This window comes from Aptenodytes patagonicus, chromosome 1 (assembly GCF_965638725.1).
Source record: "Aptenodytes patagonicus chromosome 1, bAptPat1.pri.cur, whole genome shotgun sequence".
NCBI classification, from domain to species: domain Eukaryota; kingdom Metazoa; phylum Chordata; class Aves; order Sphenisciformes; family Spheniscidae; genus Aptenodytes; species Aptenodytes patagonicus.
The window spans coordinates 84,785,630-84,857,368 of NC_134949.1; the positions used below are offsets into that span (position 1 = coordinate 84,785,630).

At 42.6% G+C, this 71,739-nt stretch overlaps 3 protein-coding genes across 6 annotated transcripts in view; all 3 read left to right on the forward strand.

Annotated features, from left to right (window-relative positions):
* Positions 1–2,105: 2,105 nt before the first annotated feature.
* On the forward strand, positions 2,106–28,456 carry DYRK4 (dual specificity tyrosine phosphorylation regulated kinase 4). 4 transcript variants are annotated; one of them, XM_076345396.1, is made up of 14 exons: positions 2,106–2,287; positions 6,228–6,311; positions 7,716–7,865; positions 12,235–12,370; positions 13,486–13,649; positions 14,037–14,173; positions 15,078–15,218; positions 17,276–17,414; positions 19,722–19,803; positions 21,575–21,747; positions 22,911–22,971; positions 23,516–23,645; positions 27,356–27,510; positions 27,958–28,456. In XM_076345396.1, the coding sequence occupies exons 1-14, from the start codon at positions 2,264–2,266 to the stop codon at positions 28,191–28,193; spliced, it is 1,812 nt and encodes a 603-aa protein (XP_076201511.1). In that variant the 5' UTR covers positions 2,106–2,263; the 3' UTR covers positions 28,194–28,456. The 4 variants fall into 4 exon arrangements, with proteins under 4 accessions (XP_076201511.1, XP_076201520.1, XP_076201530.1 ...); XM_076345405.1 differs by having other exon boundaries at positions 28,036–28,456; XM_076345415.1 differs by lacking the exon at positions 7,716–7,865.
* An 11,874-nt stretch (positions 28,457–40,330) lies between these two features.
* LOC143157874 (putative DBH-like monooxygenase protein 2) lies at positions 40,331–57,491 on the forward strand. The gene is given in 11 exon segments (XM_076333059.1): positions 40,331–40,615; positions 43,645–43,791; positions 45,351–45,507; positions 46,726–46,814; positions 48,000–48,167; positions 49,117–49,219; positions 50,015–50,181; positions 51,949–52,040; positions 55,402–55,498; positions 55,715–55,774; positions 57,249–57,491. Coding segments are annotated over 11 exon segments (1,608 nt in total).
* Positions 57,492–67,530: 10,039 nt separating this feature from the next.
* LOC143155816 (killer cell lectin-like receptor subfamily B member 1) overlaps positions 67,531–71,739 on the forward strand; it is a 14,011-nt gene continuing 9,802 nt past the window's right edge. The window contains exons 1-2 of the mRNA XM_076328791.1: positions 67,531–67,612; positions 69,472–69,540. Coding sequence (XP_076184906.1) covers positions 67,531–67,612; positions 69,472–69,540 — 151 coding nt within the window. The remainder of the gene's footprint in view (positions 67,613–69,471; positions 69,541–71,739) is intronic.

Consider the following 71,739-nt stretch of genomic DNA (forward strand, 5'->3'; position numbering starts at 1 on the left):
TTTTTTTAATAACGAATTACAAAGACCACAAATATTTCCTTCAAACTTAACAAAACTGCTTTGTAATTTATAGCTGAAACATTTTATGCACTGCTTTTTACTTCAGTGTATCATGACTGAAACTTAGTACTAATTCTGACAGTTTTCTCCTGCTTTGAGAGTATTGTTGAGAAATGTAGGAGAAAACTTTATAGTTTCTTGTGTTGTCAAAAATTAGTTGGTCTTCTTCAGGTATGAGAAAAAAATCATCCTAAAGATTGTTTTTATTCCTGCATGACTTAGGACAGCAAATTTGAATATGATTACGAGAATGTAATAAAATAAAATGAGAAGAATAGAAAGCATTACAAAGAACAGAAATAAATCAAAGAAAATAAAGTAGAGGACATTGTTCTTAATGGGGGACAGCTGAATGCATGGCCAGGTCTGTCCTTCACTCCTTTCTGTGTAGGCTATCCTGGGAATGTTAATAGTTTCTCAATAAGAGTCAAAACCTGAGATGGAAAGGTATGGCCCAGAGGGTTGTAGAGCTACGTAAAGCTGTATTATAAATCTCCTAATTAAAAGAATGGCTGCGCTACAACAAACCAGAGGGAATGCAGTGTGCAGCTTTCTGTCACATACCCCACCTCACATACCTAGCACAGCTGGTCGAAAGAACACTGAGTGCTATTAGCGAGTGCCAGTAGTGATCGCGGTACTTCCTCATCTATGTAGTACATAAACGTGATATCAACAGTGGACTGCACTGATACAGTGCACACAAAATCCACAGTACCACAAATCTATATTTTCACAGTTAGAATATATGCCACACACTACATCAGTTAAATCTTTCTTATGAACCGTGGTGAAAATTGCTCAGAAATACTTGGTATACCTGTGGGATACAAGAGTTGGAGTGTAACTAGCTGTTATGTGCTCGCACATGCCTGTTGGTCTGTATATGTTTGTGTGGGAGTGACTTAACTTAAATACACTTGATGCGTGTTTGTGCTGTTTAATTTGTATTCCAGCACGTGGCATCTCCATGCATTCCCAGGGCTGAACCTGCCCTGCTGGCATGACAGTCTGTGTGGTTATTTGGCTAGAGAATGAGAAGTTTCTCTTGTGTGTGAACTGTAATACTGGGGAGGATTTGTTGACTAGAGAGTTGCCAAGCTTGTGAGAATGGAAAAGTGGGAGTGATGGAAATGGAAGTGATATGCCTTTTAAGATGGTGCATCTCAGCAATTCTATCAGGCAAGGGCATAGCTTGGACTGCCATGAATGCAAAAGAATAGCTGTTTGTCCTTTGACCACACTGTGAAAAGTGGTGCTCATTCCAGGAGCATCAGTAAAAGCGGCAGCCTTCTAGAATAGCTTCTGTGGGTGAGCATGTATTTCTTCTTTGAAAACCCTGGTTTCTGAGTGAAAGTAGAACTATTCTGGGTTGTTGACAGATTTAAGGGGGAACATGGCAGGGAACATGCCATTCCTTGGCTGTATGAAGGAGGAGAGCACATTATATTTTTGGTTTTAGATACTCCCCTAAGATGGTGGGGGGATAGGGACGCCTCCATGAGTGCTCCAACGCATGCACAACACCCAGAAGAGGAAAAGGAAAGACAGGATGGCAGCTAAGCTCTGTCTCACTATCCACACCAAAATGAGAGCCTCATCTCACAGGGCAGAGCAGTTCTGCACTGATGCCAACAAGAATCACAGACCAAGGTGCCACAGTTTGGTCGTCTGTAAATGAGATATATTGTCCAATGAGAAATCAACCCTTGAGGTATTAATTTATTTTCGTTTTCCAGGCTGGCAGTCTTGGTGAATAGATTTTACTCACTGTATAACAAGGTCGCTGTGACAAATTTTGAAAAAATACAAGTTCAAGTGTTTTTTGGTTTCACAAGCACATGAGCTTAGTGAGAAAGAACAGACTGAGACGGCAAGAACAGCCAATCCTGTTATATTTGTCTTTCTTATTACTGACTTGCCATGATAAATATGGAAAATTATATTTGGCTAGAAGGAGGCTGAGAAAGGGAACAGATGGCCACCAAAAGAATACTAGAGCAGCTAATAGTCACTGGCATATTTCCGGGATAAAAATTTAAATTTGAAGCCAAGCAGAAGGGTTATCCATTTTTTTCTGATCGGGGTACTGTGTATGAAACTGAGCCTGCTATGCTCTGACTAGATGAAGGTGGGCTTCCTGAAATGCATTCGCCGAATCGAATAAACAACCTCTACCCTGCAGTTAACGGCTCTTGCAGTTATGCTGACAGAAATAGTTGACAAGGTGGGGAAAATGTTTATGTTCCTACTGTATTTTGAGTGAGTGAGACTGCATTTGCTATGGCTTTTTAATATATTGTATGATTTAACACCTACACTGCATTCTCTCTATGTATTCTACAGGCTTTATTCAGTTTTGATAGAGGACAGAGAGAAGGAAGTGCCCATTTAAATGAGGAGACAATGGAGTCTATATTTTATATAGTTGTGTATTTAATAATTTCTAAAATTTTAACGCATTTCTGATTTCTGTGGTCAACTGGGTACAGAAAAAAATAAGCTGACATTTTGGGAATTATGAAAATGTGTCACAATTTTTGATTTTGCAGAATGCTGTATGCTCAGTACCTAAAACTCCTTATGACTGCAGACTAGGTAGTGAATGAGGACATTGTTCTGTTTCTTGAGTGATAAATGGAATTAGCAAGGTAATACATGATTTGAAGGGCTGGAATAGCAGGAGGTGATAGTTTGGGATTGAAGTGCAATATTGGAGCTGTAGGACAGGCTGAGTGCTATAGGAGTAGGACAGCCAGGAGTGAAATGGAGTGGAATAGTAACAGTTGCTGCAGTTTTTCTTTGGAGTGCATCTGCCAGAATTAAACCAGTCACAACAGCTCAGCTGTAGATCCCATACTAGATGTACAGGATTTTGCTAGAGCAGCGGCTGATGGGTCATCTGGATCAAGACCATCAAATAAGTTACTGCGCGGACTAACTGATCGATCCACCTGCTCCCCATTCAGCCACCAGCAGGACTGTTGTAGGCACAGATCAGTTTTTCCACGGATAAAAGATTATGCTATTTACCGATTTGGGGGAATGTTATGAGGGTTGATCAGTTATTGATTTTAAGGTGTTTTGAATAAATTGCCCAAAGAGCACTGAAGAACTATAAACCTTTAATAAGTAGGTTTTGAGAAAGAGAGACAAAGAGAATCACAAATTTCCATAACTAAAAAAAAGGCATGGACATGGGCTGATGGACTCATTTTGCTTTTGCAGTGTAAAAGAAGAAATGTCCATCTTAAAATCTTATTAATCTTTCCCCAGTGAATGGAAATTAAATGGATTCCAAATTCTGGCAGCACATCTTGGAGCTCACTCACCTGCTTCCTTAGCTCTTGCTGAGTTTTAAAGACATTTTGTGAATTGTTCCTGCTTTATTAGTAAATACAATATATTTTGAAATTTATATTTAGTAATATAGACATCACTGCATAGCCTTTTAAAAGTATTGCTAAGAAATAAAATGCCATTTTGGAGTGAAGACTCTGCAGTCTGTACACGTATGTGAAGTCCACTGTTTCTTTGGTTTTCAGCGATAGCTGTTTCTCTCTAAAATCCTGGCTTTATATTGACTTGTAGTTAGAAAAGCACAAAGTGATTAAGAAACTGTCTCTAAATGGAGTGTAATGTTTTCATCAGCTCCAGAAACTGAAAAATAAAGCTAGCTGGAAGTAAAGTATAGATGAGGTGTGGGAAGAAGTATAACATGCACTAAAATTAATAGTCTTATTAAGACCTGGGTTCATATATCTAGTACAGTTATGAATGTGGATCCCAGACTCATCTTCAGAACAAATGTGATTCTCCCTTGAAATGCAGGATACGTAATTTGCATTGTGAAGTGTTTGTCTGTAAAAATACTCTGGCACTGGGTTTTCCATAGATCGTCTATGTAAATTCACACTGGAGGATAGTGACCACAAGGACATTGGGTGCACCGGGCAAAGTATATCATGCTCTAGGACATTCATATGTAGGGTGCAATAATCCAGTGGTTCTCTTCTGGGACCATTTGTTGTGGTGGTGCTGGGGATGTTTTGGATTTACAGCGCAAAATCCCTTACCCCTGGCCAGCTGATCTCTAGTTCCAAAGATGGGGATCACTGACTCTGTCCTGCAAAGACAGGTCTTAGTACCTTTCCTTTTCCTAATATTCTCCTCTGCTGCACAGATATCCATGAGCTTTCCTCTCAAACTGTACCAAATTAGCATAATAAGGCTAAACCCAGAGCTGTTGTTCTCATCTTGTTCTGAATCTGAAGTTTACCCTTTAAGTTTGCAGAAGGACTTACTTATTTGCGGGTTTTTTCTCCCCTGACTTTTCAAATGAAAAGAATGAGAAAATCCCTGCCGTGGACACTAACAGCACAGTTGTCCAAAGGGCAGTTTCTAGCAGGTCTGCCCAGCTTTAGTGGTTGACAGCTGGCCAGTCTTCATGGTTGACAGTGAGACAGTTGAACCCGCATGTCAGAGGGCAGCATTTCCTTCATGTGATCGGGTAGATTTGTACATAAAGTTTTCTCTCCATATTCAGTTTGGAAGTGTCTTCTAGAGGTGTCTAATCTAACCTCATCTCCAAGGATGGAGATCCTGCAGCCTCTCTGAGCACCTATTCCATAATTACAGAGCAGGATGTGTCAGAGCTATTGCACATGTATCTTCAGCTTGATCTGCACCTTTGTAGAAATGCCGATGTGCCCTGGATATATCAGGGTCACTGTATGTGCATGGATCAGTTTGTACACAAGCATCCCTCAACTGCTACAGCTCCTATATATATGCGGTGTAGTGGCACAGATGCAGCAGTCTCATCTGAGTTGTCCCTTCTTCTTCCAGGCTCAGACAGAGGCCCTTTCAGCACAGCTAGGCTGCATCATGGCGGATGTTTTATGGCACTAGCCAGTACAAAACACATTAAGCGTACTCCTCCACTATGCAGACATATTTTCATGTGGACTACCTGAAGTCCATGACAAAGCCCTTTAAAAAGCGGTCCCCTGGCACTGATACTGGCACTGGATAGGCTAAAAGTCATTTTAAAGAGCAATGACTTTATCATCAGCAGGTGCTCTGCCCATTTAAGAATATGTGACAGGTACAGGTCATGGAAACCCCGGCTGCAAAACAGATAAAGAAGAATACCATGCTGCTTTATTTAAGTATTCTTAATCTGCAGCTCACATCCATAAGATAATTTTGGCTGCAAATTTGTTATTTTGAAACTCTAAATTAAAGTTCTTGGAGGCTCGTGCCTCCAAGTTCCTCTGCTTCTAGAGAAAATACTGCTGTTCTACCACTACAGAACTCCTATAGTGGAATTGCTGTGTCTAATTGGTTAAAGATAATTTTTTTGACTATGAGTAGAATGACATTGTGTCTCAGAGCCCATGGACAAGGTAGCACACTTGACCAAACCCAGTGGGGTTCACTCCAGCCTATAGAGCAGAGCTCCAAGCTGCTGTAGCCAGAGTTTGCAGTATCTAAATTATTGTAAAGTTTTCTGCAACTCACTACAGTCTGTTATTGGACAGAAACGTACAGTGCTACTTATCATGTTCCTCTTTATAAAAAAACTGCTGAAAGCACTAGTAGAATCTTAAAACATGATGAGCTGCTTAGCACTTTCCCCATGTTTCTTTTTTTGTATTTGTTGCTAATATTATCTGTCCATTGGAACCAATGGATTTTTTCCTATATCTCAGTAAATTTAAACAATGATGATTTGTGTTTTTGTAAAATCTGTAACACAAGTTGAATCAGTTTAATGCTGTATTAACAATGGATGGGCTCACAATCTACCTTGTGAGACAGTTTAAAGTGGTCCTTCCAAGCAGACTCACTATCTGCTTTCGAGCACATATTTAGGGATGGCAAAGGCCCCCCCCTTCCCCTCCGCTGACCACATGGGCATATCAAGCATGCTGAGAGGCATAATAGGCAAAGCAAGCTGCCTCTGCACCTGCCCACAAAACAGCTGTTCGACTGGGAGAGGAATTGCCAGAGCATAGAGCGTTTTCAGCAGCTTTTGTGGTCCTCTCTCATACACGGTGTTGGCACAGACATTGCCACAAAGGAAAGAAGCGCAGAAACCATACAGAGATTTCAGGATTTTTTTGCAGAATAATTTTTATTAAAGCATCATTTCATGTTTGCAGTCTTCCCATGTGGATGCATTTTCTCAGTCTCAACTGACTGTTCAAGAGAGAGATCATCTGGGATCTAACAGAGTCTTCCATCAGGTACGTGACTCTTCAGCTGACTTTAAAAATATCTGAATGCTTGTTTTCTAAGAGACCCCTTATAATAAATGAATCTGAACAGAGGGAAGTCCTTTATTCCCTGCACTTTTCCATTTCCCCTGTAGCTGTACGACTGTCCCAAGTGCCTGCGAGTATTTTGTTTTTGCTAGCTGTTCAGTAGCATTTGAGGGATTTCTTCTGCCTAGCCACTTTTGTTTCTTGAAGCTTTCAGGAAAAGTCCACTGGAATCTTGGTTCTAAGGTTTTAAAGACTTTTCTGTAGTATTGGAAAAGAAAACTTATTCATTCAAGTTAGATGTATTGAGAGCTTTGTTTCTTTGCTTTTTGAAAAAAAAAAATCAAACCTCTCTTCTGTTGTCAAAAGCTTGACAAGTACGTTTCTATCCTTCGCTGATGACAAAAATTTCACAGGCTTATGTGGCTTAAGGCCATTAAGGCCTTAAGGCTTAAGGCCTTGTAGCCTTAACTTTCTGGACCTTGTTCTGCACTTGATAGTGCATAGTTGATCTATTTCAGATCTATTACAAATCATTTTTTAATTATTTGCCAAAGAAATAGCCTACCTCGAAAATTTTCTTTGCTGATAAGAATGTGATTTCTCTCACTTTAGATATCCAAGAATATTAGAAGTCCTAACATTCATAAAACTGCATCCTTAAATGACTGACTTTAAAGAATGAGCAGTATAGAAATGTTTTGCAAATAACAAATGGGAGAAGTCTGAAGGAAGGACTAATAATCCTGGAGTTTTCAAATGAGTATAAGCATTTATTTTTCAGTAAAGTTTTCACAGAGCTTGCCTTTTCCTCACTAACGAGGAGTGCAACAAAGAGGCCTAGTCAAAGTGAACTCCATGGGAAATGAGGGGGAAGGACATATTGAGAAACTGGTGCAGGGAAGACCCTCCCACTGTCTCCACCCTGGTGTTGGGCAGCGGTCCAGTCCCAATTTCTCTTCTACCATTGGGAATAGCTAATGATCTTCCTTGCCACTTACTCTTCATGTCTGCTTATTACCCTACATATGCTTTATTTTCCCCACTCAAAGGAGTCCAGCTGCCTGGAATGGCCGTTCAGTTTCCAAGCCCAACCACCTTTTCCAGCTGAAGCAGTCACTGGTCTGATGCTGGATGGAGATGCTTTTGTGGGGAAGCTTTCATTCCCTAAAATGTGCCAGGCTGCCCAGTTGCCTGGACAAGCTCCTCCTGCGCATTAGTACAACTCGGAGCTGCCGGAGAGTATCTGCTCTTTTCCCCTTCGCCATTAGGTGTCAGAAGTGAACCATACACATTTTCCAAGGTTTTAAATCCCTCTGTTTTTCGAAGGTGTTACACAGAATTGCTTGCTAGGTCGTTATGTAATATTTACTTATGCTTTCTATTTAGAAAGTCAGTCGCGGTGTTCTTTCCCTCCCACATCTGGAAGGTCAAGCAAAGCATGGTTTGGTTGCAGACACTGCAAACACTTCCCCCCTTGAAAGCAGCCTGCCTCAGATAACAAATAAGAGCTTGCAGAATGTCCTCCCCTCTCTTCAGGTGAGTTATAAAGCTCTTAGACATCTTGTGTTTGACTGGTTAACCAGCTTCTCTCTAAGTACTGCTAAAAGTCAGTGGCAAAGTGTCACAAGTGTGTTTGTGTGTGGGAAGAGAGAAACAATTTAGTGTCAGCATCTGCATCAGTTTCTGTTTTCAGCCGTAGTTAAAGAGAAAAAAAATGAAGAACTATAAACAGTCAAATAGATAAATTGCTTACCAGCATGGTTGTGTGTGTCTCCAGATACTTAAATGTACACTCAACATCATGGGAAGTTTTTTAATTCATCTTCAATTTGGCGTTCCTTCTTTCTCATTTTTTCACAAATCCTATGTCCATCCCCTGTCTGAACTCTTCTGCCTTTGCTGCTTCTCTCCCCAGCAAATCAGGGACCTGCACTACTCACCACCACTACTCTGATCACTCCTGTTTTCACCAGACTCAATGGAGTCTCTTTATTGAGAGACTTGACAGGTTCTGTAGGGCTCCAATATGAAGTCTTTTCAGATCTCTTGCACTGGAAGTCCCCATACGATGCATTTTGTTTGGGAAGTCAAGAGTCTTCTCATATACTTTGACTTTGAAATTGGCAGCTTGCTACTACTACAAACTATTTAATTCGGTTAGGGGGGTGTGTATCATTGGGCGTAGCTACAAGATGCAAAATAGCTTGAATGATGAGGTGGAATGGGTTAGTCTCCAAAGCAATTTAAATTTTCTTTAAAGCTTAATTCTGTGGCCTTCATAAGTCAAACCTGCACTCAACTCCTACAAAAGCCAATGATTAAGCTTTGCATCTGAAAATGAACCATCCCTCCATTTTATTTTCTGTGAAAAGATTGGAGCCAAGCGTTTTACAGAGGTTTTTTAAATTCTTTAAATTGAATTTATAGACTTTCATAAGAAGCTGTGTGAACACCCATAAAAAAGCCTTTTGCTTGGCTTAGAAATGCCAGGGAACAATAAGCATTTCATCCAAGAGAGCATGATTATGTGCTGTCTGTTTTGGAGACCTTTGTTTACCCTTCCCTAGAAATAACACAGCATTGCTGAATTGAGGGAGTGTGTATTGGAATGGGCAGAGTGCAGTTCTCAGGCTGGGGCCTAAGAATGTTTCTTGTAATATCTAATCAGCATTTCCTGTGTTGCAACTTGTATCCGTTTGCCACATACCCATCGTGTCCTAGGACCATGCACCTCTGAGAAGAGTCTGGCTTTGCTTTCTCTATACCATCCTGTCAAGTGACTAGACACAGTAAGATCACTCCTGAAGCTTCCTCTTCTGCAGGCTGAACAAATGTATTTACTGCAACCTCTCCTTGTACATCATGTGTTCCAGGCTCCTGACCATCCCCTGACCTCTCCCCTGAATTCATTCCAGTTGGTCACTGTCTTTCTTGTACTGGGAAACCCCAGACTAGACACAATACTCCCAGCGTGGCCTCACAAATGCTGAATAGAGGGGGAGATCACTTCTCCCACCCTGCTGCCTATCCTTTTGCTAATACATCCCGGGATGTTTCTGGCCTTCTTTGCTACAAGAGCACACTGCTACCTCATGTTCAAGTTGTTGTCAGGCCCTTCCCTGCAAAGCTGCATCCTCTTAGTTGTCCCCCAGCTTGTCCTGTTGCATGGGTATATTCTGTTCCAGGTGCGGGACAGCATTTGTCTTTGTTCAACTTCAGAAGATACCCATAGCCCATTTTTCCAGCCTGCTGAAGTCCCTTTGGATAGCAGCCCTGCTATGGTCTGCAGATTTGAGAGGGTGAACTCATGCATTGTCCAGATCATTAATAAAGACACTAAACGGTACTGGCCTTAGTATTGATTCCTGAGGGATGCCGCCAGTAACCAATAGCAGTCCTTGGAACCTGACCATCCAGCTGATTTTCCACTCACATGATCCATTTATCCAGTTCATATCTCACTCTTTGGGCTTCTAGCATACTGTGGGAGACAGCGTCACAGGTCTTACTGAAGTCAAAGTATACAACATCCACTGCTTTCCTCTCATTGGCCAAGCCAATCATGTCATCAGAGAAGGCAATCAAGTTGTTCAGACACCATTTGCTCACAACTTATGTTGACAAGTCCATACTGGCCAACTGGCAGTCCATACTGTTCCAAATCAACTTCTTGTCTTTCATTTGATTGGAAATGGCTTCCAAGACAAATTGTTCCATAGCCCTCCCAGGGACTGAGGTAAGGCTGACCAGCCTGTAGTTCCCTGAAGCCTTCTTCTTGCCCTTTTTGAAGGTAGGTGTGATGTTTGCCTTTTCCAAATGGTCAGGAACTGCTCCTGATTGCCATTGACTTTCAAAGATGACAGTGAGCTGCCTTGCAATGACATTGGCCAGCTCCTTCCACACCCTCAGGTACATCCCATCTGGTCCTGCAGACTTAGGTATGTCCAGCTACTTAAGTGGTTCCTAACTATCTTCCTCTAGTAGGTAATGCTTCTTTACACAAACGCTACTTCTAGACTCAGGGACTTGGGAGGCCTGAGACCAAAACTTACCAATGAAAAGCATTGAGTGCCTTGGTCTTTTCCAAATCCTTGGTCACTAGGTCCCAAATTCCACTGGGCAGTGGGTTCACATTTCCCTTACCCTTCCTTTTTTGCTGGTGACGTACTTACAGAAACTGTTCTTAATGACTTTCACATCCCTTGCTAGCTGCAATTCCAGCTGAGCTTTGGCTTTCCTAAACATGCCTGCATGTTCAGGTAGTGTCTCTTGCATGCATCCCAGATAACCCATCCCTGCTTCCACCTTTTTTGTGCTCCTTACTGTGTTTGCGCCTGGTCAGAAGTTCCCTTTTCATCCACGCTGGCTGCCTTTGCTCAACTTTCTGCATGTTGGAATGAAATATTCTTGTGCTTTAAGGAGATTGACTTTGAAGATCAGTGAACTCTCCTGATTTCCTTTGCCCTCGAGGGCAGTCTTCCATGGGTTTATGATGGGAAGATCCCTGAAAAAACAAATGTTGCTTTCCTGAAGATCAGGGTTTGTAGTTCTACTGCTTGTCTCATTTACTTCCCTGAGGATTTTAAACTCCACAATCGCATGGTCACTGCAACCAAAGCTGCCCTTCCCCTGACCTTCACATCCTCAACCAATTGTTCCTTGCATGGGAGTAGCAGGTCCAGCAGCGCATCTCAGATCACCTGCATTAAGAACACAGTCCAGAAATCTCCCAGAATGCTTTTGCCACTTCAGCAGATATTGAGGTGACTGAATTACCCCATGAGTGTCAGGGCCTTTAGGTTATGATGACTCTTCCCTGATGTACCTAATTAAAAGCTGTTCTCACTAGGTTAGCAAAGCTGTTTGCAGACGCTCTTGCCCTGCTTCATCAGATGGATCCTGTTTCTGCTCAGCAGTTCTTGTTCCTCATCCTATGTTCGTAGAAGCCATAGCCCTCTCTGCAGCTTCAGCCAGGTATTGATCCATTGGATGCATTGTATCCAGCTGAGTCTTTTCCCCTCAATGAAGGGATTGAGGAGAACACGGCCTGGGTCCCCACACCCTACATCCTTATCCCAGAGCACACTGTCTTCTGTCTCCTTATTTGGCTGTCTTTTATCTCCAACCCTCCATCATCTCTCCATGGCTTGATTCTGTAGTCTGTTCTTTGTTTTCCGATTCTGGGAGCCCTGAGAATCTGCATGTGCTGGGATCTTGGTGACCTGTTGATAGAGGTGACATCTGTATATCTTTTCTTCTGCAGTTTGTTCCTTCAAGTGCTCCTGCACCCGCACAGGCCCATTCATTCCCCGTTCATACCAATCTTGATGTTTCTGTTGCAAATGTATATGTGTGCAGACCCAAGCTGGTGTCCCTGCAGTTCTGTGGGCTGCACAAGCAATCTCAAGGATTCTAGCACAAGTCTCCAGTGGATGTGCCCACACAGAAATCTGAGATGGATAATGCCTATTATATCTTTCCTGCCCGTTGTACTAGGAAGACCATACTCAGACCCTACCCTAGCTCATGTGAGTTACTGCAACTTAATCAAACCATGGCAATTTGTAGCACTTAAAGAAAGTGAGTGCCCATGTATTGAATGAACCTGGAAGATGAACTTCTTCTCTTATTTAGAGATTTATCTTTCCATGGTCCAAGAGCCTCTAGTGCTATTGGCAGAATTTACTCTCTGGGTAAGTAGGGCGTTCTAGTCCCCAAGCATGCTTGTTCTGTCTCAGCACCAAGTTGACATTCAACAAATCCAAAATAAATATCTTGCATCTTTGTCTTTGGGATTGTAGTATTTTTTAATATATTTTTGTATATATTTATATAATTGCAAATCAGCTGAATGTTCATGAAAATATCTGAAAGCAAAATTTACCTTTTTTTTTTTGCTTGGCAGGAAAATGGAACTCAAGGCAATTTTTCCCAATTTAACCTTCCGGACAGTCTTCCTGAAAGCAATACCAGAGCCCAGACAAAAACATCAGAACTGGAAAGCACCAGCATCAGTCTCAAATTGCCTATGACAGCGTCAGGTAGAATATAAGGGAGCATGCTAAAAAGACTGGAGTGACAGGCTGCCTGCACAGATAGGGAGTGTATGCAGTCAGGATAGTCAGTGGCCAGAGGTCCCATGCTAAATGCTCTCTGAAATATTTAACAAAGAATTTGGAGGAAAGCAACATGGGCGGGCTCGATGATTTCTACAAAAGAACGTATATTTGTCTAAGACTTATGACAGGTCATGTAGGTGACAGCAATATTCTATTACAGTGATAAAACACTTTTCCCACTTGTTTGTAGCTGTGTCACGTGTTATCTATGTGAGCTAAATTGCATTTTGGGAGTTGTCGGATCCAGAAAGTTTCTGGCAGAGTTAATCTATTTTTAGAAGGAGTCTAGGAAAAAAAAGTAAGTAGCGGCCTTTTGCTTTGAAACGATTTAGCATCCCTGCGTTAGTGGATGAAGATCTGCCACTGTTTAACAAAACACCCACATGCATGCCTAGAGAACACATTGATTTGTAATGCTACCGTCTGATTATTTATCTAGATTTAAATGATGTAAGTGGAGGTGTTAGGCTAACTGTAATGTTTCCATGCAGGAAGCATCTGAACTAGGAGAACAGCAGATTTGGGCCCCATTTAATTTCTAACCTCATACATCTGAACTTGACATTTTCTTTCAGAAAAATAAGTACTTGAAAGCTTTGGTTAACTAAAGCTTACTGCCATTTTATGAATATGACAATCAAATCAATAAAAACATGCATTTTTTAAAATGTAAACTATGAAGCTTGCTGAAGCAGATAGACAACAGATGGGATTTTCAAAAACATCTAGGTACATAACTTTGCTCAGAATCAAGTAACTTTTACCTAAGCTCTCTTAAAAGTCTTGCTGACAGATGATGAATGCTTTGTTGAACATAATACTGTAAGTCAGAAAAAGAAACATAAATTTGTGCAAAATGTCAACGTTGTAGAATCATAGAAGTGCTGATTGGAAGGGACCTTTAACAGTCAGCTACTCAGCCTCCTTGCTCAAAGTGGCATGCTTTACTGTAAAATGTTCCATTGTAAAAGCAATTTGCCATCAGGTTTCTGACATTTCATTGATTTTTGGTTTTATATTCTTTTTTTCTGATTTAGAAGCCTTGAAAAATTTTAGAAACCAGTTAACAGTCTATGAGCAAAAAGAAATTTTCAATTATACAGAGCTGTGGTTTCTTGGGCTGGAAGCTAAAAAGATTGAAGGTTTGCCTGAAACCCAGAATAATAATTGTTACGATGATGAGCATGGTTCCTACTTAAAGGTAAGTGGAAAAATTATGGTATTCATTTTCAGCTCAATAAGTTTGTAGTGACTGTCTGCCAACTCTTAAGTGATCTATGTGAGATAAATGTTGTTTCTAGAAGATAAATATTCACATAGTGAAAACATCAGTACCAATCCCTTTAGAGCTCAGAAGAGAATCCTAAAGAGAGACCCAATTTGCATCTCATTCAGGACTGATGCAAGGTAGGTGGATCAATGAAGCATGCACTTGTTATTTTCTGTCACCCTTGTTTAATGTAGACTTCACTTGCTACCAGTCCAGCATCTTTCAGACAGTAAACTCACGCACACATGAACTACTAAAGTAGTAAAGCCTGATCTTTGTTGTACTATCTGAATCTGAACTGTTTGTTTTCTTTTGAAGGTTTTACATGACCATATTGCATACCGATATGAAGTGTTGGAGGTGATTGGGAAAGGGTCATTTGGGCAGGTGGCTAAATGCTTGGATCATAAAACCAATGAATTAGTGGCATTGAAAATAATAAGGAATAAGAAAAGGTGAGACATCTGTTGACTTTAAATCAGTACAATCAGCTCTTTGTTATATAGGCAGTGACAATCTGGGATAATGTGAACAAAGCAAAATCAAACCCCCTGTACATCAGGCTTTCATTAAACGCAGTGAGAACAGAGTGAAGAAAGGTGATGTCAGGGCCTCAGAATTGGCCTGGACCCAGTGGAGACACAGTCTATGAAAGCAGGCACAGTTTTTCGAGACTTACAAGGAGGTCTCTGTATCTGCGACAGAGGTAACCGGCCCTGCATTACTGAGAGCTGAGAGCCTACATTCCCCCCCAAGACTCCAAAACCACAGGAGTATGCTGGGAGGCTCCAGTTGCTCATTTTAACATGAAAAATTCTACACTGTGGACCTAAGCAGCCTCTTCTTGTTATGTGACTGGTTACAAATTTTTAGTTGAGTTTAGCTTGAACCAGAGTCAATGAAGCAGATGAGAATGATGCTGTTGACTCCAGCAACAGAGTTTTAGCTGTTCAGGTTTCCCCCTCAGTGAACACTAAATGTAAAGATGCTCTTCAAAACTGTCTTACTGTGGTAGGTGTGAAATATGGCCCTGTTCAAGTAAATGGAAGCATTCCTACGGATTTTGAAAGCACTAGGATTTTACCCTGGATGCTCATTTGAGGCTGTTTTTCATTTAAATATTTTTTTCAGACAAGTCAAAATAACTACTCTTAAATGCTATATAAGGCCAGTATATTTAGACTAGGCAAGAACCATAATGAATCAAAGTTACAGTAGTTAACAGGGGTGAATGGTGAATTTTTAATCATTGCCCCACATGTTGAGTTTACAGTAAGATTGTGGTGTTTGTAACATTTGTATTGCTACAAATGCTAGATTGAGTTAATGTTACCATTCCCATGTCCTGTGATATTTCAGATTTCACAGCCAGGCTTTGGTAGAAGTGAAGATCCTTGATGCTCTCCTGAAGAAGGACAAAGATAATACTCACAATATCATCCACATGAAGGAATACTTCTACTTTCGCAATCACTTCTGTATTTCCTTTGAACTGCTGGGGTAAAGTATACTTTCCTTTACACAAATCTTAAGGAACATTGTAGATCTTGTGCCTTACAAGCTTTAATTTTTATACCTTCTTTAGAAAAATATGCTTCTCTTGATGTTACAAGAAAGGAATACTCTTTAAGTACAGACTGTATAACTGAGACTTTGGTCACCAACGGTGAACTGAAAAAGGCCCCGTTCAGACTTGTCACAGACAATGACATGATCCATCCCTTGTTTTCTGTGCTGTGTATTGAAGTCTTCTTCCCTGAAAGACCTAAGGGGAAAAGAGTAAAACAATGAATTTGTGACTGGTAAACTTCAGGGTATATAAGTATGAATAATATTAAATAACTAAAAAGTATAGCTGTTTCTTGCTTTCTATGAATGCATGCTGCAGGACACATCTTAGGAGGAATTTTGGAGAAATTTTAGGGAAGTCAGACCATTTTATTAGCCAGCCTCCTTGTAATCAGGGCATCAAACTGGAATTACAGAGGTTATCCATGGTTCCTCATCCCTTAAAGTAAAGCCTCCATTGCTGCACGTGTTATAGCCCTTGCTGAAGATTCATCATCGTATGGAAGGCTTGTTCTCAAACAGACCTAAATTCATTGCGTTGCTGCATGTGAGTCTGTCACTCAGACACACAGGGATAAGAGTCGACTCCTTCTCTCCAGGGAAGACACAGACTATTTTTTTCAGAAAGCTGCTATGCAAACTTGTAGAAAAAGTTCATGGGATAGCCACTATGTTCAGCTCTTTACAGAAGAGTTGAAGACTGGTTGTCATATGAAAATATTTTTCTGGTGAAATTTTTATTGCTTCTGAAATATAGTGAAACCCCCTTAATTTGTGAACGTTCTTCTCCATCAAGTCCTGGCAACTTCATTTACTTCTGAAGGAATGGGCCTTGCCTGACACCAGTGGATGCACAAGCAGGGAAGGCAGAAAGCTACAGTTGTTTATGTCACTGCAGGCGCATGGGGTCCTGCTGAGGACACCTCCTGAGATCATACTGCTGAGGACACACTTGTGCATCCCTTCAATAGCCACCATCCCTGCGGCCATTTCCTTCTCTGAAGAATGACCGCACGTTAAGCACACAGTACTTGTCAGGGCGCAGCCCAGGCTGGGGGGTCCCTGGGGCTCTGGCACCGGGAGCTGTGGGGACTCCCTCGAGTCTGTCAGGGCAAGGCCTGGCAGCCAGGAGCTGGGCAGCTGGGGGGCACTGGGGCAGCCCCAGCCCTGGGCATCAGGCACCTCCCTGGGGACAGGGACAGGCTGAGGCTGGGCCAGGGCGTAGGCACATGGGTGGGCCCGGCTCGGCGGGGCCCATAGCAGGGCTGTGGGAAGCAGGAGACCGTCCTCGCTGTGGTGTCACCGGGGCAGGGGCTGATGGCCCCAGGGGGCTGACATGGGGTCCTGGGCTGTGGGCAGGTGGGGGAAACCCCAGCCTACTGGGCAGGGCAATCGGGGCTGGTGGTGCCCTCAGGGTCTCAGGGCAGTGTTCACATGTTGCCAACCACACTTGGCAGAAGTTAACAACATCATTTAGTGCCCTACTGGAAGGAGCTAAGATATGATGGTGACAGGAGGGATATAAAAACCCAACGAGACCTGAATTTATGGGGGTATTTATCTAGAAAGATTTACTGCTGATTAAAGACTCTTTAGACAAAAAGGTGCCAAAGCGAAGACAAATGAGACTGAAAGGAGACTGAAGCAAATTTATTTCTCTCAGTTCCTGAACGACAGTTGTTCTTGGTGAAAATCAGCACAGCTGCATAACATAGCACTGAGTTTAGTAGGCAAGCAAGTCCACTGACATTATGTCTTCTTTAGATCTGGAGGCTCAGGGAGATGTTTGTGCGTTTACATGCAGAACAGCATTCTAAAGGAGGAAAATAGCCAAGCCATTTTCTTCTGCCTGAGTCCTCTCTCATGTAGGAAGACAGGCTAAATACTCTCTTAATACAAGGTAAACTAATCATGCCTTTCAAAATAAATTCCCTAATCTCTTTTCTGCTTTCTGTCTTCTTCGTCTTCCATCCCCACAACCCCCACAGAATAAATTTGTATGAGTTGATCAAAAAGAACAATTTCCAAGGTTTCAGTTTGCCTTTAATTCGACACTTCACTCAGTGTGTGCTGAGATGTTTACAAGTGCTCTACCAAGAAAGAATCATTCACTGTGATCTGAAGCCTGTAAGTACAGTGATTTCATAACCTCTTATTCTGTACAGAATTCATTAGCTTCATCCTATTTTTTATTGATTGAGAGGAACTCTCAAAAGAATCCTTAAAAGCCAGCAGGGTATTTGTACAGAAGCTGTAGTTTATTTCAGACTGTATTAGTACTAGAGTCGAGCGATTCTTTCCATTGATTCAGTACATTCACTGCAGTATTATACTTGATTTTTCTGGTTGCCAAAATCTATGCAAATAAATATGAATCAAATTCAGGTAATGACATTTTGCTTAGAGAAAGAAAAAAGGACTTGTGAAATTAAGTATTTCAATATGAGGGACATTATAATACAAGGAGATATTCACAAGGCAGCCTGTTTCAGGTTATCCTGTTAAGTCTATTTAATGTCCTATGCATAACTATAAAATTAAGTAGCCTAGTCAATGACAAAGCAATTCTATAGTGCAGTATTTAGGGTGCTCACCTGTTTCTGGAGGAACACCTGTGATCCAATTCCTGCTGCTATATCTGCTAAGCATTCATGCTAGGTGAAACATTTCCATTCTCCTTAAGCCCCAAACATAAATTTTTGCAATTTTCTGAGATTTCTGAAGTATTTTAATTCTATTTTCATTTCAGGTGAATGTTTCTCTTGATTTCTTTTTCAAAACGGCAAATGAACCAATAAATAAATAAATAAATAAATAAATAATCTCTCAAGTAAAAATGCTAAGGATGAAATTCTGCTCTCACTTTGCTTAATGTGTCTTGACTCAGAAGTCTGAAGAGTCACATACTGTCTGTACCCATTGTCTTGCCAACACCTTTGCTGGACCAATTTGCAGTGAGAAGTGAGGCTTGCAAGATAACCAAAATATCTTAATCAGAAACAATTAGCCCAATGGGAAATCTGTTTCCAGGCAGCCACTGACAAGGAATGAGGTTGGCAAGATCAATGAGTGTAGTCTGTATTTAAATAGAGTAACATATTAGTGAACATTTAGTGAGTTAACTAAAAGAGAATTTTGTTCTCATTCTACAATTGTACAGTTTCATGAATTTAATTTATGTTGCCTGAAACTCACATCTGCCTCCTATGATATTTCTCAACATAAGGTAGAGTATGGAGTTTCTCTGGACTTCATGCTAGGTAATCACTGCCCCCAGAACCTGGTTTTGCAGTTCATCAGCTCCCCTGCATTGTGAGAGATTCAGTATTAGAGACAGAGTCCTATCGTGAGCATGAAGGGATAGCTAGCTGCAGAGAGAGGATGCTTCTTCCCATAACAGAACAAAGAGCACCTGGGTAGTGGAAGTCAGTCCTTGCCTTGACTTTCATCAGTAGCAGCTTCTCCCTTTTGTCACACACAGTATTTCCTTATGAGTCTGCTAATTGCCCAAGAAACTACTTTGTCGTTAGCTGGCATCAACCTGGGAACTGCTCAGTCCTTCAAAGCTTTGGCATATGATCACTTTAAAACCAGTTGATAAAGGTAGCCATCTCTCTGCTGAGAAGTGGAGAAGACTGTATGATCAGAAAGGAAATCAAAGGAAATCCTTGATTTAGATAGATCTTTAATGAGGATAAAATTGAACTCTGCAGAAGAGAGCTGGTATGTTTACTCATCAGCACAAATATTCCTGAGCTAGCTGTTTAAGAATCACTTTTCAAGCTGGAGTTGTAGGCACACAGAGCTGTACCCATCTGTACCCAGCTAATAATCCATAGGGCCCTACCATTTCTGTTCATTGCTACCTTGGGATCTCTGCATCACATTGTTGTGAGGTGGAGAGAGGCATGCTTACAGGGAGTCTGGAGAAGGCTGAAAGCAATTGAGGGAAGAACTGTGAAGTACGACTCATTCATGGGGCAGGGGTTTTCTGTGGTTACAAAAAGGATGATTCTGGTTAATTTAGCACAGCATGCAACAAGATGCAGTTTGCCTTTACTAGATTAACAACAATGAGTTTTGGGGCGCTCACTCTGCTCACACGGCAAGCATTCTCACTGGCTGGTGCCTTGATGGCACCACACACTGCACAGTGCAGTGGCTTGGATTGTACATGAGGGACTGGTGTCTCTGTCTAGCTAGCCTTCAAACTAGGTACCTTTACAAATCTCCCCTCTGCCTTGGTAAATTGCACATTATTGCATGCCTACTCGTGTTAGCAAATGCATTCCCAAGGAAGTTGTAGTTTGAAGCTTTTATTATGCAGCTAAGTGTAAACCCAATGTGTTATGCATTGCTTATTTTCCAAAGTGTTCACTAACCTAATGTGGTGTTAAAACCCTGTTTTCCCTGTGATTTTTTTTTTCTCTTTAGGAGAACATATTATTATACCACAAAGGCCAAGGTTCAGTTAAAGTTATTGATTTTGGATCAAGCTGCTATGAACACCAAAGAGGTTTGCAGAAAAGTCAAGTTGATGTAATTTTCTTAATAAGCTTTCTTAATTTTAAATAATGTGGAAAAACTATTTCTTTGATTGAGCTAATATAGTGACCTATGCCCCTAATTAGAATCTGATGAACTGTTCAGCCACTGGTGGTGGAACAAATACTGGTAGGAGACAAGTAAGATGTTACCATGCTTTTTCTTTGTCCTAAGCCAGAACTGCATTTGCATTTGCAAGAGTGGTTAGCTGAAATAGGCCTATGAGGATAATCCCAATACTTCACTTAACAAGGAGGTTATCAGGTCCAGAGAGACTTTCTCAGTGGGATGGTTAAATTATAATTGGTACTTTTTGGATTAATACAATGGGGGGAATGGGAACTATGCTTTTAGTTTAGAAAGTCTAAATTCAGTTTTATTTTTTTTCCATCAAAGATTTAAGTAGAATGTACAGGAGGTAACAAGAACAAAATTTGTAAAGGAGAAATGAATGTATAAAAACTCACCTAATAATAAATCTTAACATTACTAGACATATTGTAAAGCAAGAATGATACCACCATCAGGAATGAAAATATTATGTGTTAAAAAAAACCCCAAACATAACAACAAAAACCAAACCAAAACAAAAGAAAGAAATCTGCACTGCATTTTATTAACTTAGAAAAACAAAGCTAGTCTTAAATGGCTTATATTTTTCCTATGAAAGATTGATATTTAAGCTGAACCAAACCTGTTCATCTATATTTTGGCATTCAGCCCATTAGATTTATGTTCCAGTTTTGTAGGAGTGGGTAATCATTTTAGGTTTGCCCATGTTTGAGTAGAATGTAATCTGACATGCAGCCTGAAATATTTGTGGAGACTAACAAATTGAAACACAAAACAAGTGAAAAGAAAGATGGAGCATGACTGAGGAGACTCTGTCAGCTGAAACAAGAATTGGTACAACCCTCAAAGTAGTACAGGATTGGAGAGTAGAAAACAAAAAAGTCAGCTATTTATTTGGGACAAGAATGACAAAAAGCAGACAACAGTTATACAGTTGGTCAAATGTACAAGGGCACAGACTGTCACCACAGTATTCTCTAACTGTACAGACTTGGTGAAATCACATACTGTGCAGCACTTACTTTTCAGGGCGCTTTCCTTCCAGAAAGATGTTGAATACGTAGGGATGCAAAGAAGTGCAGAAATATAAACAAAGTGACCATCAGAGAGATAGGAATAAGAAGATAAGAGCTTGCATGCTGTAATCCTGTTCAGTTGTCTGAATGACAAAAGAATTAGTTTACTCACTATGATGAATCCAAATCTTGGAATGAGATCTTTTGACATCTGCTGTGGGGCTATAATGCATTAATGGGGAAATCAGAAGGCAGTAGGAGATGTTCCCTAAGTATCAGTGAAACCAGTATTTCCTACAGTGCAAGCCTGTGATAATGAAGAACTGTTGATTGATGCAAGGGGAAGACCTCCAAATAGGAAAATGAACATGGAGTAAGCTGAATCACAGCATTAGTAGAATAATTTCTTTCAGTAAAACTTATTGAAGAACGGTTTACAAATAGAATAGCGGAAAGCATATCACCCACTGATTTTGGGATGGAATTAGAAAAGGTTTTCAGAGCCTATGTGAGCAATCCTGTAATGGCAGCTAATGGATAGAGTAGATATATGATGCCTGAATATGTATTTCACTTTTCTGTGAAATCTGGAATCCACATTTCTGTCCCATTTGTGACATTTTGCTTCTTGTCTAATTTTCTGTTTTGATATAGTGTACACCTATGTTCAGAGCCGGTTTTATCGCTCACCTGAAGTGATCCTTGGCCATCCTTATGCTATGGCTGTTGATATGTGGAGCTTAGGCTGTATCATGGCTGAGCTTTACACAGGCTACCCGCTGTTTCCAGGGGAAAATGAAGTTGACCAGCTTGCCTGCATCATGGAGGTAACTTTTGGGACTGTCTTTTGAATTACACACTCATTTGATAAACTACACTGCCAGCAACAAAAAGAAATGTCAAGAGATGATGTAATATATTTGTCTATGGGCTGGCCTTTTCAAGGGAGGTTTATTACAGCCAAAGGGCTCTTTGAAAGGATGGGCTCTAATGCAAAAGTGTTATTTCCATTTCATGTGCCAAACACTGCTTTGTACACTCACTGTCTTGCTTCTGAAGGAAACATATTGTAATCTGGTCAGAATTTGTATGGAGAAGCTAGAACAGAAGGAGTGTATCTAAGGGGAGGGAAAAGCAATCCAATTGTAACAGGCTCATCTTCTCTTAGAAATCAAATATGTGTTGGTTGAATTGATCTCCTTAGTCCAAACTCCTGCTGAGAGAGATATTTTTGCTAGCATTTGATTAGTCAGCTGTGTCTTTGTCAAGCAAATCTTGAAAACCTCAAAGGCTTGAGTAGAAACTCTCTGGGTGACCTGCTCAACTGCTGCTCTACTCTCCTGGTGAACACGTTTTTCCCGATAGTCGCCCTGAACTTTTCAAGCCACAATTTGCAGATGTTGCCCCTTCTTATACTGTCTGCCCCTACCAAGGAGTTTGGCTCTGTCATCTTTGTAACTGTTTTTCAAAGAGTTTTAGGAATGTACTGTGACATCTCCTACCTCAGATCACCTACCCAGTGCAAATGTTAGAATAGGTGCAAAACTGCCCCGTGAAAGCAAGTTACTTAGTTACTCCATACCAATCACTAAATTTCAACCTGATGTTGAACTCAGCCCCAAGTTCTGATCCTTCTAGTGCCATGTTAGTTTGTACAAGATTTTTCAAAGACAGCATCTCTCCACGTGGCCTCCTACATGTGTCATTAAGAGAGATGCTTGTTCTTAGAGTCTTCTGTGGTAGTGAAGATCCCCGTGTCATCCCTTATAAGATCACATTTTCTATGTAAGAAATCTCTAAGGAATCCCTTAATTCCTTCCACAATAAATGGCACAAGAGGAAATGGTTTGAAGACATTTCACAGTAAACCACTACATTCAGCTTCTTTTCATATGAAGGAGGGTGAAATACCTCGTCTCTCCTGACAGTTGTTAGGTATGTTGGAGAAATGAAGAGTAACAACTCCATTAATTCATTTTCTGTGTTGAAGGTATTGGGTCTTCCACCAGCTGATTTTATCCAGGCTGCATCAAGAAAGCGAACATTCTTTGGTAACTGCTTCTGATTGTTTTCCTTGCAGGATTCTTCCCTGTTAGTTAATCACTAGTTAATATCACTGGTAGAGAGTAGGGTCAGAGAACCTTAGCTGCTTCTTAGCTGGCAAAACTTCTTTCAGGAAGAGGTACTGAGGAGAAGCAAGGGTAACATGAGGCCTACAAATGAACCTAGTACTGTGCTCTTCATGTTTTATGGACCTCTCATTGCCAAGGTGATAGGGAAGGGACTGGGAAATCCGTTCCACTGTTACTCCTTCAAAATATTATTGCTAAAAGGAACGCGGTGGGTTTGGGGATTAAATTCATGCCTCTGGGTATAGTTTGGTTTTGGAAATTACACAAAATGAACAAAAAACACAGTGTAGGATGCAATCTCTAGGATGTAACCAATATTGTTTGCCACAATGCTGGCAGACTATCAGTCCAACAGGGCAAAACCAGAGTTAGTGGGATGGATATGGGTACTGTTTTTGCAACTCTTAAAGATTTGGTGAGGATTTTTAATGTAATTTTTTCAGCATGTCTTTATTTTTTTAAGATTCCAAAGGTTTTCCTAAATCCATAACTAACAGCAAGGGAAAAAAGAGATGCCCAGACTCCAAGGATCTAAGCACAGTGCTGAAAACCCATGATGCTGGTTTCTTGGACTTTCTGAAAGGATGTCTAATGTGAGTTCATTGTTTTGACTTATATACAGCAGGCTAGTTTTGACTTTGCTTTCATCCTCTTGTACCTTTAAAATCTTTCTATCTGTTGGGGTTTTTTGGTTGGTGTTTTGGTTTTTGGGTTTTTTTTTGTTTTCTGTTTTTTGGTTTTTTTTCCTCATGATAGCATTTGGATAACTATTCTTATTCAGAGCTTATTGCGGGGAGAAATCATTGCACAAAAAGACTATATGGGATTAGTCCAAGGTACAAAAGAAAGCTGACATCATCATATCTAAAAGCAGATTCTTCATCTTCGGATTCTGGAGACTAAATTCTAAAAGCAATGTTTTTTACCAATTGAGGCCTTTGTATTAAATCCTTTCTGTTTTATCTGAGATAAAGGTTCATTCAGATAATATAGATAATGGTAATGCACTGTCCCAAGGCAGTGCATATCTAGAGATCAAAGTTTGGTTTTGTACTTAAATCTAACTCCCACTCCAGTGGGAAGAAACTCTTCCAATATCCTCCAGCAGGAGTTATAATTGGAGCTGACTTAGCCGGCTTGAATGGCTTGACTATATTTTCTGTGCTAGCCCTTGGAATTGGCAATCAGGTGATACACTGTGGTATATGTATGAAAACAGTTCTGCTTCTTTGAATATCTGCTCACAAAGATCTTGCTCTCTGCGTGCATGTTCCCTTGGGTGAGATTAGACTCTTTTCAGTTCCAATACACCATACACCTCCTCCTTAGCAGAGGATAAAAAGGCAAAGTACATTCAGCCATGCCTCCACCCCAGAATCAATGGTATTGTTTGCTTGCTTCTTCTTGACTGTGGTAGTCAGTGTGGAGAATTACTTAGCACAGTTACCAGAGTGTTACCTTGTAGTTTGCATGCTGATTTAAGCCCTTTTTCTCCTTATCATAGTTATACTTATTTTTCATTGACAGCAGTCACTTTGCACATTTCAAGAATTATTTGATACACTTTATTTTTCCATTCTTTTGGCTGGAATAGATTTTTATAAATCAGTGGAGCTCAGAATGCAAGAAGAGTCTAATATGTCTCAGATCCCGTCATTTCTAGGATAAACTGTTGACTTTCCTCCAGTCAAGGATTTTGTTACTGAATACCTAGTATGACAAGTGGTCCACAGCTGTTTTCTTAAAGGAAACTGATCATTTGCACATTTTTGTAAACCGCTAAATGCAAATAACATGTAATTGTTAACAGTCTTCACACAAGGTAGAAATCCCACAGATTCTCTATGCCAGAATATCACATAATTATCACAGAATAATTTAGGTTGGAACTCATCTAGCACACCCTCCCACTCAAAGCATATCAAACTTGGAGCAGGTTGCTCAGGACCTTGTTCAGTAGGGTTCTGGGTATCTCCAAAGAGGGAGATCCACAGTGTCTTGGGGCAACCTGTTCCAACAGCGAACCACACTGATGGTGAGAGCGTCAGTGGCAAAGTGTCTATGTGTTTGTGTGGGGGAAGAGAGATGTGATTTAGTGTCACCAGGGTATCATCCGTCATCACAAAGTAAATGGGACTTTTTAATGAATGAATAATAATACAATATAATAGTGTGGGAGAAGCAAAACTATTTTGTGGTTCAAACATGATCATGTGTCTTTTCCAAGGCAGTGAGGTTACTAAGCATTTTGCAGGGTGGGACTCCATGGACCCTGCTGATATGAGGTGTCATGTTACTAATAGGTCTTTTTGCTTGGGAGATGGTTGCTAATGAGGTTTTACTCATGCATCAAAATAAAAGACCGAGCATGCAGGAACAAACTTTTATCTGGTTGCCTTAAATACTGACCTCTTGCATAGGTGCAGTAAGGCTTTCAGGGTGAGCTTGGATCCTAATTTGTACTGTGTAATGGCAGCAGAAGCTGGTCCCATACCTTTTCCAGTGTTACCTGTATCTTATGCAAGGCTAATATTTTGTGTCTTCTTTAGCACTGACTGTCAGTTTCTTTCTAGCAGTTCAGTAGTACTTTCCTAAAGAAATCCATGCTAACTTGTGGTTACATGAAATAAAAATAAATCATCCCTCTCTGTTTCACAAGAAGGTTGCTTTTAATGTTCTCTGCTTGCTAAAGCTGTATGAATCATTGATCCATTTTGGTTTGCTGGCTGAATCAGAACATTTAGGAAATAATTTCAGTGAAGCAAAAAAACCTGTAAACAAGTCATTTCAGGTCACAGAGAAAAAAATATTGTATATTGAGATTGTTTAAATTTTCAAAGGAATGAAGTAAGGTTTGAAATGAAAACTCTTTTTGAGACAAAAAAGAATTGAACTATTTTGTCTTTTTCAGTTGCCAATCTGTGTCTGTCTAAAGCAGACTGATACATTCGCCATGACTTCATAAATAGTTTTGTTTGACCTGTATGCGTCGAATATATATATATACGACCTATATATGTTTTGCAGATGAAAACATCAGACCAAAAAAAAATTCACTCTGCTCTTGCAATGACAAGAATATCTTTTTTCCCTATATTGTTTCTGTACAGTTCTGGACAGCACTGAGATTAGACAAAACAGAATGAAGTTTTGTCTAATCATGTAGCTAACTCATGTAAAGTTTAGTAACAGAAACATTAGGATTGATATGGATGCAGTACGAATGGAAATGCATGTGTGTTTAAGCACTGGAAGAAACAGCAGAACAGGCGTTGAAAGAATGGTGTGTATCGGTAACAAAGGACAGTGCTCCCGGGACAGTGCTCCCACCTGTAAAACTGGGGAGCGTGTTGTCTGTGTCACAGCCAGGAAGCCTGCACTGTGGTGAGACCACAGCACAGGTGACCAGCAATGAAAAATCTCAAACCTCCGAGCAATTGCATGGCAGCAAGGTGGCAGAATATCACATATGCTGTTCATTTTCCTGTTAACCCAAAAGGAAAACAAACATATGTTCCAAAATACGAGGTAAAACAGACCATGAGTAACTACCTCGCCTAACATTTATGGAGACTGAAGTCAGCAAGGTTCTGATGTGAAGGACCATGCCCAAACAGCAGGTGATTCCTAAAGGATATAAAAGATCTGTCAAAAGATGAGTATATCATCACCAATCAAGAAGAACCCCAGACGTGATGAAGACTCAGTAGCTGACAACCCTTGTCCTCTGTGTGACACACAAGTGGTCTTGGCCAGGACGCTTGTGAGTATGTGGGTGTGAGAACTCAGTGAATGAAACCTGTGAGAGGATAAAGTCAATGTAGAGATTTCGGGAAAAAACACACCTTTCATTTCCATAATAAGATCTCACATAAGTTTTGTTACACTAAGTCTCTACAGTAGTTTCAGGTGCAGTTAAATTAGGGAAGACATATCTTTTAATGAATTACCCTATGTCCCATTTATGTTCCCTTTCTTGGAGCTTGCATTGACAGAATGTGAAAACCTTGAAACAAATATTCAGTAGAGTCCCTACCCTAATAACACTGTGAACTGCATATTAAAAATGGTTTGATGCTGCAGAAAGTTTGATCAGCAAAGCACACAGTGCTGAAGTAAATAAAAAGTTTAGAAGGATGGAGAAAAGCACATAAGATTTTTCCTTGTTTTCAGTCAAAGTTCTTTTGTTTCAAAAAATGTCCTCATGACATGACTTTCAGAAGGCAATACTGAATCTTTTGGCTTAAACTGACTTTCAGTTAGAGCTACTGTTAAATAACTATTTGTCTATCATGGATTTAAGGTGGGAACCTGCCCTGCGCATGACTCCCGATGAAGCAATGAAGCATGCATGGATCCAGGAACCAAAAATATACAGAGCAAAACAGAAAACACAGACTTCAAGGAAGCTGAGTGATGCCTCTTTCTCTACACCAGAAAAGAAAAAAGAGAATATTCGTAAGCATGTGCTACCTGGAGAACTAAATGCATTTGTATCAGTGTTTGGTATTTCTTTATATTTAATATCATCTGTCTGAAATAAGGTGAGGTGATAGTACACAGTGTGCAGATAATGGATGGTCACTGGAATGTAGTGAATAGAGCCACTATTTCTCACTTCTGTAGAAACGCATTACTTATGTTTTATAGCGGCTGCCAGCAATAAGACTGGCAGTACTAAAAATTCACATAGAAAGATCTTTTCCCTACTGACAGGAAAATAGTTATGGCATCTGACACCACACCATAGTGCACTTCACTTTCAGAGCAAAAGAATGCATCAATGGTGGTTGTAAGATCCCAGAGAAAATTTTCAACTGATTTTTTGTGAATTTGTGGCCATCATGTGTTTATCTGCTGCTAAGAGTCTGCAGTCTTACCCTATCATTTTATTTATTATTACAGAAAATATCTGGAAAGATACAGCTGACAAAGTGAAAAGTGAACTGGCTGAAAGACTGACTTCCACTGTGTCCTCCACAGGCACAACAGAAAATGATGTGCAGAACACAAGGAGACATGTTATTCCAGAGAAACATTTGGAGACCCAAATGGAAAAGCCTATAAAAAATGATCAAGCAGAACACAGTCGTGAAACAGCTCTTCCAAAAAATTCTCTTTTTTTCCCACCAATTAAGTAATACACAGCACAAGCAACAATTGGTTCAGTTACATACTTACTTGGTATATTTTGTAGGTATTATTTGTACTCAGGAATATAAGCTGTATCTGTCTGTACATGGGCTGTGCATATTGTAAGTATATTTAATATTCGTTCTACCCTGAAATAGTCCAGGCAACCAAAACAGAATTTGAAAACCATTCCTTTTCCTCATCTACACCCTTGTTGTGATCAGAGATCCTTCACAACTAGCAGCAATAAAATGGAGACTGTAGAGGTGCAGAGTGGCTTATTCTTGATGTTATAATAGACTTCCGAATTTTAGATTTTCCTGGAGCTAAAAGAACAAATGCATTGATTGAAGAATCTGAATCCTTTCACTTACATCAGTGTAAATCAGGAATAATTCATGGATAGGATTACTGGATTTACTTCTGCATAAAAAATATGAGAAATCAAACCCAGCAGCTTCACTTTCCTCCTTCTCTATCTCCCACTTTTTTATAGTGAAGCACTAGATGGAACCCATTGTCACACCTTCTTAGAACATTTAGAAGTGTAAATTATGTTCTTTAGCTCTTTAGCAGCAACAAAGAACAGTGGCATTCTGGGCCCACCTCTGCAGACACTCCACTCAGTATTCACATCAACAGGAAGGACGGATTAAAGGAAGCTGTTTTGATTCAGGGAAATTGTCCTCCACAGGAAGTTTAACTTAATAGTCTGAAAAAAACAGAGTTTTATGACTCCTATGATTTCTGTTTAATTAATTTAAACATTTAGCTCTTGGACTATAGACTGTCTTTTCATTGCATTTGTAAAGCACCCACCTCATTATGACTTACTTTACCGTGGCTTATAGATAGTACCGCAAAATAAAAGGAAATAATGAAGAACTTGTCCTACAAAATGCAGCTGCTACTGCAGCAGTGATATTGCAGTAGTCCCAAGAGAAATAGGTGTTTGTAGGTGTTAAGAGTCACCATAACAGCAAACTCCCGCAGGCTGTTTGTGCAAAAGGAAAACCCAAAGGATATGAAAATGGTCCTAACACAGTTCTAATAGAACAGTGAGTAAACAAGCCCTCTGACAGGGTACAGAGGTGACTGCACGACAAAAGGCCTATAGCAGGTGTGCTCTCCTGCTGAACAGAAAGTTGATGGTAACAGTCGTCTCAAAGAAAATGGACTGCACAAGGCAGCGTGACCATTCTCTTGGCTTCAGGCAAATCCTGGGATGCATGAAGAAACACCTGGAAGATGAGTGACCGAAGCAGGGCAATAGCCCATTATTGAGTGTAATTGAGCAATGAATTAGAAGTGTATTTTGGCAGACAAATATCATCCTGCTGTGATGCAAACATTACTGACAAGCAGGCCAGCTTGCAGTACCAGAATTGCCTGTATCTCTGGCTTCAGAGAGACTCCTTTGCAGCTGAACCCTCCTGGAAACTATAAAACGCTCCCATTCATCACCAGGATGATGTACTGGGAAAAGTGAGTTCTGTTATGCACCGCGTTTTGGTGACTGCACAGAATACCCAGGGTGGGTAAGCATCTTGTAGAATGCAGGAAGAGCCCTTATCACATTTCACAGAGGAGTCCCACCCCTGGTGGGAGCTGAATGAAGGAGTTAGACTCATCACCAGTTTTAGGGAATATTCAGATGGGTTTTTTCAGATATTCAGAAAATATTTTGGCTGTTTGTTTCCAGATAACACAGAGGATAAGAAGCAAAGGTTTATGTTTAAGTGCAGGGGTTCAATGTGGACTAAGAACAGCAAGAGAACTTATTCTGATACCACTTAATATAAAAGGTCAGGTCCTTATATCCTTGGAACTATGATTTATACTGTTTTGGTTCAGTGGCTGTTCATTCTCCATCTCTGTTGTGATACGTTCACTTGACTGCTTAGGCTGCTCCAAGTTAAAATATCTGTCTTCTCATAATTGTGCACTTGTGTATTTGTCTGCTCTACCTCAGAGGCAAAGTTTGGGATCAATTATACCAAGCTTCTCTTGATAGTATTGTTTAGTCCTAATGAAGCCATAAACCTCATTTGATGTATGGGCATGTGTGCTGGAGCTGCATTTTCTTCACAATTAATACATTTCAATAACTTTTTGTAGTAAGCAGCACCATATTACTTCTCACAGCATATGCTGATGGGTTTTTCAAGGCATTCATAGAGTTGAGGGAAAAGTAACAAAGCCACCTGAGACTGCAATTCAGTTTGATTATCCTTCTATTCACAGAAGGCAGACGGATGGCATTTCACTGTAGCTAGCTGGCTGTCGTGTATTTCCTGTCTTCCCTTCCTTGCTGACCTGCTGTTCTTTTTTTAATTTCTTCAGCCTCCACAGTGATTTCCATCTTCAAAATCTTTCCTAATAAGGGCTCTTTTAGATGACCGTTGGATTTTTTCAGAGATGACAGAAATAAATAGAAATGGCTTGGCAGGAAGATCTAGCCCTCAGATATCATCACTGCTTTCACATTCCCCTGCAGAAATAAGCAGACCCAATAGATACAGGTAGCATCCTCTTCTCTGTGCTGTAAGAGGACAGCCTTCAAAATGTTGAGAAGATTCCTCTGACTCCCGCTCTGCTTGAGCCACCTGCAGACTGGTAACGGCGCAGACTCATAGAGAAAAGAAAGACTAAGTGATCAATTTACTTAATTGAAAAGCCCAAAGCATGCATCATGTTTTGTTTCTGTATGATATAGTGCCATTTTTAGCTACATTTGCCAAGAAAATGAGAATGAGGTGGCTGCTTTCTTGTCTGTCTCTGCACGTTGATCTGCCTGTCTTCCAGTTGGTGTCCTCTTCTCCTGAGCTCTTCAACTTACTGACAGGTATTAGCTGAGGTAGGCAGAGGAACAGCGTTCTCAAAAGTATTTTGCTTCTGTGTGCTACAGTTGACAGAGGAGTGAGACCCTATTAGTGTTACCAGTGAGGGAAAGGCAGGAGAATGTGGTTATGGTCAATTCTGCTGGCCCACTGAGCAGCATAAGAGCGCTGGCAGCCCAGGGAGCACATGCATGATTCTGCATCACTGTAAGAATATGCTGCCCCTTGACCAGCAGCTGGGCCAAACAAAAGCCATTAGGGAACGTGGGACATAGAAAGAGCTGGGCATTTTACAGCGGAGAGAACTGATTTGGGGTGTAAGGCTAGAAGGGGTATTATGGTATGGGGAAGTGCTGGGAATCGTGTCATTATGTTGAAGAGAAGTTGCAGGAACCAGCACTGTTCCAACAGTGGTATTTACAGGATGTAGGACACAAATCTTTAGGAAATCATAGAATCATAGAATCATTAAGGTTGGAAAAGACCTCTAAGATCATCGAGTCCAACCGTCAACCCAACACCACCATGCCCACTAAACCATGTCCCTAAGTGCCTCATCTACTCGTCTTTTAAATACCTCCAGGGATGGGGACTCCACCACTTCCCTGGGCAGCCGGTTCCAATGTTTAACCACTCTTTCAGTAAAGACATTTTTCCTTACATCCAATCTAAACTTCCCCTGGAGCAACTTGAGGCCATTTCCTCTCGTCCTATCGCTTGTTACTTGGGAGAAGAGACCGACACCCACCTCGCTACAACCTCCTTTCAGGTAGTTGTAGAGAGCGATGAGGTCTCCCCTCAGCCTCCTTTTCTCCAGGCTAAACAACCCCAGTTCCCTCAGCAGCTCCTCATCAGACTTGTTCTCCAGACCCCTCACCAGCCTCGTTGCCCTTCTCTGGACACGCTCCAGCACCTCAACGTCCTTCTTGTAGTGAGGGGCCCAAAACTGAACACAGGATTCGAGGTGCGGCCTCACCAGGGCCGAGTACAGGGGCACGATCACTTCCCTGCTCCTGCTGGCCACACTATTTCTGATACAGGCCAGGATGCCATTGGCCTTCTTGGCCGCCTGGGCACACTGCCAGCTCACGTTCAGCCGGCTATCAACCAGCACCCCCAGGTCCTTCTCTGCTGGGCAGCTTTCCAGCCACTCTTCCCCAAGCCTGTACCGCTGCATGGGGTTGTTGTGGCCGAAATGCAGGACCCGGCACTTGTCCTTGTTGAACCTCATACAACTGGCCTGGGCCCATCGATCCAGCCTGTCCAGGTCCCTCTGCAGAGCCTTCCTACCCTCGAGCAGATCAACACTCCCGCCCAACTTGGTGTCATCTGCAAACTTACTGAGGGTGCACTCCATCCCCTCGTTCAGATCATTGATAAAGATATTGAACAAGACCAGCCCCAAAACTGAGCCCTGGGGAACACCGCTCGTGACCGGCCGCCAACTGGATGTAACTCCATTCACCACAACTCTCTGGGCCCAGCCGTCCAGCCAGTTTTTGACCCAGCAAAGAGTACACCTGTCTAAGCCGTGAGCCGCCAGCTTCTCTAGGAGAATGCTGTGGGAGACGGTGTTAAAGGCCTTGCTGAAGTCCAGGTAGACCACATCCACAGCCTTTTCCTCATCCACTAGGCGGGTCACCTGGTCATAGAAGGAGATCAGGTTGGTCAAGCAGGACCTGCCTTTCATGAATCCGTGCTGGCTAGGCCAGATCCCCTGGTTGTCCCGCTCATGCCTTGTGAGCGCCCTCAAGATGAACTGCTCCATAATCTTCCCTGGCACCGAGGTCAGGCTGACAGGCCTGTAGTTCCCCGGATCCTCCTTCCGGCCCTTCTTGTAGATGGGCGTCACATTGGCAAGCCTCCAGTCGTCCGGGACCTCCCCCGTTAACCAGGACCGCTGATAAATGATGGAGAGTGGCTTGGCGAGCACCTCCGCCAGCTCCCTCAGCACTCTCGGGTGGATCCCATCTGGCCCCATAGACTTGTGAGCGTCCAGGTGGCGTAGCAGGTCATTGACTGCTTCCTCTTGGATTACGGGGGCTTCATCCTGCTCGCTGTCCCTGTCTTCCAGCTCGGGGGGCTGAGTACCCTGAGGATAACTGGTCTGCCTGTTAAAGACTGAGGCAAAGAAGGCATTGAGTGCCTCAGCCTTTTCCTCATCCTCAGTGACAATGTTCCCCCCCACATCCAATAAAGGATGGAGATTCTCCTTGGCTCTCTTCTTGTCATTAATATATTTGTAAAAACTTTTTTTGTTGTCTTATCAAGCAGTAAGAACACAAAGGCTCAGTGGACAAGCTGTTATACCTTTTCTGTCTTTGAAATCTCATTAAGAAAAGGTTGTCTGTAAAAAAATAATGATAATGCATGCTCCTATCCCTGCTGCCTTTCTAGAATCGAATGCATTTTGCAGTAATTGCACTTCGCTACCCGTCCTAGGAGGCTGTCTAAGTATAATTGCTGTGCCAGAGCCCAGACCAGACTATGGGGATCCTAACAGTCGTGCCATGCTCTTCCTCATGCTGGGTCCTGAAGTTAGTTCTTCTATTCAGGGTTGATAAAGATATAATCTGCAACCATCCTGAAACACCACAATCCCAATTCACGTAATGCAGAGGTACAGCTGGTCATGAGGTGTTGCCTGTACACTGGTTTTGGATCCTTCGTTAGTGTTCCAATGCCTTCTAGTGTCGCTACAGGTTGCCTGTATTCAATTTTGAATGCATTGCTAATGGCTCTTCTTTAACCCTCCCCCTCCTATAAAAGAGTAATAACTCCACCAAATACATTTCATAGCACAATGTGTGACAGTGGTGAGGTCTCTGTTTGTATCTAGAATGTTGTATCTTAACCTGGGAGGAGAGTGCTTCAAAGTTGGGTTGACCCCAACCCAAATAGCAAAAACCCAGAAGCACCCTATGTTATATGTGTAGAGTTCAGCCATGAGAGTACAGCAGTATGTCTGTACTACCTTGAAAAAAAGAGTGAGTTTAGCAATTGTTTCACTGAAACGATGCAGCTAAGAAGCTCTCAGAACAAAGTACAAGAAACCTAAAGCAGAGATTTTGCAGCTTGCTCCCCACTGCCGTTGTTTTGCATTGTTTTGATTTCACAATGCACAATGCACACATAACACATTATGACTCCTGTAACATCTATGTGAATAAGCAGGGATCATCTAGCCTGGGGCAAGGTGCTAACCAGGAGTATAAATTATTTGTAATGCTGGCTTTTATCTATGTATCAAACTTCTACTATCTCTTTATGAGAAAAAAAGTTAACATTTGCCAGACTGGTCGGATTAAAGCCATTTGAATTTTTCAGTCTGCAGAGAGACTTGACAGAGAAACTGAGAGACTGGTCACATTATTTCCAGAATTATTATTTTTTAAAGCAGAATTGTTGTAGTAAAATCATTGGTAGGCACAATGCACTGAAGAATTACAGTAATCTGTGATAGGGAAAGTCTAGCAAGATCGAAGTTCTTAGAATTAAAACTTTCACAACTGTCAGCTCTGTGACCTCATGCTCCAAGGATAGTACTTGCACGTTGTGAGAACCAATCACTTGTTTAACAGGAGTATTGAATAGACAAAGCACTGAGAATTATTTCCAATGAAACACCCAGTCTTGTCTTTTACTTGGTTGGAGCTTCTTTGTATCAGCACCGGTACCCACATGGCACTGCACTGTATGTGATGGACATAATGCAGATTACACACAGGGAACTATATTGCACAATAATAAAAAAAAATTTGTTACAGTCACTCTTTATCATCTAAGCACATTAAAACTGCCAGTTCTTCACATCCAAAAGGTTGACCATTAACTGAATTGTTGCTTCTGCTAGGAAGAAACAAGCAATAATAATCAAGAATTTCTTTAGTGGGATCCTGTGTGTTTGTGTGAGAGGTAGATGGGTTCCTGCTTCCTGGGGCATGGCCTGAATCGCGCGGCAGGGGACACTTTCCACTCTCACCATTCCATGCCTATTTCCAGACAATGCACTGCTCAGACAATCTCTTCGCTTCCTCTCATGATCCTCCTGCTAGAAATGAATCTCTGGTTTTGCTGGCTGCCCAGGTCTGTGACCTCCACAAGTAGAGACCCTCCTGATTACTCCTGGTGCACAGTGCAAGGGTTTATCAGCAGGCATAAATTTCTGTGGCTATGGGTGGGCATGTGCCCTCCTGTTTGTTCTGTGAGACAGCAAAAGCCAATTTGTCAGCCTGGGAACTGGTTGTCTTTGACCCTCTATCCTTCCCAGTGCTCTTAGCTTTCAAATGACAAGTCTGTCAGCAAAATTACTATGAAGACACTGTATTGTTTATATCTGTTCCAACAGACCTTTGTCCATAACCTATGATGCCCCTGCCTTCAACAGTACTTCTGTCACCCCTTTGAAGTTTGGGAAGGGAAAGGGAGCAAAGGGACTACAGTCCTACAATTCCCCCTTCCCTAAATATCCCTCACATGCTCTTGTACTGTCTCTTTCCCTCCTAGCCCACTTTGCAAATTACTTAATATAAAGAGAACGATCCCCTCTCTATCCTTAGAGTTTTGTTCTGAGCATCCAAGATTTTCAGCCTGTGAAGAGAGAGAGAGGGTTTTTCACAGCTACAGTGGGATGGCTGCAGGAACGGGAGTATTTGTGCAACACTGCAATGGGAAAATAAGCCGACAGCAGTGAAAGAGCTGAGAAATGATGTTAAGCAAAGGTGAAGTACTTTTACAAGGCAGCTCATGAAAAAAATCTCTGTTGGCACCTTTCCTCCAGGACTGCATGCTTTACTCAATGAGGAGCCTATATCTTCTCTGCTTCTTGCTATGGCCTCCCCATATGATTTGGTAGAAGCAGTCCTGCAGATGTGTGGCAAAAGGTAAGTCAGCTTGGCACCATCTTTCACAAAGTCTACAGTTTTTTGAAACCTAGAGGATCTGGGATGGATCCAAACACGGAAGAGGAAGGCTGTCAAAGAAGTGCTGCAATGTGTGGTGCTGAATGCAAGGATTTTTTTAGCCTGGCTACCAAAGGTTCAAGTTGTCACTCAGAGTATCTGTCTGGCTATCAGTTTCCAGTCATTTTTAAACCTGCTGGTTAATTTTACTTCAAAGAGTGAGCATAATATAATAACATATCATACAATGTCTTATAAGGGAGTATCACCCATCTCAGTATGATATAGTACTGTGCACCACATTGCAAAGCATAGCAATCTAAACTGCAGCAGCTCATAGTGCGACATACTGCAACATAATGCATTTCCCAAATGAAAGTAGTCCTGCATTGTCTTACGGCCTTCTAGAGGACACAGTTATTGAGAAGGATGGAGACGGGGAGGGACAAGAAGTGTTTGTCATAGGTGAAACCTGAACTGCTGAGAACTGGGAAACAAAGTTAGTAAATTCTCTAATGCAGCCTTGCTTCTGCCCTTTTCAGCAGATACGCTAATACACCACTAATCTATATACTTGCACTGTACTAATACACCTTGTCCTAGAGAATAGGGAATGTTATAATTATTGGCAGAACTGTAACAAGTTCTACCAAGCAAACCTTGTTTGGGGCATGAGGCACAGAGTTGAGCTGCCTGCACTGATTCTAGTCTTGAAAACCTTGATTCCCCCACTGACACCCCCAGCTTCTTGCCAATGCTTACAACCCATTCATTTTCACCCAGGGCATTCCCTTTGCCACTGTCCCTTCACTTGCCCTTCATTAACGTCCTCCTTTTATGTTCCCTTGGGTAATACAGCTAAGACCTTTTAAAGGAGTGTAATGTACCGATGCCAAAATAGCGGATATCCTGTTGACTCTGTATTGACTTGAGATACAGGATTCAACTTCAAGCCTTGCTCCAAATACCACAACACATGGTCCAGAAGCTGGATATCAACCTACCAAATGTCCTTTCTTATTAGCTCATTTGGGCAGTTGTTTCTTTTCCTCTTTTTTTCAGTCCCTAATTCCACTTGGAACTGGAAGCCTTCCCTGACAAACTGTTGGCAGTGTGGTATGTCTATGTGAAAAACTCTGGTTTCAGTAAGCCCACATTTTTGGAAAAAAAATGTTTCATTTGAAAAATAAGTGACCAACTCTACTGCTTTTACTATTGTGCCCTTTACTGTTTAACAGGCAGCGTCTTCCCACCATTTTGCTCTAAGCCAAAATATAGCATATTTCCATAATTTTCATATTTCTCCCCCCAAAAACAAACACAAAAAGTAAAGAAAAAGGTAGATTTTAATCTTAGTCTGAGCATAGCTGCAGAGGAGTGATGCTTAACACCTTGATAAAATGAAAGATAAACTCAGAAAATTGTGATTTAAACCATTTTAAACAGCAATATTTAGTTTTGTTCCTATCACTCGTCACAGCAGAAGTGTCAACATTATGAGAGGTAGGCGCTTTTAACTATCCTTACAGATGAACACTGGCAGAAGTAGCTGTTTTGAAAATGCTGCCTTTCTCCCTCATTAATCCCTCATTTTAAGGCGTTATAAATCTGTTGTCCAGGCTTTTTATTGTCACTGCAGGCATGAATCTCTTGTCTTAACATATGCATAAATAGCTATTTTAGATGGCCTAGTGACTGAAGATATCCACACAGAGCTGACAGAGATGAGACAGGTACAGCAGGAAACCCATGCCCTCCTGGAGCAGCAGGTGAGGCCAGGTGAAATACAAGTGGGCATCTCAAACGGCACTAGACACCTATGTGTGGGCAACTGAATTAGGTCTCCTAATTCAGGGGTCCACTGACAGCTTATGAATAGGGACGCACCTGTATATGTTTAGACCTCTCTCTATATAGGCACGTTACTCTCAAATTAAATCCTTCCCTAAAAGTCTCATAGCTAATCTTCAGCAAGATTTTGAGGTTTTTCACACTAAGTTTGAGTTTGGGGAGATTAGAACTGAATGTATCGAAATGAGTGATTAGCTTTATACTAAAAATATGAGAAGAAATTTAAAGGGTATAGAAATGCTGCATTTTGGATTCATTCCATGTCAGTTAAGTAATTTAAAAAATAGTTGTTTGGTCTAAGTTATTCTAGGGTCTCTCTGCCACTGATCATGATGGCAACCTAAATAAATCCCTTTGACTGGATATCCAATTTTGACAGCTTGTGGTCCTTTAGGTGAAGGTTGCATTGCTTTCCACATTTCCAAAGCAAGACTCTGTGACCTTTCTTTTTTTTTTTGTAAAATGGAATATTTTGTTAAAAATTGGCCTAAAAGAACAAGCAAAAGTGTTAAATAACCTCAACAGAAGGTCAAATATTGTGAGATGAAATACTGACATTGCTTCAACTGCTTGTAACAGGAATCCTATGCTTCCTACCCTGCACTGCAACAGGGAGTGTTGAGCCGGGAAGACATGGAGGTTGGAGTTGGCTGGGTGCCAGGGACGTGTCTGCTGCCAGCAAAGGGTTTCAGCAGTGGAGCCTTCAGGGTCATTTCAAAAGAGTATTGGGCATAACAACTTCATTCTTCTTCATCTCCCGAGTTTGTTGTACATCATCATAATCCCCAAAGAGAAAACACAGTGAAACATCACTGCTTTTCTCTTCTCTCTGGGTGTCTCTGTCTGTCACATGAGGCAGATCCTCAAAAGTGCTATTGCACCCCGTGGTTCTGACCCTCCTCTTTCTTTTCACACTTGGCTCCTGTATGAGCACTTACTTTTCTAAAGGAAGGGGTTTTATCTTCATTCCTCTACTCAGGTCATCTATAATTTTATAATCTTCTTTGGCATGTTGCTCACTGGTAATCTGTGGCATCTTCCTGTTCCTGGATATCTCTCCCACACCCCTCAGCAGTGGCATGCAAACACCACATCCTGCTCCATCAAAGAAACCATGAAATTATAATCTTTGTCACTCAGCTAAACCATCCCTCCTTGTAATCCCATGATAGTCATGTCTTCCAGCAGTGTCTCAGTTGCATTCCCTAATCTCACACTCCTCGCTATGTGAGAAAGGGATTTTCTGCTTAAAAGAGTGGAGAACTAACAACGGTGAAAATTTCTCACACCAGCAGCTCTACAAAGCACCCTAATGCAGCCGTGCAGATTCCCTTCCCTTTTTTCCTCCCCCATCATCATTAACTGGCTTTGGTTCTCCCCACAGAGGGGCTGAAGTCCCTCAGTTTTGATATCCCTGTGCTGTCCTAGCCTTGAAATACTCACTTTGCATTACCATATCCCTCAGCTCTGCCTAGTGCCCCTAGAACAGTGTCTTGGGCCTCTCTGGAGCAGAGAAAATGTAAAATGTTGGCATTGTATTACATAATTCACAAAAGAAACCACAAATATACTTGCTGTCTACAGCAGGACCATCAACAAAGTATCCTGGGATTCAAGCAATCTGTATGCAATTTGATCTGTTTAAGCCCTGTCCCTGAAGATCAGATTAGATATCTCTCCTTCTCTGTTACTTATCTGTTCTGTGAGCACTTGTCTCAGCAGATTAAAACAAATGGGCTTTTCTATGCTTTCCTAGCAAGTAAATAAGGATAAACTACCACGTCCTTCAAAATCCACAGACCCAGGCTATGTCTTGTAGTGGATTATGCAACTGGGCAAACTGGAGATGAGATGCACAAAGCACTTCCTGGAAGAACCAGTCGGAAACTTGCTGAGGCTCTGTTTTTCATATCATTACGCTGAAAGGTCTTAGGCAGGGCAACGGATGATGCCTTTTTCTCCTTCCACTCATTCCCACCAACGTATAGTGCATGGAGCTAAGGCATTTGTCTTATTCTACTATTCCACTATAGTCCAGGAGCCCTTTTAATGTGCCACAGTAGCTTCCTCTGATAAGCCATGGCACTAAGACTCACCAGCCCATTCCCAACAAACTTGCCAACAATCATCACACCAGCCAATAGGTGGCATAGTCAGGGTTCATTTCAGCTTTTGCAACAGAAAGGCAAGTTAGTCAGAGAGCCCCTTTTCCTTCGTGAGGAGAGCCAGCATTCACCCACCCTGAAGAGTACTGGGTAGGAGGTAAACACTTTGTTGCTTTTTTGGTTGTGTAGTACGAAACGGCTCTTAAAAACGTTTTAAGATGTACATGGGATGGCCTAGTATGGTTTCACTGAGGCAGGGTGCCAGACATATTATGTAAAGTGTTGATCTTTCCTACATGTTAAATTGGATATAGAACAGTCAGTTTCCACTCCTCCTTTCTGGCAATAGGCCCAGCCTCATGCCCTTCCATATAAACTGGGCCCCTCGTAGCAGAACAGCTGCCCAAGGTATCAGCAAGACTTAGAAACTGCAGTGGTCCTGTTGATGATGGCAGCTCTCTTCTCAAGAATTAAGGGTATGCTCTTCCTCTTGTTCATCCCATACTTTTGTTCTGGTCAGCCTGCACCTCCACTGCTGCATTTCTCCAACTTTCTGGATCCTTCAAACATGGTCTACCTCCGCTGGGACCATGACAAACAGGAGCTGATGATGTTTGAGCTGCAGGTCTATACAACTGGCTGGGTGGCATTTGGATTCAGCCCTCATGGAGAGTTGCCTGGATCTGACATTGTGATAGGAGGTGTCTTCCCAAATGGCAGCATCTACTTCTCTGTAAGTTGAAGACACTTCCTCTGCATCCCCCCTTTGCCAAGGATCACGCTCCAAGTATATTGGCTTGAAAGCGTATGAGCTCAACTGGCTAAAGACAGATGTCTGAGGCCATTTGAGATCTTTAGTTGGCATGGCCTCTGACTGACAGTCCAGAAGAGCCCAGGTCTTCTGCAGGTCCTGTGTCATGCCTGCTAGCCCCATAACAGCTACCTGAGATACCCTATGGTATCCCAGATGGCACTAGATGATGTTTTTTAGGAAAATAAACTGATCCCACCTGCAAGTCAAAACCACAGCCAGAGCCAATTAGATATGACTGAAACAATCACCTACCATGAAGCTAGAAGAGGCTCCTGGGAGTGTAACTTCTGATTCATCCAAACCAGAGGTCAGTTCAGCCGGGAGTCAGATGTGAAACTCCCATGTTTTCCCTCACTGTAGCTCTTCAAAGGTTAATTTACTTAGTTTCCTCTGTAGTAAGTGGAGACGTGTTCACCTCCAAAGGTTGCTTCTTCCTGATGGTCTTAAATGTCTCCCTTAGGAATAGGATAGGACAGGACATCCTTGGGACTTGCTGTTTTTTCCATTGTCTGTAAAGGCAACCACTAAGGATAGATGCCTGATGTTAAAGCAGCTGGAGTTTAGAGGAACAAAATGCCACTGAGGGTGCTAAATAAAAAACCAGGCTGTTGTTTTGGTTTGTTTTGTTTTGATAGTGAAAGAGAAACAAGCAGTTTAACATTATCCAGATACAGAAAGAAAAAGAGTTTACACTGATGAAGTGTTTGCCAGTCACAATGCTTTTATTTTGTTCAGCTGTTTTCAGTTCCCTTTTCACAGAACAGAAGAATGTGTTTTCATGAAATATGTTTTGGTGCTTGTCTAAAATGGGTGAACTTTGGAAGCAGTGAGGTAGCTAGCCTTACTTATCATTTGTTGGTTGCAAAACCGCTCTTGTAATACCCAGTTTCAAAATCTTTTTGTGCTTGTGACACAGACAGGGAATTTTTTGGCTGTGAATGACTACAGGGAAAAAAATTATGATCAATTTAGAAGAAACATTTGTTCTTTATTTTTTAATAATGATTTTTTAAAAAGTGATTTGGGGCAAAACCACATTTATTTTCTCCTAAAAGAACATCCTGAAAGGAAACATTGAGGTGTTTGGTTCCAAAAATAGTAAACATTCCATTATTTTCAGAAGAGATATTTAACATTTTCAATGTTTTTCTGCATTGGTAGCTGAAACTCTTTGTTTATCTTAGAAAATAATTTTGGTCCCACAAAAGTTTTAGTTTTTTTCAACTCTTCTACATATCAGAAAATATCTCCCAATTATTTAGGTCTGGAGACATTCCAGTAAGTAAACACATTAATGACCACAAAAATTCACATTTGCTCAATAGGCTGTATATCACACCCACTGAACCCATGGAACAGAGAGTTTGAAGGAAAAATATGCTAGGTGCTGTAAATGGAGTTTAAGTGGGTTTTCCATTTGCATTCTTCCTTCTAACCTTCTCTCTCTCACATCCTTGGTTTTTGTTTTAATTTTCGTCTTTACTACAACCATAACAAAGTCATTATCTGAGTAATGTCCAAGGGGTAAAAAACTAGTCAAAAAGGCTTGTTTTCACAAAGGTGCAGGGTTTTTTCGGCTGTTTACTGCCTTCCTCTTTCATAAGGTATATTTAAATATTTTCTTTATTTCAGAGTAGCTCATTTGCAGACTACTTATCTTTGAATTTTGATCATTTAATGAAAGAGTGCAACAGGTATTTCAAAACAGGAGGAAAACAAAAGCTGTATTTTCAAACTATGATATGTCCCTCTGTAAATTGAGCATTTGGATTGGAGAAAAATTGCTTAGAGTATTCTGAAAGTCCAAATCCATAGATAAATTCAAGAAGAAGAAAGAATATTAGAGGAGATGTTGGGAAATTTAGCAAAAGCTGTAAGCAGGTTTTGAAATTGTCACTTAAAGGAACAGAGATGGGAGGAAAAAATACCAGGAAGGATTTCACATAAAAATATTCTTCCTTGACCAGACTGTTGTCTGGTGAAATCTCTCTCTTCTCTTTTATCCCTCTGAAATTGAGCACCGCAGCAAAGCTTTTCAATGTAGCACTTAACAGCTGTACATTAAGGAGATATTTGATTTATTATGTTTCAGGTTTCTCTCTGAGATATTTTCATCCCATCTGCAGCCACTGCCTTCTTATTTCTGGTCACCTGAACTCCTTTGCCACAAAAATATGATGCAATCTCAGTCAGTCAACTTGGAGCTTTACTTTTTATCCTTCTTCCCTTTCCACAGCTTTGTGTACAGTCCCACCTTTTCACCTCATATTTTCGTAGCAGCAGTCATTGTGGCCCATTCTGTTCCCAGTGAGATTTCTACAGGAACTAGAGATTTAGATTCTTTTCAAACTCTGTCTGATGTTTCTGTGCCTTTTTATGGAGTAACAATTGCATTTGATGACCTCAGTCACGCATTATTTGTCTTTTTCACTATGCCTATGCTGCTAAAGCCATTGGTTAGCTTGTAGTATCTAGGAGAGCTTAGCATCCACAACCAGACCCACGTTCCAGGTGGTATGGAAAACCTAAGAGTTAAAGTAGAAGCTTTGGTATGCCCAAAATATTTTACTTTTGAACTACCTGTTTTTCAACAGGGCTTATTTTACTTCCCAACCTGTGTGGTTGAGCCAGATGTGCTAAAATGCCCCAGCGTGCAGCAGGTCATTCAGGGAGCAGGGAGGATCCTCTAGGATCCATCCTATCCAGGCCATCCTCTGGGTGATGGGACCCAGGGGCTGCTCTTTCCTTGAGCAGCTGGAGATAGCAGGGACTGGATGCGAGTTCTCTTCAATCGGTTTGTGGAAATCACCAGTGAAAGCAGAGGAGCTTTTTGGAGAATGAAATGCTTTGATAATTACTCAGGTTCCACCAGCGGTACTTAGAAACATGACTTCTCAGAGTCTAGGAAGCTCTTCTTTCTATGGCTTTGACCACTGTTCCTTTTCCAGGATTGTCATGTGGTAGATGAGGCAACCCTTGAGGAAGATGAGAGCCAGGACTATCAACTGCTGTCAGTGATGGAGAATGAGACCTCCACCACCACGCTGTTCAAACGTCACCTCCGGACATGTGACCCAAATGACCTGGCTATCACAGTAAGAAAGGGGACTGCTCAAGCAACATCCCGAACAAACACGCTCTCATGTCTCACTGTATTCCCAAATCCCGGATCAGATCTGAGAATTACAGATTTTTCTCACAACGGTACAATAACAGGAATATACAGAAAAATATGGGACCATGCAGCCACATTTATAAGGCCCATTTCAAGGGCACTATATTGATGTATTTGACGTTTTTTACAATGTTTTCCATCAAAGAATAGGGAAGATATAAATCTCAACATTTTCTTAAGCTTGAACACGTCTTCAAAATTTTGCTCATTTCTCTCTCTCGTTTGCCACATATAAAAAACCAATCTAGTATGGGAGATAAAGTTTTTATTTGCCTAATATAAGGCAGTATTTTGGTAAGAATTATGTTTAGAAAATTCAGAATGCTTTGATAATCTCAGTCCTTCTCTCTTGGAAGAACTTCATACCAGTATTGACTGACATTAAAAAATTGTCCAACTCAAAACAGTATTTTAAGTCAGAGATTTTTCAAAAATATGCTTTGCCAAGGTCCACAAGCACACTAATGCACACAATTTCAGAATTCTGCATATATAGACACTGTTTACACCGTTTCACCTTTACTTGGGGGACCTCTGGGTAAATCAGCATTATCCAAGGCTTAGCCCACTCAAAAATGTTTGTCCAGAATTAGGTGTACATTCACCATTTTTCCAGAGTTCAAATACACGTGCAAATGACTGGATAGATGCCTTTGTAGTTACAAACCTTCTTAATGACCTTTACTAATTGAAAGAAATATAATCCCATTCTGAATGGGAAGAACCTACAGAGTTCCATGGCTACTGCTATCCTTACATGATGGGGCAGATCCAGGAGGATCATTGAGCTCATTCATGCTCAACAATAGCTGCTAATGGGGAATCAGGGGACTACAGTTTTGTTAGCTTTTTGTGTAAGTCCCTTAGTAATTCTTTGTAAAAATTGCCCAAAGTACATTAACAGTATATACAGATAAATGAACTGCATCTGCTTGCTCTAGGATATGCAAAGATCTGAAAATCTGATCTTTAGCACCATTGTACAGCTCCCACAGCTAGAACAGTATCCAAACACTCAGCATCTAAACATTTAAACACAAAATGGTGCAGGTTCTGAAATCTTATAAAATCCCTTACAGCTTTTTTCCACCTTTCTTTTATTTCACATACCAAAACTTTAAATCCATGCATGTTTCAATAATGTGTGTGAAATGACAGTGGGTGAAGCTTTCCTAGGGTCTTTTCTAGCCAGCACCCTCTCTTTGGGAAAAAAACATCATGTCTTTGTCTGGACAAGACAAATCTTGTGTGTTAAACTGCTTACTCTCTGTTGTGTGTTCTGACATACTGTCTGAGTGTCTGGGTATGTACCAAATACAGTTATATTATTTTAGATTACTTTTCATTGCACATGGTTAGTATGTGGATTGCATTTTAATACATGTGTAGTGGTATAAGGCATGTGATGTGGGGTGAATACCCGTGTGTGTGGTTGATGGGAAGGAATAAGGGGGAGTTTCATTGGAACTTTCATTACAGATGGACACAGCACGCCTTGTTACTGCCTTTGGTACTGATGACACAGTCCAATTCTTTAAAGGCCAAAGATTTTCCAAGTCTCTTTTCTTGATGAGGTACAGAGGCCCATCTGACTCAACTGACCCCAAAATATTCTTCACCTATGACCTGAGGCTGGACAACATAAGTATTGGACAAGAGCTTTACTAGGCATATTAAAAAATTTCCCCTTCTTCCACCTTTCTTTGCAAAGTTGATCAAGCCCATGCTGGAGGTTTGAATTGCACAGGTCAAAAAATGGACATGACTGATCTTGGAAACACTCAAATGGAGCTGGCAAGAGTAGGAATGAAGTGGGAAGGGAAGGCTTGCTGTATGGAGGGTAAAGGGCTTATTTGTTAGGAAAATGCTGTAAGGCGTAGCCTGTTCCCTTGACTAGAGTTTGAGGAGCCAAACACAGGCTGTGGTGCTATTGAATTGCAATATAATTATTAAATCAGGTATGTATGCATACAGGTCTATTAGCCCATCCATGTAGACCCATAGAAAAATATCTATAATATACTGAAGATATTTATGGATTCCCATCTTAGTTTTGTGGGAACTACACAATATCACAGAGAAGAGAAATAATGGGAATACATTTATACGCTTTGTGACGAGTCTGGCTAAGAGCTCATAAAATGCAATACACACTGCTGTGTGCGCTGCCTCCAGTATTAACTTATGCAGCATCTCAGTGTCAGATATAAGGATTTACCAGGAGAGCTGGAGCCCCACATTAGCATCACCTCGTGGTACATGCGCCATCCTTGTCAAATGGAGTCCAAAAGTACCAGCTCAGTGTGGTATTGCATTAACATCTTCCTTCTTTAAACAGCATCAGCCCACACAGTCAGCACTCACTCAAGACGCAGCAGCATCTGCTGATCAGCGTGGGCACTATTCCACAGTAAAGAGGGGAACTATTTTTATGTAAAGATTTGTGGGATTAGTGCTATCATGTGTTGTGCTTGTGACTCCAGAAAACCGGTAATTATAAATGTTGATTGAACCGAGTGGACGTTTCCTGTGCTCAGTTCATGTTACAACAGACAAATTAGTAATGCGTTCCCTTTTGGAAAAATACAGAAAAAATCTGAAAAAAAAAGAATTTAAGACCTGGTGGAGCTGACAAATATGTTTGTCCTTCACCAGAATACAGTTTCATCTTCTTGACTCTCACTCATTGCAACCAAAAACCAATCAGACGCTTGCTAAATGCATCATCCTTCCTGCCCCCTCCACTTCTGGGTCTCATTCTCCTTGCACTGTCTCTCTTTGTCTTCTCCAATTCCCTGTGCACATTATTGAGTTGCCAGGGGAACCTTCAGGTGACTTGTGTGTCTGTTTCTTTTCCAGTTTGCTACTCCAGTTGAAGAAACCAAGTATGCCTGTACCTTTATCCCACTGCCCATGGTCAAGCAGAAACACCATATCTACAAGGTAAACTTGCAGGCTGTATTACTGGGGAAAAAACAGGACAGGACAGACTTGCTCCTTCAATCATGCATACAAGTCTGTCTTTTACAGCATTTTAGTATAAATTCGGGAGTATTCCATCTGTCCTTCACTGCCATTTGGATGAGCCAGCTAATCTGTCTGGCTTGTGTGGAGATAAGCTCTGTCTTGTTTCTAGCTTTGGAAGATCTTTGTCTTTATGTACATCACGCCTGCAGAAACCTTGCTACAAGTCTGATGTCTCAGTGTAGTGAGCTCAGGTCATGTTACCTATTGGTGTCTTTGAGAGCAAAGGGAGCCTCCAGAATTTTCTATATTTGAAAGGACTTTTGCTTTTGTTCTTGGAAATTGCTAAGAGTATTTGTATAAAAAGCAAAACTAACATTTTGCAGTCCTGTTTTCAAGGTTCAATATGCAAAAAAGACGAGCAAAGAAAAGGAACAGGAACTTTCCAAAACAAGTCTAGCTTACTTCTCAAATTAAGATAATGTTACTTCAAGGTCAAGCAACCCTTCTTAGTTTTGTGGGTTTTGAAGGTTTAAAAACAGATGTTCCACTGCAATGGCATAAGGCAAAATTTCATAAGGAAGTATTTCCATGGACTGGAAAAAGTTGACAGGTAATCCTACAGAACAAACTCAGGAGCTTTAGTCAGTTCTTGTGGTAACATCAAGATTTTGAGGCCTGATGTCATCAGTGCTGGTAAAAAGTTCAGTGATTAATGAACAGATAAAGGTTATTTGCGGGGTTTATTTTAAACTATCTTGATTATAGTACTTTTGGCACAGCTGAGGGAGCAGTGAATTATAGTGAACCTGAGACTGAGGTCCCTTATCTTGCTTTGCAGCCAAGAAAATGGTGTATGAGGTAAACTATTTACATTTCTAGTCTGGAACCACACTTCCCAGCATAACAGGTCAAATAGACACCCCTCTGATTCTAATTAAGGGGAGGTGCTTTAGAGGAAGAAGCAAATCCTTTCTGGAAAAATGGACTCTGCTGGGTGCACACAGAAATGAGCAGATAAATCATCATCCAGTTTACCATCCATTTTGTGAATCAGATTATATCTGTTTGCCTAAGCTATGGTTAATGGCTCTTTCTGGTTGCCTGAGAAAGAAATATTTTAGGGTTGACAATAACTTTTTTCACTCTTTCTCTTGGTTACAGTTCGAACTTGTAATAACACCCCACAACATAACCTTGGTTTATCATATTCTTGTTTATGGCTGTGGCAACGCCAGCATGTTACCCAGTGGCATAGATAATTGCTATGGAGCCAGTCCAGATTTTGCCCTGTGCTCTCAGGTGCTTGTGGGCTGGGCTGTTGGAGGAGAGGTGAGTCTGCAGGGCCCATTCCCTTCCCCATTTCTTGTTATGAACAGTGGTACTCTTGTTGTCAGCTTATCCAGTAAGACCCCACGGTCCTGCAGGGCCAACCAAACTGGGGAAGTTTCCTCATACTGTTCCCACTCGACTCTACTTCTGCTGCATTAAGTGATGCTGGCGATTTCTACATAGTTGTCGATACTCTGCGTTATGTGTGTATGTTATTATCATACCTGCATTAAACAAATTTTATATGTCACATAGGAAGGCTTTCATTCTGACCTTTTGATAATGTTGCCAATAATGTCACAAAATTCTCCTTGTGCTAGTCTTGCGTAACAGAAAGAAGTGTACCTACTTTCTGCTTTTTTTTCTGCTGGCTCTGCCTCTTTTACAGCAGAGTAAAACTAAAAGTTCAGTGAAATTGGTGCTTCTGGCTGAGTGGCCTATTTAGTATTCAGTGCTGCACAAATTTTAGCATCTATCTTGTGATGGTCACTTTGCCTTTCAGAGCAAAATGTATTTTGTATTTCTGTAGTATACATGTACATGGGGACAAAGAGAGGAAGGAGATAAGTTTTAGACAAAACCTTTATACTAATTTTATTCAGATTTTATGTTATGCAGTGCCAATACTGATATGAAATTTGCTGCAAGAGTGCACACATACTATAACCATTTCCTATTAAATAAAGTATAAAACTAAAAATGAAACCAGTCAAAAGGATAAATGAAAAATAAATTTTGAAAAGTCTTCCTTGTTCCAATTCAGAAGGAAAAGAAATGGAACTGGCAGAATTTCCCACATTTTGATTTCTAACAATGTCTAAATAAATATTCAGAGACACAAGAAAAGAAGAACTTTCTTTTTGTAAGTTTTCAATCAGGAAACAACACAGAAGAGTTAAAAACTAACTACTTCATATAACTTTATTCCTCCTCTTCCTCTTTCCACAAGTCTTACCAGTTTCTGGATGAAGCTGCAGTTTCCCTAGGGACACCTTGGGATCCTCAGTACATCCGACTAGAAATCCATTACAGCAATTTTGACTTGTTACCAGGTGGGTAATGCTGGGCAGTTGTCTGACAAGAAAAGCCTCAGGATGGAAGCCTCAGACCTCACCTACATGCCTATTAGAAACCGGCTTCTGCATGAAACACTTCCATACATTGCTCAGTACAACCTTCAGGACAGTAAGAAGAAACTGGACTGGGCTCCCATTCAGGAAGAACTTAAACTGGCTTTAGAAACACAGATAGTTATGTCTGCTTAGATTAGACACGTCTTGCCATTGAAAAAGCTGAGCACATCTTCCTGCTATGATACTAGTGGGAGTGTTAGGGAAAACTTCAGGGAAATGTAGACATCATGGGAAAAAGGAGCAGCGTGGGAAGGGGTAGAGTGGCTGGGGGAGAAATAGGTGTACCAAAGGTCAGGATCAAGTCCTGAGAGCCAGGTCCTGATAATACCACGTCAGGCTTCTACCATGACCTCTAGCACTCAGTCCCTATGACAGGTGATGAAGAATGCCACCACGGTATCTGCTATCATTTTACAGAAGGGGAAACAAAAGTGTGGAGTGATTTTATGGGAATCGTCTGAGACTATAAGCCCGGCTGGATCCAGATGCACTATAAGTGCACCTGTGCACCTTGCATGACTTAGAGGCTGTACATTACAATGGACCATAACAGGCCCCAACAGGGGCAGGGTGGAGGGCTTAGGCCTTCCTGTTAATCTGTGCCTGCTCCCAACCTGTGACTGGAAAAGAGACACTATATGTGTTGTTGCTTCAGGCCCCGCTTCTGCTGTTTCTGGAGTTATTGCTGAAGGAGTGGTCATTTTTCTTTTACAGGTTTGATCAACAGCTCAGGGGTACGAATCTACTATACTCCGGAGCTACGGAAATATGATGTGGGGGTTCTGCAAACAGGCATCTTCACTTTCCCTGTGCATTTCATTCCTCCTGGAGCAGAATCCTACAGATCTTACGGCCTTTGCAATTCCAGCCAGTTTGATGAAGTGAGTGTGGGGAAAGCCATACGAAATCCTTCTTGATTTTTCCCACTTTGGGTTTTCATCTTGTTCTAGACATGTCCAAAAGCCATTTGGTGCAGGGTGCCATCTTAGCCTCCATTTCTGCATGTTGCAAAATGAATATCTATTCCAATAAAACTGCTCAGCAGAGACCCAAGAGCATTATCAGAGCTGTGTAAGCATGTCAGAACCACGGCTGGAATACCCATTCATCCCATCTAAGTGAAAGGGAAACAAAACCCAAAGGATGTAGTGACTTCCCAAGACCCCCAAGGCATTCTGCTCCACCACATGCAAGAGGCCTTGTCCTGCCATATGTGTGCCCTACTGGTGTAGGAAGGCAGGCACTAGGCTGGGAGGATGTGGTGCTCTCTCTCAGGTCAAGAGGCTGCTAACAATAATCAGCTCTGGTGGACTGTGGGACCCAGGGGATTCACAGGTCCCTCCAGGACTGCTAGATGTGAGGTTGCCACTTTCCCCTTTCCCAGGCCCAGCAGGTGCTAAGGCTGGGGGCAAACTCCAAAGATATAGACACCTCCCACCCCACCCAAACACACACACTCAGGGAGCAGACTCAGCGGGCCACAAACAGATCAACACAGACAGGAGTACAATACCTTTACAGGCACCACACAGGCACGAACAACACCCACATGAACACGGACAGCACAAATGACCCGATTCTCTTCCTCCTCTCTGACTAATCAGGCTTAAAGTTCACTAGAGGAATATAACCATAAGCATGCTCACTCAGCTCCCATACGTAATCACATTTGTTGGTCTCTCTGATTTCTGGTCCAGACCATAAGTCCTTTCAGCATCTGTGCGCAGATCCAGGACCCTTTTACGCAGTCTCTGGCCTGGACCTTGGGTCTTTCTAGCTTGAAGTTTCCTAGTGGATCATCCCACCCCAAAAACAGGCACACACATATACACAGTATAGAGCGCGCACTCATACAGAAAATAGTTAGGAACGGAGTTTAGTAATATAGTCTAGATTGCAGTGATCAGGTACCAGGTTTGGTCAGACAAAGCAGACCAGCAGTCTGCTTACATACAACTGGACTCTCCTCTTCCTCTCTACATTTTCGCATGTTTGTTTCTCTCTTTCCCTATCTTTGACCTCTTCCTTAAGCATCACACAATAAATTTTGCACATTCCCACAATCCACTTAGAACATCCCTTAAGTTTTACACAGTCTCACAATCCCCCTCGAACAACCCATAAGTTTGCTCCCTCTTATGAGGCCTGAGGTAATCCTGTTTTTCTCCTTTTCATCAATTTTCAAAGATTTTCTTTGAAACTTTTAAGGTTTACATTTTGATGGTTCTTTTAATGGCCCATTGATAAGTGCCTTACAATTTCTGCTTTTACTCTTTCTATTATCTGCTCTTTCTTAGAGTTCATGTACGTGCATGTTTAACTTATTACCTCTCCTGTGTCTTGTCTTAGTTTTTTACATAGCTGATAGCAAGATATGCTTACAGTACACAGCATGAGATATCACAAACTCAGACAACTATGCCACAGTAAGTAAAGCCAGAAGAGCAATTTTCAGAAAGGCTCACCAGAGCAAATTTTCAATCAGTAGTGACCTACATGAGGAAATGGGCTTAAACCTCCCTTTTAAAAAAAAATATTAAGCTAACAATTACATGAGTTCCATCAAGCTTTTGACTTGATGGGCAGGCCTGAAACGCAGTGCTGAGCTCTGACTGCCAGACTCTGACCTACTTCATTTTGAACTGCAGATGAATGGGATGCTGGTTCCAGACCTGCATGTCTTTGCCTACTTGCTTCATACCCACCTGTCTGGCAGAGGAGTGAAAGCTGCTTAATACCGGTAAGAGAAGCAAACTCGGTATTGCTGCCTATGCCACAGGATCAGTCCGTGCCTCTTGGGCTAGAGTGGATGAGATCTGTCTGTCAGTGCAAGAGACTCTGCAATGTCTGAATTGTAGTACAAAGAACTAGCTCCTCAGGGAGCTAGAGGGTCAGCTGAGCAGAGAGTATGAGACCAGGACTGTGCCTCCTGTTAAATAAAACAGGTCCAGGCAGTGAGCTCAAGCACTGTACTGCTGCTCATCCACACTAGTCAGCTGCTAGACAGTGCCCTTGCATAGCTTGGTCCTGCTAACGCTGAGGCTACGCGGGCACAGTTCTGGAGATTGTGTGTACCAGTTCCCATGGGCTGCTTGGGCAAAACTACACTGGGTTTGGCCTCCGCTATCCTCCCACACTAAAAACTTCAACACCCTTATGCACTCTCTGATCACACCCCAGCCCATGAAGCATGAATTCTCAGTTTCAAGCTACGAAAATAGCAAATCATGGTCTGCAGCACAGCATTTGAACACTACTTCAGCCACTTAGAATTTGAAAAGAAAAACAAAACCCAGAACTAAAAAACAATTGTGCTTTAGTTCAAAGAGGCATCACAGAGGTCCAAGTGCTTTGTAGTATGGGTATAAGGCCTATATCAATACAGTATCAACACAGGCTGGGGGATGAAGGGATTAAGAGCAGCCCTGCCAAGAAGGACTTGGGGGTACTGGTGGATGGAAAGCTGGACATGAGCCAGCAATGTGTACTCACAGCCCAGAAGGCCAATCGTATCCTGGGCTGCATCAAAAGAAGCGCGGCCAGCAGGTCGAGGGAGGTGATTCTGCCCCTCTACTCCGCTCTGGTGAGACCCCACCTGCAGTACTGCATCCAGCTCTGGAGCCCTCAGCATAAGGAAGACACAGACCTGTTGGAGCGGGTCCAGAGGAGGGCCACAAAAATGGTCAGGGGGATGGAACACTTCTCCTATGAAGAAAGGCTGAGAGAGTTGGGGTTGTTCAGCCTGGAGAAGAGAAGGGTCCAGGGAGACCTTACTGCAGCCTATCAGTACTTAAAAGGGGGCTTATAAAAAAGATGGCGGCAAACTTTTTAGCAGGGCCTGTTGCGACAGGACAAGGGGGAATGGCTTTAAACTAAAGGCAGGTAGATATAGACTAGATATAAGGAAGACATTTTTTATGCTGAGGGTGGTGAAACACTGGAAGAGGTTGCCCAGCGAGGTGGTGGCTGCCCCATCCCTGGAAACATTCAAGGTCAGGTTGGACGGGGCTCTGAGCAACCTGATCTAGTTGAAGATGTCCCTGCTCACTGCAGGGCGGGTTGGACTAGATGACCTTTAGAGGTCCCTTCCAACCCAAACTATTCTATGATTCTATGATTCTATCTCCTCCTTAGGTGTCTAATTTCAGAATAACCTAACATGAGCCAAGTATCACACTGCAGACAGTTACAGGGAGGCAGACAATTAGTCAATGCCAGTGAGCCAGAGAACAATACACGACCCTATGATATAGGATCTAACACAATTGTCTGATGGGTATCTTTCTCTCTCTGGACAGTGTTATCTGCAAAATACTCACCTAGCAGCCTCTGCAGCCTAACTGTGACATGGCAAACGCAGGGGAAAGCTTTTTAAGAACCTTAGGAAATAAACTTGGTCTGCTATAACTAAACTAAATAAATGGGAATTTTGCAACTTGAAAGATGCATTGTGAATATGTGTGTTCCCCAATTATGCCTGTCTGCGTCTCTCAGGAGTAGCACGTTATAGCTGGCAAACATGGTTGTCTCTTGGAAAAGGAGCAAAGTAGACATCAGTAAAACCTATTGGCTTCAAAGCCATTCCTCAGTTTCAATGCTAGTGATCTCCCGCCCAAACTGGCCTGACATTTGGATTGCTATACTAGACAACAAGAGAAGAGGAGTGAGCCTCCCTCCATCTCACTAGCTAGCACCTTCCAAGGGCATGCTCCAAGTAGCAGGGAGTGATATAATCAGGAGAGTTTTCCTTAGGCTTCAGAAGAAAATGGAAGGTTCTGTCTCTGCTAGGAATCATTTGAGGTCAATCTAAAGAGGACTAAGGCAACAGTTCAATGTACTTAGGATGAGCATGTATCTGAGAAATGACCTTTACAGACTTTACCATGCTAGGACCATGTCCTGAAGCCATCTCAAGCACAGGCTCCAGAGGAGGTCGAGTGCTTGAAACACCTTCTGAACAGAGATGATTCAGGCACAGTGAGCAGTTGGGGTGACTATTTTTTTTCTGGGATTTCCCCTGTAACATGTAGGATAACTATGTTGTTCTTAGTCACTTGTCCAATTAGTGGAGACCCCAGACTCTTTGGAGCTTGATCTTGGCAGAATATAGCAGATTGTGATCTTTGATAGCAATTTAGGGGCAGGCCTGTCTCCTTTTTAGGTGTTAATTCCGGAATACCTCAGCATAGGCCAAAAGTCACAGATAGCTGCTATGAGTGACTTAGCCAGAGTTATTTTGTTCCAGACGATAGCAATAGTTTTTGGCTCCTGCTCTTTATGCAAGTCACATGGTATACATAAACCGTGTGTCACGTGACAGAGCATCTTCTTTCTTGACTTGAACTTTGTGAAGCCTGGCCTCCAAGCTAGGTTCCTCCCTCCTGAACCCATTTTGCTATAAGGTGGAGCTGGACAGTGGCGTGAGCCTACCAGTTCACCTGCTCAGAGCTGCCAGCAGTCACAACAAGCAAGCACGGTGTGCGACAGCTGCTGAGACAGCCTGGCCATGAGTGCCACAAGGATTTGTGGGCTGGGTGCCTCGATGCACCTTGCAGTGTGCACTGTGGACGTACTTAGCAAGTTCTAAGGACCTGTAACATGGATGGAGAAGCAGCGCTCAAGCAGAGCAGAGACCACCTAAGAAGCAATATCACAAAGCACTGTAGAAATAGCAAGGAAGAATTCACATGTGATACTCCTGCATCTGCAAGGGAGGTCCTAAAGAGCCTGCCAACTCTAACCTGCTAGGGTCAGAGAGTCTTTTTATTTAGAACAGTGTTTTGTATTGCAAGTATTGGAGTTCTTACTTCTGGGATCCCAGACTGTCATCTGAAAGGCGAAAGTTTCAAGGCACAACAATTACTAACATGTAAAAAGTCCATATTTGGACTCCAGACCAAAGAGGGCTGGGTGAGAAACTTCTAGTGTATGTTTGGGACTGACTGTCGCTGAAAATACGTTCTGTGAGTTACAATACAAAAGAGATCAGGCATGATTTCTGGAGGGGGTTTTTCTTGTCTGTTTATTTCATCCAGGAATTGGTTATTCCACACCCCTCCCTAGAAACATTATAACTTTCTCCCCTCCTTTGTCTTCCCCAGGAATGGTGAGCAGCTGGGGATCATCTGTGAGGACAATAAGTATGACTTCAGACTGCAGGAGATTCGGGACATGAAGGAAATCCTCATAATCAAACCAGTACGTTCCTCCCCTGGGATGTAGCCATGGGTGGGCAGGCTGGGGAGGTGGCGAGCACCAGAGATGTCAGAGCACATCGACATATTCTGTCCTTCATTCCACCTTAGGCTGTGGCCCATTGTTTTCACACAGTTTCCTGGTTCCCCATGTTGCGAGCGGTTGTTTTGTGTGCTTTCCCTGTACAGTTCTGACAGTGTGACCTATTGTGTTCCCCAGGGGGATGAGATCCTGGTCGAATGCAACCTTCAGACACTGGATCGGTCAGGGATTACTTTTGTAAGTTTGTTTTTCTACCTGCAAATCTTCCATTGCATTTAACATTAGTTTGTCACCATTAAAATCTTTTGGGCAGACATATCTCTCTTCCCCAAGCAAATACATTGCTGGCAAAAGCTTCTTGTGACAGACACAGTATCATAGACATACTGAGGCATGTCTTGCACAGTTGCTCCATGGCTGGAGAGTAGCTCTCCAGCAAGACCTTCCTACTATAAGCTTATGAACAGATCCCAAAGCTAGCTTGCATCTAATACCATACAAGCTAACTCTTGTCCAAAACGTCAAGTGCAAGTAGCAAAATTTGCAGCTGAGTTGGTTTTGAATCATTGAACACTTGGATTTAGTGGACAGGCAGAAGTCAAATACAGAAACTGACATAATCTGGCAGCTGGATCTGATTTGGACTTCTCAAAATATGAAGACATTCTTTTTAGTTCTTCTTATTCAGACCAGGCATCAGTTTTGCAGAACTTAGCACATAAACAATTATTGCCATACTTCATATCTTATTTTACAGCATATGCCATGCAGAGGAGTTAATGATGTTATTGCACTTAGAAATGTGCACAAGAAACTGAGATTCAACCTAAAGAGGATTACTGAGTTTATATTCACAGAGAGCAACACTGTTTGATTTTGGCTGGGCCTATTCCAAACGTAGGGATCAACTGAAAAATTCTGATCTGGATGTCACACTCAGTTAATTCCCTGAAAGTTTTAGTTGAACTGCCCAAAGTTTCAAATTTTGGGATCTTGTAGACGGAAATACAAATATAGTAGTCTTCCTGAAGGAAAGAATAAGTAGATTTAGATTATAAACCCACAGAGCAGCCTATTTATCAGACTCTTGTGAGGATACTTTGATTCTCTGTTTCTAACTCTCTTAGTCCTGTCTCTTAGGCTGCAGTTGCAAGTAACTGTCCCAGGCATATTTAGTCACCACTTAACTTCAAACTTAAAAAGATAAAAATTCTTCTCCAAAGAGAAAAAACACTCTTGTGTCTTGGTAATATAACAGTGCCTAGGGGGTGATGCCATGGCAGTGCATTTTTGACAGAATGAGTAGTAAAATAGCGCTGAGGGTCCCTCAGACAATGTGCATACAAAGGGAGTTAGGATGATCCAGAAAATCTACATACATGGGCCATAGTTTCCTGGCTCTTACTTATCTGGCTGCATTTCAGTACGTCAGTCCAGTACCTACTCATCTTAGAGGTAAATTAGGGGAAAAAATCTCTTAAATTGGGAAAGGATCAAAACTCCATCTTCTTCTCCTCTCTCAGAGACCTTCTCCACTGTCAGAGGCGAGACCCATGTCGTGACTTTCTCTGAGATGGCTAGTTATGCATCCAGACAGCAAGAAAACACTAAAATGCATCCAAAACTTGCAGTGTTATGCCGGAATCTTGTGACTCCCAACTTAAAACCAGATCATGTAATTTTATTTTTCCTTCTTTCCTTTCATGCCCAGGAACTCCAGAGAAATGAGAGTGGTCTAATCAGAGACATTAGTATTCCAGAGCAGGCTGCCTGTCACAATATTTCTAGACACCTCTCACTGTCAGGTCTGAGGGCCACTGCAAACCTTCGTTTGACCGCAGTTCACGCTTCTGAGTCATCAGCCACCAAAGAAACTGCTTCACTTCCTCTTCTTTCTCTCACACAGCTGGTGTTTGCTTGGCTTATCATCTTGGCCTCTGAGTATGGGAAGTGAGGGGCAGAATACCAGAACAGACAACTGGCCTGCTGAAGAAGTCTCTGTAATTACCACCCGGTAGCGGGGTATTCCAGATCTGATGGCCCTAAACATGAGAGGATGCTTACATAATAGAAAATTGTTTCCCTTTGGAAGAAATAGGTTCAACAGGCATTGGCATTTATTTTATTTTCATAAAAAATACTTTCTAGTATAGTTTGTTCTAAATCAGAAAAGCAATTTACTATAATGCAGTAAAGACAGGAATACAGTCATCTCTTCAATAGCTGCTGCTTAATTATTAAATTCAGAGCTTTCATAGATGGGCTACTATATGTATTTGCTCACTGGCATTTCAGCAATCATTATCTAGTCTCAAGCTATCTACATACTCCCTATACATAGGTCAGTATAGAAAACTATGCTCCTTAGTTATTAAATAATGTGTTTGATTCTAAAAATAGTCCTGCAATGTCCAGCAAGAAAGTAGATATTCCAATGGCTGCATGACAGGGAATTTACCTGCTGATTGCCAGGTAATAATGAGGCAATGACTTGGTGTTTACTGAAAAATAGACTCATACAGTGTCATATAGCAAACCTATGAATTCCAATTTTACAAAAGCTAAGCCATTTGCTGTTCTCTTTTCTTATATTTTTCCCCAATGTATACATGACATTTAGAAGAGCAAATCTGATGATAGTTATGTTCTTTGTCACCATACTGACTCTTCCAAATTACAGATTTCATACTGGTACTTTTCAACAAATTCTCTCCCCACTTTCCCCAAGGCAGAGTCTCTGCTTATTTTGACAATAATTAGTACACCAGATAAAAACACTTTTGGACTTCAAAAGCAAACATCACAAAGCAGAGTGATTAGGAGGGTAACTAACCACACAGAGTGCGTTCCTTCCTCATTGGGCTGATGAACATTTATTAGCTAGTAATTATCTTGGCTAAAACTGAAGCATGGACAGAAAAAAAAAAAATTGCCTTGAAGGCAAGTTCATGAAGAGAATTCATGAGATTCCAAGAGAATCATCCAGACACCCAGAGCCATGTCCAAGATAAAACATACATTACTGACATCACTGTGCTGTGCTTAGTAACATGATCTTAATTCTCACTAAACATTTTCTTCTTCATATTCGCATGGGAATATATCACATTCCTTCTCACTCAAAATGTAGCCAAGTCACAGCAAGGCTGGTATTACTGAGTGACATATTCATCTTCCCTTGTACTTAATGGGGGCAAGGGATCATGGCTCATGAATTGGCAGGGCTCATTGAGAGGGCTTTAAACTAGGTTCGAAGGGGGAAGGGGATAAAACCAGGCTCACTAGAGATGAGCCTAGGGGTGGCGTGCCGATGCCGGGGGCAAAATCGATAGCCCAGCTCAAGTGCATCTACACCAATGCACGCAGCATGGGCGGCAAACAGGAGGAGCTAGAAGCCATTGTGCAGCGGGAGAGATATGACTTAGTCGCCATCACAGAAACATGGTGGGGTGACTCTCATGACTGGAGTGCTGCAATGGATGGCTATAGACTCTTCAGGAGGGACAGGCGAGGAAGGAGAGGCGGTGGGGTGGCCCTGTATGTTAGGGAGTGTTTCGATTGTATAGAGCTCAACAATTGTGACGATGGTGCGGTTGAGTGTCTATGGGTAAGGATGAGGGGGAAGGCCAACGAGGCAGATATCCTGCTGGGAGTCTGTTATAGACCACCCAACCAGGATGAAGGGGCAGATGAAGCGTTCTACAAGCGGCTGGCAGAAGTCTCTCAATCGCTAGCCCTTGTTCTCGTGGGGGACTTCAACTTCCCGGACGTCTGCTGGAAATACAACACAGCAGAGAGGAAACAGTCTAGGAGGTTCCTGGGGTGTGTGGAAGACAACTTCCTGACACAGCTGGTAAGTGAGCCTACCAGGGGAGGTGCCTCGCTCGACCTGCTGTTTACAAACAGAGAAGGACTGGTGGGAGATGTGGTGGTCGGAGGCCGTCTTGGGCTTAGCGACCATGAAATGATAGAATTCTCGCTTCTTGGTGAAGTAAGGAGGGGGGGCAGCAAAACCGCAATCATGGACTTCCGGAGGGCAGACTTTGGCCTGTTCAGGACGTTGGTTGAGAGCCCCGTGGGAGACGGTCCTGAAGGGCAAAGGGGTCCAGGAAGGCTGGACGATCTTCAAGAAGGAAGTCTTAAAGGCGCAGGAGCAGGCTGTCCCCATACGCCATAAGAAGAACGGGCGGGGAAGACGACCGGCCTGGCTGAATGGGGAGCTCTTGCTGGGACTCAGGAAAAAAAGGAGAGTTTACCACTTGTGGAAGAAGGGGCAGGCGACTCAAGAAGAGTACAGGGATCTCGTTAGGTCGTGCAGAGAAGAAATGAGAAAGGCAAAAGCCCAGCTAGAACGCAATCTGGCCGCTGTCGTTAAAGACAACAAAAAAAACTTTTACAAATATATTAATGACAAGAAGAGAGCCAAGGAAAATCTCCATCCTTTATTGGATGCGGGGGGGAACATTGTCACCGAGGATGAGGAAAAGGCTGAGGTACTCAATGCCTTCTTTGCCTCAGTCTTTAACAGGCAGACCAGTTATCCTCAGGGTACTCGGCCCCCTGAGCTGGAAGACAGGGACAGCGAGCAGGATGAACCCCCTGTAATCCAAGAGGAAGCAGTCAATGACCTGCTACGCCACCTGGACGCTCACAAGTCTATGGGGCCAGATGGGATCCACCCGAGAGTGCTGAGAGAGCTGGCGGAGGTGCTCGCCAAGCCGCTCTCCATCATTTATCAGCAGTCCTGGTTAACGGGGGAGGTCCCGGACGACTGGAGGCTTGCCAATGTGACGCCCATCTACAAGAAGGGCCGGAAGGAGGATCCGGGGAACTACAGGCCTGTCAGCCTGACCTCGGTGCCGGGGAAGATTATGGAGCAGTTCATCTTGAGGGCGCTCACAAGGCATGAGCGGGACAACCAGGGGATCCGGCCTAGCCAGCACGGATTCATGAGAGGCAGGTCCTGCTTGACCAACCTGATCTCCTTCTATGACCAGGTGACCCGCCTAGTGGATGAGGGAAAGGCTGTGGATGTGGTCTACCTGGACTTCAGCAAGGCCTTTGACACTGTCTCCCACAGCATTCTCCTAGAGAAGCTGGCGGCTCACGGCTTAGACAGGTGGACTCTGCGCTGGGTCAAAAACTGGCTGGACGGCCGGGCCCAGAGAGTTGTGGTGAATGGAGTTACATCCAGTTGGCGGCCGGTCATGAGCGGTGTTCCCCAGGGCTCAGTACTGGAGCCGGTCTTGTTTAATATCTTTATCAATGATCTGGACGAGGGGATGGAGTGCACCCTCAGTAAGTTTGCAGACGACACCAAGTTGGGCGGGAGTGTTGATCTGCTCGAGGGTAGGAAGGCTCTGCAGAGGGACCTGGACAGGCTGGATCGATGGGCCCAGGCCAATTGTATGAGGTTCAACAAGGACAAGTGCCGGGTCCTGCACTTTGGCCACAACAACCCCATGCAGCGCTACAGGCTTGGGGAAGAGTGGCTGGAAAGCTGCCCAGCAGAGAAGGACCTGGGGGTGTTGGTCGACAGCCGGCTGAACATGAGCCAGCAGTGTGCCCAGGCGGCCAAGAAGGCCAATGGCATCCTGGCCTGTATCAGAAATAGTGTGGCCAGCAGGAGTAAGGTAGTGATGGTCCCCCTGTACTCGGCACTGGTGAGGCCGCACCTCGAATCCTGTGTTCAGTTTTGGGCCCCTCACTACAAGAAGGACGTCGAGGTGCTGGAGCGTGTCCAGAGAAGGGCAACGAGGCTGGTGAGGGGTCTGGAGCACAAGTCTTCTGAGGAGCGGCTGAGGGAACTGGGGTTGTTTATCCTGGAGAAAAGGAGGCTGAGGGGAGACCTCATCGCTCTCTACAACTACCTGAAAGGAGGTTGTAGCGAGGTGGGTGTCGGTCTCTTCTCCCAAGTAACAAGCGATAGGACAAGAGGAAATGGCCTCAAGTTGCGGCAGGGGAGGTTTAGATTGGATGTAAGGAAAAATGTCTTTACTGAAAGAGTGGTTAAACATTGGACCAGGCTGCCCAGGGAAGTGGTGGAGTCCCCATCCCTGGAGGTATTTAAAAGACGTGTAGATGAGGCGCTTAGGGACATGGTTTAATGGACATGGTGGTGTTGGGTCGACGGTTGGACTCGATGATCTTAGAGGTCTTTTCCAACCTCAATGATTCTATGATTCTATGATTCTAAGGGGCGAAGAGAAGAGAGAGGAGAGGAGAGGAGAGGAGAGGAGAGGAGAGGAGAGGAGAGGAGAGGAGAGGAGAGGAGAGGAGAGGAGAGGAGAGGAGGGGAGGGGAGGGGAGGGGAGGGGAGGGGAGGGGAGGGGAGGGGAGGAGGAGAGAAGGGGAGGGGAGGAGGAGGGGAGGAGAGGGGAGGGGAGGGGAGGAGAGGAGAGGAGAGGAGAGGAGAGAGGAGAGGAGAGGAGAGGAGGGGTGTCGTGGTTTAATTTCAGTCGGCAACTAAGCACCACGCAGCCACTCGCTCACTCCCCCCACCCGGTGGGATGGGGGAGAGAATTGGAAGAGCACAAGTTAGAAAAACTCGTGGGTTGAGATAAAAACAGTTTAATAATTGAAATAAAATGATAATAATAATAATATGATAATAATAATAATACACAAAACAAGTGATGCACAGTACAATTGCTCACCACCCGCCGACCGATGCCCAGCCAGTCCCTGAGCAGCGGCCCCCCTGGCCAGCTTTCCCCAGTTTATGTACTGAGCATGATGTCACATGGTATGGAATGTCCCTTTGGCCAGTTTGGCTGTGCCCCCTCCCAGCTTCTTGTGCACCTCCAGCCTTCTCTGTCGGTAGAGCATGGGAAGCTGAAAAGTCCTTGGCTAGTGTAAGCATTACCTAGCAACAACTAAAACATCGGTGCGTTATCAACTTTGTTCTCATCCTAAATCCAAAACACTGTACCAGCTACTAGAAAGGAAATTAACTCTATCCCTGCCGAAACCAGGACAATATCCACCCCTTATTCTATACCATCTGCGTCATGCTCAAGTCTCATATTTTCCAGTACATTTTCATTAATCACCACCCCTTTTTTTTTATATATATATATACACACACACACACACAGAGATATCATTCCCTTCGTCTGTGGGCCATCCCTCTAAAATGTTCGGTGAGTTCATTTAGTCCATGACTTCGGGCTCCATCTGTCATAATAATCTTTCAGGGTAGGAAAAATGGAGATGGTATGTGGTGTTGGATTGTTTCATGTTGAAGTCAGTTCTGGTACCATCATCACTGTGCTTTGCTTGGTTTCACTGAAGTTATTCTTCATTAGTCTGGGTGATTCTTATTGTAATAACATTAGCATGGCATATAATATTATTAGTATTATTAGTATATCTGTGTATTATTAATATAACTATTATAACTATAATTAGTACTTAACATCACATAATTCAGATCATTGGCTATTCTCACCCAAAATCAAATCCCCTTGAGGTACACATCGGACTTCCCCATCCTTCCGCATTATCCACCAAGTGCACCCAGGTCCTTGAGCAAAAGCAATCCCATGGATGGGTCTGCCTTTGCCTGAGGCAGGAATAACCCAGACTGTCTTCCCCAGCATATTTTTTACATGCATTACAGGGACTTTATTCCCATCTACAGTACGTAAAAGTTCTGACTGGGCAGGGCCAGCTCGATTGGCAGATCCCCGAGTGTTGACTAACCAGGTGGCCTTTGCTAAATGCGTATCCCAATGTTTGAACGTCCCGCCACCCATTGCTCTCAGTGTAGTCTTTAACAGTCCATTGTATCGTTCAATTTTCCCAGAGGCTGGTGCATGATAGGGGATGTGATACACCCACTCAATGCCGTGATCTTTGGCCCAGGTGTCTATGAGGTTGTTTCAGAAATGAGTCCCATTGTCTGACTCAATTCTTTCTGGGGTGGCATGTCGCCATAGGACTTGCTTTTCAAGGCCCAGGATAGTGTTCCGGGCGGTGGCATGGGGCACGGGATGTGTTTCCAGCCATCCGGTGGTTGCCTCCACCATTGTAAGCACGTGGCGCTTGCCTTGGCGGGTTTGTGGGAGTGTGATATAATCGATCTGCCAGGCCTCCCCATATTTATATTTCAGCCATCGTCCTCCATACCAAAAAGGCTTTAACCGCTTGGCTTGCTTGATTGCAGCGCATGTTTCGCATTCATGGATAACCTGGGCTATAGTGTCCATGGTCAAGTCCACCTCTCGATCACGAGCCCATCTATATGTTGCGTCTCTTCCTTGGTGGCCTGAGGTGTCATGGGCCCACCGAGCTAGAAATAATTCACCCTTATGTTGCCAGTCCAGATCCACCTGAGCCACTTCAATTTTAGCAGCCTGATCCACCTGCTGGTTGTTTTGATGTTCTTCAGTGGCCCGACTCTTGGGTACGTGAGCATCTACATGATGGACTTTTACAACCAGGTTCTCCACCCGGGCAGCAATATCTTGCCACAATGCGGCACCCCAGATGGGTTTGCCTCTGCGCTGCCAGTTGCTCTGCTTCCATTGCTGCAACCACCCCCACAGGGCATTTGCCACCATCCATGAGTCAGTATAGAGATAGAGCACTGGCCACTTTTCTTGGTCAGCAATGTCTAAAGCCAGCTGGATGGCCTTTACTGCTGCAAATTGGCTCGATTCACCTTCTCCTTCAGCAGTTTCTACAACTTGTCGCATAGGACTCCATACAGCAGCTTTCCACCTCCGATGCTTTCCCACAAGACGACAGGACCCATCAGTGAACAGGGCATATTGCTAGTTGTCTCCACAAAATGGTCTCCGTGGTACAGTAACGGCTTCATTGCGAAATTTACATACCACACTAACGTCAAGGTCAATGTTCTAAAAACAAACCTCACAAGCGAGACATTACTATTCACTGCAGACCACAGCAAACTGCAAAACCCAACACCAATCTTTAACATGTACAGCAGGAAAAAGAGCGCGATGCAGATTATACAAATCAATATCGAGAACAGAGAAACCAACATTGTGACCCACAACCACTAACAGATATAAGTTCCTTAATACACTCCGGTTAATCTGTTATTATCTCAAACCCTTCGTGCCCCACGTTGGGCGCCAAAAAGGACTGTCGTGGTTTAATTTCAGTCGGCAACTAAGCACCACGCAGCCGCTTGCTCACTCCCCCCCACCCGGTGGGATGGGGGAGAGAATTGGAAGAGCACAAGTTAGAAAAACTCGTGGGTTGAGATAAAAACAGTTTAATAATTGAAATAAAATGATAATAATAATAATATGATAATAATAATAATACACAAAACAAGTGATGCACAGTGCAATTGCTCACCACCCGCCGACCGATGCCCAGCCAGTCCCCGAGCAGCGGCCCCCCTGGCCAGCTTTCCCCAGTTTATGTACTGAGCATGACGTCACGTGGTATGGAATGTCCCTTTGGCCAGTTTGGCTGTGCCCCCTCCCAGCTTCTTGTGCACCTCCAGCCTTCTCTGTCGGTAGAGCATGGGAAGCTGAAAAGTCCTTGGCTGGTGTAAGCATTACCTAGCAACAACTAAAACATCGTTGCCTTATCAACTTTGTTCTCATCCTAAATCCAAAACACTGTACCAGCTACTAGAAAGGAAATTAACTCTATCCCTGCCGAAACCAGGACAAGGGGAGGGGAGGGGAGGGGAGGGGAGAGGAGGGGAGGGGAGGGGAGGGGAGGGGAGGGGAGGGGAGGGGAGGGGAGGGGAGGGGAGGGGAGGGGAGGAGAGAGGAGGGGAGGGGAGGGGAGAGGAGTATTTTCAGTTGGAAGGGACCTACAACAATCACCTGGTCCAACTGCCTGACCACTTCAGGGCTGATCAAAAGCTAACGCGTGTTGTTAAGGGCATTGTCTAAATGCCTCTTAAACACTGACAGGCTTGGGGCATTGATCATCTCTCTAGGAAGCCTGTCCCAGGGTTTGACCACTCTCTCGGTAAAGAAATGTTTCCTAACGTCCAGTCTAAACCTCCCCTGGCGCAGCTTTGATCCATTCCCACACGTCCTATCACTGGATCCCAGGGAGAAGAGATCAGCACCTCCCTCTCCACTTCCCCTCCTCAGGAAGCTGTAGAGAGCAATGAGGTCGCCCCTCAGCCTCCTTCTCTCCAAACTAGACAAACCCAGAGTCCTTGGCTGCTGCTCACAAGACACGCCTTCCAGCCCTTTCACCAGCTTTGTTGCCCTCCTCTGGACGCATTCAAGGACCTTCACATCCTTCTTAAATGGTGGTGCCCTTTGCTGGTTTTGCCTGGGGTAGAGTTAATTTTCTTCATAGTAGCTAGTACGGGGCTATGTTTTGGATTTGTGCTGGAAACAGTGTTGATAACACAGGGATGTTTTCGCTACTGCTGAGCAGTGCTTACACACAGTCAAGGCCTTCTCTGCTTCTCACACCACCCCACCAGTGAGCAGGCTGGGGGTGCACAAGAAGTTGGGAGGGGACACAGCCGGGAGAACTGACCCCAGCTGACCAAAGGGATATTCCATACCATGTGACGTCATGCTCAGCATATCAAGCTGGGGGAAGAAGGAAGGAAGGGGGGGACGTTCAGAGTGGTGGCGTTTGTCTTCCCAAGTAACTGTTACGTGTGATGGAGCCCTGCTTTCCTGGAGATGGCTGAACACCTGCCTGCCGATGGGAAGCAGTGAATGAATTCCTTGTTTTGCTTTGCTTGTGTACGCGGCTTTTGCTTTCCCTATTAAACTGTCTTTATCTCAACCCACGAGTTTTCTCACTTTTACTCTTCCGATTCTCTCCCCCATCCCACTGGAGGTGGAGTGAGCAAGCGGCTGCATGGTGCTTAGTTGCTGGCTGGGTTTAAACCACAACAGGCCCAGAACTGCACACAATATTCAAGGTGAGGCCGCACCAATGCTGAATACAGCGGGACAATCACCTCTTTTGACCGGCTGGTTATGCTGTGTTTGATGCACCCCAGGATGCAGTTTGCCCTCTTGGCTGCCGGGGCACACTGCTGACTCGTATTGAGCCTCCTGTCAACCAGCAGGTCAGGCTAGGTGATCAGGCTTCTCCTGGCAGATTACGTCTGCCATCAGCGCAAAAAATGGAATCTGGCTTTTTCAATTGGCAAATGCTGCTATGAGCTATTTCCTTTAACAATGATTCACAGCACATTGTCAACATAGCTACCACCTCCTGCTCTGCGAAAGCATTAGGCATGCAGGAATTAAAAGCTTGGAAAGCCTAGGGCTTGTCTTGTTTAGACTAACCTATTCTAGCTGCTGCCTTTGCATATTAAGCACTCCTTGCCCTTCCCGAAACAGGCTGTACCAATCCCACTTTATGAATCCCCATTTGCCATCAGAAGGTGCCTACAGAGGGGAAGAACATGTTTCTGAGCTGCACAAAACCCACATTCCTCAGGACACAGCAAGTCAGCCTTGTTCTGGTTTAGAAGAGCTGCAGACACATGGCAGAGCCCCGAAGTGTGGTAGGGTCCTATTTCAGCAGCATTGAGTACATTTCTCTATGGATCAGGGGCAAATGTATCTTGCTTTCGGATGTCTGCTTTTGAGAGTACTGCCTTCTGGACTCCGCAGGGCTGGTCCCCGTGATGTGCAGTGGGTCCACCCTGAGAACTTCACTCTGCTTCCCGGGGCTGACTTCCGAATCTCTGGACTTTTCTTCTTTCCATCTCATGTAATAAAGCTTGTCTTTTCAAAATACAAGGTGGGGAGGGGACAGGGTGTCAAGATTTGGAAATTCAAAACACTACTAATGCTGGAAGTACTTCAAGGCTACAATCTTACATTTAACACGCTACTATCAAAAGATCAATTAGAAGTGGGCTTCCCTTCTCATTATGAGTTTTGGTATTACAAAAAGAGGCAAGAACTTCCTCCTGAAGATTAGAGATGAGAGGAAGCTATAAGTCGTCCTCAGTCTAGAGTACCATTTTAAAAAAAAGCAGTGAGGGAAAAAAAGGAGAAGGGGGAGAAAGAATGTCAGAAAATCTCATTTATACTGACTTGAACTGGACTGAATCAACCAGCCCCAGGCTACAGAAGGTCACTGATGTCCAAGGTAGGTCAATCGGTCTGCACTGAGCTTTCTTTGTATTCTTCAGCCTCCCTACCATACATATTGAAAGAGTGCCGTGGAGCACCAAAGCCCCAAAGAGGACGAAGGAAATATGGGGGGCAGAGCTGTGAAAAATGCACAGGTGGGGTGTCCACGTAATTTTTTTACCAAAATAAAGGGGACTGTTATAAGGTCTACTTTTCATCTATTAAGGTGCAAACGTGAGGGGGAGTTTCTTGTGTGATATTGAGTAGTTTGTATCAATTTTGGCAATTATTCCACAGCTGAATGTCAATTGTTTCTGAACCAGGCGTGTTCTCATGCAGCAGACTCTGATTCCTGCAGCAAACCAATCAGGAGATTGAGTGCCTAATGTTTCTGTTGTTCAAAGCAGTCTCGTGCGTAGCCTGTTTCTGCTTGCTGAGTATAGTAGGCATTGCTTCAGGGTTTTTTCCTCCTGGCTTTGTCTGTACAATTTACTTGTTTAATAAATCAAGCATAAAATGTTTCATGGACAGATTTATTTTGATTTAATATAAATGAAATTGCAAAATTCTAACTTAAAATCCATCTTTCTTTAATGCACTAAGAATTATTACATAAACTTTTGCACTGGTTTTGCTACATCTCCATAAAATTACATCCTAAAATAACAGACTTCATACGCTTTATCTCTGTGTTTCACTTTCTTTTTTCTTCCCTTTCTTTTTAACCTTACTATCTCTTTGACAGAAATAGTAGTTTCTATTTCTTGCCATCCTGTGCTTTTCTTTTGCATAAAGTGTGATCCCTTGGCATCTATTTTCAGATGGCTGGAGTTTCTGATGCCCCAAGAAACAGTGTTTCTATCACCTCTTTCAACAGATTACTTCATGGCTAAATTGACAGGCACGCACAATAGATGCCACTTGATTAAAAGTTCAATTTTCCTTACAATTTAATCCATGTACTCCTACTTACAGCTTTTACACAGTTTTTATAGTATTTTTATGTTTCCTTGCTTGTGCCTTTCTGGAAAACCCCTATCAACTCTTTTCTTCTATGTGTTCACTTAATTTATGCACAGTATTTCCCAATGATTGCGCATATCTTACAGAAAAGAGCTCAAACACTGGCTTCTGTCTTCTTTTCTTTTTCCTCCAGGTTGCTATTTTCTCTTTGATAGTGCATTCCCTGGATCAAATGCAGTGTTCACAAAGGAATGAAATTAATTCCATAAGCCAGAAGAATGCACTTAAACTCATAGAAGACATTAACTCTGTGTGGTGATAGAAACAAAGGGGCTCAGTGCTGTATATCAGGATGACTTTGAATTTTGTATAAAATTGCAACATCATATTTCTTACTTTCTACCCCCTTTTTATGTGTCCTTGCCCTTCCTTCCCCACGTGCTTTCTGCCATGCTCATTTGTATTTATTATCTGCGGACATTAGAATAGTTTTCACTTTTCTCACCATCTTATCATTAACTAGTAACCCCTTCAAAATTAGCATGATTTGCAGTTTTCAGGTTTGCTTCAATATTGTAGCCATTCTCACCACTCACATATGGATGTGAATTGAATACGACAATCAGACAACCTTAGACTTTTTTCTCCACTTCTGTTTAGATTTAAAATGCATGTGCATGTGCCCATGTCTCCTCTGTTATTGTCTGCACTGAAGATAAATCAGATCTGTTTCTGCTTATAGCAAGTCCTCTAAGATGTGAATGCAATGGGAAAAAATACTATCTGGGCATAGTTAAACACAGTCATATAAATCAGCTGCTGTCATGTGTTTAGCATTTCTCATCATTTCAGTCATTTTTGTTCTATTTAAATTGTTTCTCAACTTTCTCTGTTATTTTTGCCTGGTTTTAGGTTCTACATATGCAGAAGTGAAAGTGCAATCCCTAGACACAAATGCTGCAGCTAGCTACACATCATCTGGTGAGTTTTTAGCTGTTGGCTAGAATGATATGAATTTAAACAATGAGAGGAGAGGAGTCTGTTCCTTATTTTCTAGAAATGCAGTGATATAAAACCGTATGGGAGGCAGGAAGATACAGTTGTCTGCTTTATATAGCCAGAGCAGGGGGCAGTTGATGTGTTGAGTTATATGCAACTAAACACTTGTTGGCTTCACTGGCATAGGAACACAAGGATATTTTGGGCCAGACCAATAAACCACCTAGCCCAGCCTCCAGTGGGCTATAACAGTGGATATACTTGAACAGCTAGAGATGAATAAGAAGAGGGTAGACATATATGATACCTTCCTGTAACACTTACTCATGCATGCATCTACTCAGGGACTTCCTGAGACAGATTTATTTCTATTTACATATTCTCAGTGGATTTCTCTTCTACAAACTTGCCCAATCTCCTCTTGGTTCTATACACAGCCCTGATTTCTATAACATCCTTTGAAGAGGGGATCCACAGTTCTTTTTGACATCACACAAAGAACCAGCTGCATTTTTTTACTCTGAGCTGGCCTTCTATTAGCTTCAGCCGATGTTCCCTGAAGGAGATAGTAAGCAGCCAAACCCTATCCAAGGTCTCCATGACACTCAAGATTTTATATAACTCTGACATAGCCTCTTCTTTGTCATCTCTTTTCCATACTGCAGAATTCTAATCTACACCATCATTTACTGCTTCCCTTCTCTGAACATTTTCCTATATGATTTTTGAAATAGGGGTAGTAGAACTGCATGCACCACTGAAGGTAGAGGTGAATTATGGATTTATAAAACCATGTGGCAGACAAAACATCCCTGGTTTTTGTTCATTTCCCTTCTGAATAATTCCTAATGTGCGAGGTTGTAGAGTCTTCCTCCTAGGAGATATTCAAAACCTGACTGTGCATGGTCCTAGACAGCCTGCTCTAGCCGACACCGCTTGAGCAGGGAAGATGGACTAGGTGATCTGAAAAGGTCACTTCCAACCTAAAAGGTTCTGTGACTGTGTGGTCAGGACAGCAGACCTGAAGTTCACAGATCTCCTCTAGAATTTTTTTATTTTCCATTTTTAATTCACATTAGGTCTGTTACCTTCTAGTCCCTGGGTGCAAAGATAGCTTTCAGAGTGGGATTACAAAACGGCACTAGGAATCCAGCTATCTCACACCTAATGTCTCTTGAAATTTGTTACTATGTCAATTTTTTTATTTGGGCCATAGGTTTTCCAGTTCATGTGGCTCCTCACACAAGGAACTGCCCTGAAATGGAAGATCTACCCAGTTCTTACTCAGTCAACCCTGATACGAGGGATTAATTTAGCTTCTCTACTACGGCCTTATCTTCTGAATGCTTCCTGGATAGCCTACAATCCACTGGCCTACAGATCTCCAGCAACATACCTTCTCTTGATGTGTTTGAAGACACAGTGTGTTAGAAACACATGTGCTTGAAAACATGTGTTTGAAGTCTTCTTCTCAAGTTCTTTTCTGTCTAATTGGTTTTTCTTATATATAATCTTTGATCTCCCAGGGTTTGTGATACTTTCTATTTTCTTCTTTCTTCTTCATTTGATGTCTACAGCTTTGGAAAGTTAACAATCTGTTTCTAATAGCTGTGTCACCTTCCTTTTACCTGTTCCCAGATCATTCTTAGTAAGTGCGTTGTATTGGCCATGCGTTGCCAGGATGCTATACTTCAATAATATATAGTCTGCCTGTATGGATTTAATTCTCTCTTAGCAGCCCTTTTTAGCTTCTTCTTAATAAGCTTCCTGTAGTTCCCCTCTTTTACCCATTAGCACTCTATTTTTCCTTATGTAGTCTAGTACTATGATGGCTCTCTTCCTTTTAACCACTTCCCCATATACATAGCATATTGGGATGCTGTTCAGTTGCCTAACCACAGGTGTCCAGAGCCATCTGGGAAGCATCAGGACATTCAGTCTGGCTTCCATATGCAAATCTAGAAGGCCACAGATTCTTGGAGGTCCTGTGTAACATCTTCCAGGTCTGTGCAGTTATCTGATACCTGAGGGTATCGCAGCTGGCAGAAGCCACCCCATTTTCAGGTACCTGACATCTGAGTATTTTAGTCTAGGGTGGGACATTCCAGGTCTTCCCATCTTTTTTTTCAGACTTCCAGTATATGTGTAGCAGCAGGTGTGCCATAGCTGTAGTTTGCTTCT

What these genes read in the sequence shown, in the direction of transcription:
- DYRK4 (XM_076345396.1), top strand. Translation starts at nt 2,264, where the DNA reads ATGCTGACAGAAATAGTTGACAAG. An exon ending in ATTTCCTTTGAACTGCTGGG is followed by an intron (nt 15,219 to 17,275) that starts GTAAAGTATACT and finishes CAACCCCCACAG; the next exon opens with AATAAATTTGTATGAGTTGA. An exon ending in CTGCTATGAACACCAAAGAG is followed by an intron (nt 19,804 to 21,574) that starts GTTTGCAGAAAA and finishes GTTTTGATATAG; the next exon opens with TGTACACCTATGTTCAGAGC.